Genomic DNA, 72,089 nt, shown 5'->3' with positions numbered 1-72,089 from the left:
CTCCTCCCTCTTCCGTCTCCCTCCCACCCTCCCAATCCCACCCCTCTAGGATAAGTTTATTCTTAACTGCTCTGTAATGCCCCAGATTTCTCAGCTATAAAACTGATACAATAATTGTATAATCCTCACAGAGTTGTTGTGAGAGTTAAGTCACTACATGTTAAGCTCTTAAAGTAGTTCCTGGCACATTGTAAACACTATAAAAATGTTAGCTACTATTACCATTATTATTCCTCCAAAGTGTTGAACAAGGACCAATGATACACATAGACAGATTTTTCTTTGTATAAGAAAGTGCTTCATCATAATTAGAATTTTCCAACCTCTCAAAATAGTGAAACAGTTCAACTTTCAACTTAAATGCTTCTAGGTCAGAAACTTAGAGTATTTTAGTCTTGGGAAGAAGCCAGACTGCACAACCTCCCAGACTCTATGTAGGGACTACAGTGAGCTGAATGCAGCTGTAACCACAAGTGACAAGTGCCTTGGAAAGTCACTAGTGAGCACTCTGCATGTGTTTGCAAGATGGTCTGGAGCGTTCCATGTTCCCCTCCCGGCGCTGAGCTGCAATTACTTATGCTTTCAGTCAGCGATGTCTTCATATTGCTAAGTATGTTTTCATGGTGAGATTTATGACCATATGAACAGAACACTAAAGTTAGGACTCTTTAGACATAACAAACAATGAGAGTATGGGTTTAAGAGAAAGCCAGAAGGAAGAAGTCAGGCATTGACAAGGTGTCTACTTCATGTCTCTAAAATACACTCTAAAGTACACCTTTTTTATAGAGGCTAAGCAAAGGCATTAGTTGGAGAATATGCCATTGAAAGCATAATGTCCCTAATCTTCCTGGAGTGTCTGATCATCCAGGAGATAGCCAACTAGAGTACCTAACAGTGTTTTATTTTTACCTAGAAAATCCACAGTCATGTAGAGGACAGGCTATGTGCTGTTGTACATCATTTGTGTGTGTGTGTGTGTGTGTGTGTGTGTGTGTGTGTGTGTGTGTATTGGGGTTACTAAGAAGAACTATGAACAGAATATGTTCTTTTTCCATATTACTTATTCTGTAGTTAAAAAGGATGACATGAGAGACACCAGGATTCAATTCAGCACTAAGAAAGTGAGCCCTAATTCTTCATAAAGGAAATAGTTCATGTCATAAGCTCAGTAATTACACTGAAGTCATTGATTCCACTTACGTTACCCTAAAGTCTACTGTCTCAAACCATTCAGTTATTTGCACATGGAAAGATGTCATTTAAGTTCTCTCCCATCCTACACTTGGCAAACACCATAATGAAAATAATAATCAAGTAATATTTAATACGGGCATTACACATATGATAAAAATGCCATCTTAAAGCAGTGGTGAGAAGTCAACTACTTTTAAGATGACATTAGGATGATCAGAAAATATTTGAAAAAAGAAAGAAGAAGTTAAAATCCTTGTATGTGTCACATAGAAAAGTAAATATCAGATGAAAAACAAAATGCAAAAAACAAAACTTTATAAAAAGAGTAGAAAAACCAAAAGAGATTACTTTTTTGTAATCACTCTTTTGATGAAGGTGTCCCAACAAAAAACTCAGTAAAATACTGAAAATTTTTAATTTTATATTTAGACTCTTATATTGTTGACACGAAATGCCCTAAATTAAAAGCAAAAAGTTTAAAGAAAATATTGGTATCAATGAGCTATTTAAATTTCCCAGAAATATATAAAAGTTAAATACAAGTCAAAATAAATAAACAGGAAATATATGATAACAATCATTAAGTATCCAGTGTATTTACAAATAAACATTCAATCTCACTAGCAATCAGAATCATAAAGACTGTGAATTTTGGTTCTTGAAAGAAAATCCTGTACATATTATTTCAAGCAGAAGATGTAAAAGAAGTTGTCTTCTTTTACATGTGTCAGCAATGGTTGTTTTATATACTTTTAAAGTATCTTAACTGTCTGCTTTTCCAAAATTATAATGACTTCTGAAAACTTGAAATTTTCAAACAACATTAAAAGCCTTATTAACTTACAATACATTTACAATTTCAAACCTCTAAAGATGTAGCTATTTTAGAAGGCTAAACTTCTCATATTGAAAAACAAACAAGAAACAAAAATACTACCTTGCACACATTTTTTAAATTACCGAGTTTAAAATGGTAATATACGTTACATATAGTCATTATAGACATACAACTTATGCGTCCCTGCCACTAGACTGCACTACTTTCAGTCAAGAACAGAGTCCCTTTCAATTTTTATTCCCTAGTGCAAAGCACGGTACCTGATATGATAGAAGAAGCCTGATAAATATCAATATTTGCCAAATGAAAGTCAATCTGACTCAGAATGAAAGCCTCTGACTCAGAATATATGTGCCAAATTTCCATTGTACTTACTCCCTATAAATATAAATGGAATAAATAGCACAGATAGATTTATTTGGATTATGTAGTAGTGGATATATATATTTTGTAATCCTCATCTGATTGATTGTGAATACCTATGAATAAATTCTGGTATTATGATAGAGCTACACCTATTAGTAGTTACATATGTATTATCTCAAGTTGTCTTCAGAATTCAATTTAATACAGAAAGGCAATCTGGAAAATTTCTAGACTGTTATCCCAGCTTAACTACAGTTAGTACGTTTGCTATCAACTGATTTCTAAAGCACAATAACAACAAAATATAAATTAATAAGTAAATAAATGTAAGAAATGTGTTCATGTTTGTTTTCTACAATGGCCAGTTTTAATGAACTCAATAAACAAATTAAGAAAACCCAGAGGGTACAGGCAGTAACTAAACAGAAACAGATTACAATTAAAAAGCAAGCTGATTTCACATATAAATTTCCCAAATCTTTTAGGTTTCTAACTGGTGGAAATGAAAAGCATCTCCCAATTGTAAATATGATATTTTCAACCATAAACAAAGATTGCAGATAGTATAATTCAAATTATAGATAAGGAATGTGGCTGCTTAGTGCATTGTGTTCATCTTTCTAAGGTGATAAATTCACCTCCTACTTTGTCTAGTCAGCCGTACTTCTTCTCACTAATATAAACCGTTCGTTTAATTTGGCAAACCTTATTCTACAAACATGGCACTGAGAAATGAAAAAGGGTGAGAAAGAAAGAACCTCTCAGCAATAAATCCAAGCACATTTTCTACCCCTGGTAGATAATAATGATGATAATACTTAACAGATACTGAGCATTTAGTATGTATTAGACATGTACTAAGACTATATATTAACTTATTTGACTCTAATATTTTTATAATATTATCTCCACTTTAGAGATGAGACAGATGAGGAAAGTGTGCAGAGTGGTGGAGCTAGCACACAGCATCTTTGTAGACTTTACAATTGAGACAGCACTGAGTCAGTTAAGCTCACACCTCATACTACTTGTACATGAACAACCAGTGAATGTTAAGAAGTTTGAAATGTTGTCATGGCCCACTGACCAAGTGGTTCAGTAAATGTAGCTTGCAATACATACATCTATACATATATGTGCATGAGTGTGTACTCATGTATGTATGGGATCTTCAACTTAGAAAGTTTTTTTTTTTTTTTTGAGAATGAGGGTGGAGAAGCACTGATGATGCCATCTAATTGCTGGGGCAATTACAGAGATTAAGGCATCCACTGAATGATCTGCTCTTATCCTTTCTTCTCCTTTCTTGTGTGACGTGCCCCATGTGACTAAAGAAAAGGCAAAGCAGCTGTGCTGAGATGGTGGACATTTATCTCATATTGAAATTACTTTCCCTGACCGATTTTATGAAAGGGGGTTTCTTTTATATTTTGTTGCACATGAGCTTATCAAATAAACACATCCTAAAACCCAATTAAATCAAGAATTTTATATGTTGGAATCATGGCTACTTTCCTCAGTAAAACAAGGGAAAAGTTGAACTGGTAAGTCTCATAAATGGATATGTTTGATGTCATTTGAGCCAAGAAGGAACATACAATGTTTAAGAATGTTGGCCCTGGAAGGTGTACTGCCTGGCTTCAATTCTATCAGCTGTGGTCACATTCCTTAACTCTCTATAAACATCCATTACCTGTCAAATCATGATAAAATTCAACTAAAACAGGGCTTCCCTGGTGGTGCAGTGGTTAAGAATCTGCCTGCCAATGCAGGGGACACGGGTTCGATCCCTGGTCCGGGAAGATCCCACATGCTGTGGAGCAACTAAGCCTGTGCGCCACAACTACTGAGCCTGTGCTCTAGAGCCCGCGAGCCACAACTACTGAAGCCCACGTGCCCAGAGCCCGTGCTCCGCAACAAGAGAAGCCACCGCAATGAGAAGCCTGCACACCGCAATGAAGAGTAGCCACCGTTCACTGCAACTAGAGAAAGCCCGCGTGCAGCAACGAAGACCCAACACAGCCAAAAATAAATAAAATTAAATTTAAAAAAAATTAAAAAAACATTTAACTAAAACACAGAGAATTAAATTTTTATAATCAATATAGCACTCAAATCAAGTGATTTGATTTGCAGTAAGTGCTTAACTGCTATTTTATTTATAAAAATATGCAAACTCTTTCCTTTACAGCATTTCTAATCTCTTAACCTTTGTAAGGGCTCTGACTATTCACTAACCGACTACTTCTGGGGACTTATAAGAGTAAGACATAGGTAGAAAACTATGAAGTTCATATTATTTCTATTTGTGTCTGCTATTAGCATTCCACAGTTATCCTGAAATAATTAAAGTCTAAACCCTGAAAGAGAATCTGTGAATTCATTTACTTTGATATCTAGTTGATACCTAAGATTCAATATCATATATTTACAACTCACTTTTTTAATAAAATAATATAATTGCATTGCATTTTTTTCACTTTGGCGCTCACAGATGACATCTTTCATATATGGATTTAAATTAACATTTACATCAAGGAACTCTTTAGAAATACTGCCAATGAAATATGAAGTTTATTGGGAAACCAATTTTAAATACTTTTTCAAAAGTCCACTAGTTTCCCTGTATCTATTCTGTCTTTGTATGTAGTCTGCATACCAAAAAATGATTATCAAAGCACAACTGCCTACGAATTTCAAATATTTAACATATCTGTAATTGTAATTAATCCTGATTACATACATCACATGATGCACATATATTCATACAAATATGAACATATATCCACAATATTCAGTATAATCGAAAAACAATAGGAGAATTCAAAAACAAAAACCCAGGAGGAGCTTCAAGATGGCAGAAGAGTAAGACGTGGAGATCACCTTCCTCCCCACAAATACATCGGAAATACATCTACATGTGGAACAACTCCTACAGAACACCTACTGAACGCTGGCAGAAGACCTCAGACCTCCCAAAAGGCAAGAAACTCCCCACGTACCTGGGTAGGGCAAAAGAAAAAACAGAGACAAAAGAATAGGGATGGGACCTGCACCAGTGGGAGGGAGCTGTGAAGGAGGAAAGGTTTCCACACATTAGGAAGCCCCTTCGTGGGCAGAGACTGCGGGTGGCGGAGGGGGTAAGCTTCGGAGCCCCGGAGGAGAGCGCAGCAACCGGGGTGCAGAGGGCAAAGCGGAGAGATTCCTGCACAGTGGAGCGGTGCTGACCAGCACTCACCAGCCTGAGAGGCTTGTCTGCTCACCCGCCAGGGCGGGCGGGGGCTGGGAGCTGAGGCTCGGGCTTCGGTCGGATCGCAGGGAGAGGACTGGGGTTGGCTGCATGAACACAGCCTGAAGGGGCTATTGCCCCACAGTTAGCTGGGAGGGAGTCCGGGAAAATGTGTGAAACTGCCGAAGAGGCAAGAGAGTTTTTCTTGCCTCTTTGTTTCCTGGTGCGCGAGGAGAGGGGATTAAGAGCGCCACTTAAAGGAGCTCCAGAGACGGGCGCGAGCCGCGGCTATCAGCGCGGACTCCAGGGACGGGCATGAGACGCTAAGGCTGCTGCTGCCGCCACCAAGAAGCCTGTGTGCAAGCACAGGTCACTATCCACACCACCCCTCCCAGGAGCCGGTGCAGCCCGCCACTGCCAGGCTCCCGTGATCCGGGGACAACTTCCCTGGGAGAACGCACAGCGCGCCTCAGGCTGCTGCAACGTCACGCCGGCCTCTGCCACCGCAGGCTCGCCCCGCATTCAGTACCCCTTCCTCCCCCCGGCCTGAGTGACCCAGAGCCCCCGAAGCAGCTGCTCCTTTAACCCCGCCCTGTCTGAGCGAAGAACAGACGCCTCAGGTGACCTACACGCAGAGGTGTCGCCAAATTCAAAGCTGAATCCCAGGAGCTGTGCAAACAAAGAAAAGAAAGGAAAATTTCTCCCAGCAGCCTCAGGAGCAGTGGATTAAATCTCCACGGTCAACTGGATGTACCCTGCATCTGTGGAACACCTGAATAGACAACGAATTATCCCAAATTGAGGAGGTGGACTTTGGGAGCAACGATATATATATGTATTTTTTCCCTTTTTCTCTTTTTGTGACTGTGTATGCTTATGCTTCTGTGTGTGATTTTGTCTGTATAGCTTTGCTTTTACCATTTCTCCTAGAGTTCTGTCTGTCCGTTTTTTCTTTTCTTTTTTTTATAGCAGAGTTTTCAGCGCTTGTTATCATTGGTGGATTTGTTTTTTGTTTTGGTTGTTCTCTTCTTTCTTTCTTTCCTTTTTTTTGAGCACCACCAAACCAACTTTACAACAAATGCTAAAGGAACTTCTCTAGGCAAGAAACACAAGAGAAGGAAAAGACCTACGATAACAAACTGAAAACAATTAAGAAAATGATAATAGGAACATACATATCGATAATTACCTTAAACGTAAATGGATTAAATGCTCCAACCAAAAGACATAGACTGGCTGAATGGATACAAAAACAAGACCTGTATATATGCTGTCTACAAGAGACCAACTTCAGACCTAGGGCCACATACAGACTGAAAGTGAGGGGATGGAAAAAGATATTCCATGCAAATGGAAATCAAAAGAAAGCTGGAGGAGCAATTCTCATATCAGATAAAATAGACTTTAAAACAAAGACTATTACAACAGACAAGGAAGGACACTACATAATGATCAAGGGATCAATCCAAGAAGAAGATATAACAATTATAAATATTTATGCACCCAACATAGGAGCACCTCAATACATAAGCCAAATTCTAACAGCCATAAAAGGGGAAACTGACTGTAACACAAACATAGTAGGGGACTTTAACACCCCACTTTCACCAATGGACAGATCATCCAAAATGAAAATAAATAAGGAAACACAGGCTTTAAATGATCCATTAAACAACATGGACTTAATTGATATTTATAGGACATTCCATCCAAAAACAACAGAATACACTTTCTTCTCAAGTGCTCATGGAACATTCTCCAGGATAGATCATATCTTGGGTCACAAATCAAGCCTTGGTAAATGTAAGGAAATCAAAATCATATCAACTATCTTTTCTGACCACAACACTATGAGACTAGATATCAATTACAGGAAAAAATCTGTAAAAAATACAAACACATGGAGGCTAAGCAATACACTACTTAATAACCAAGAGATCACTGAAGAAATCCAAGAGGAAATCAAAAAAATACCTAAAAACAAATGACAATGAAAACACGACGACCCAAAACCTATGGGATGCAGCAAAAGCAGTTCTAAGAGTGAAGTTTATAGCAATACAATCCTACCTTAAGAAACAAGAAACATCTCAAATAAACAACCTAACCTTACACCTAAAGCAATTTGAGAAAGAAAAACAAAAAAAACCCAAAGTTAGCAGAAGGAAAGAAATCACAAAGATCAGACCAGAAATAAATGAAAAAGAAATGAAGGAAACGATAGCAAAGATCAATGAAACAAAAAGCTGGTTCTTCGAGAAGATAAACAAAATTGATAAACCATTAACCAGACCCATCAAGAAAAAAAGGGAGTAGACTCAAATCAATAGAATTAGAAATGAAAAAGGAGAAGTAACAACTGACACTGCAGAAATACAAACGATCATGAGAGATTACTACAAGCAACTCTATGCCAATAAAATGGACAACCTGGAAGAAATGGACAGATCCTTAGAAAAGCACAACCTTCCAAGACTAAACCAGGAAGAAATAGAAAATATGAACAGACCAATCACAAGCACTGAAATTGAAACTGTGATTAAAAATATTCCAACAAACAAAAGCCCAGGACCAGATGGCTTCACATGCGAATTCTATCAAATATTTAGAGACGAGCTAACACCTATCCTTCTCAAACTCTTCCAAAATATACCAGAGGGAGGAACACTCCCAAACTCATTCTACGAGGCCACCATCACTCTGATACCAAAACCAGACAAAGATGTCACAAAGAAAGAAAACTACAGACCAATATCACTGATGAACATAGATGCAAACATCCTCAACAAAGTGCAAGCAAACAGAATCCAACAGCACATTAAAAGGATCATACACCATGATCAAGTGGGGTTTATCCCAGGAATGCAAGGATTCTCAATAAATGAAAACCAATCAATGTGATACACCATATTAACAAATTGAAGGATAAAAACCATATGATCATCTCAATAGACGCAGAGAAAACTTTTGACAAAATTCAACACCCATTTATGATAAAAACCCTCGAGAAAGTAGGAATAGAGGGAACTTTCCTCAACATAATAAAGGCCATATAAGACAAACCCACAGCCAACATCTTCCTCAATGGTGAAAAACTGAAAACATTTCCACTAAGATCAGGAACAAGACAAGGTTGCCCACTCTCACCAATATTATTCAATATAGTTTTGGAAGTTTTAGCCACAGCAATTAGAGAAGAAAAAGAAATAAAAGGAATCCAAATCGGAAAAGAAGAAGTAAAGCTGTCACTGTTTGCAGATGACATGATACTATACATAGAGAATCCCGAAGATGCTACCAGAAAACTACTAGAGCTAATCAATGAATTTGGTAAAGTAGCAGGATACAAAATTAATGCACAGAAATCTCTCACATTCCTATACACTAATGATGATAAATCTGAAAGTGAAATTAAGAAAACACTCCCGTTTACCATTGCAACAAAAAGAATAAAATATCTTGGAATAAACCTACCAAAGGAGACAAAAGACCTGTATGCAGAAAATTATAAGACACTGATGAAAGAAATTAAGTGATACAAACAAATGGAGAGATATACCATGTTCTTGCATTGGAAGAATCAACATTGTGAAAATGACTCTACTACCCAAAAGAATCTACAGATTCAGTGCAATCCCTATCAACCTACCACTGGCATTTTTCACAGAACTAGAACAAAAAATTTCACAATTTGTATGGAAACACAAAAGACCCCGCATAGTCAAAGCAATCTTGAGAAAGAAAAACGGAGCTGGAGGAATCAGGCTCCCTGACTTCAGAGTATACTACAAAGCTACAGTAATCAAGACAGTATGGTACTGGCACAGAAACAGAAATATAGATCAATGGAAAAGGATAGAAAGCCCAGAGATAAACCAACGCACATATGGTCACCTTATCTTTGATAAAGGAGGCAAGAATATACAGTGGAGAAAAGATAGTCTCTTCAATAAGTGGTGCTGGGAAAACTGGACAGCTACATGTAAAAGAATGAAAGTAGAACACTCCCTAACACCATACACAAAAATAAGCTCAAAATGGATTAAAGACCTAAATGTAAGGCCAGACACCATCAAACTCTTAGAGGAAAACATAGGCAGAACACTCTGATATAAATCACAGCAAGAGCCTTTTTGACCCACCTCCTAGAGAAATGGAAATAAAAACAAAAATAAACAAATGGGACCTAATGAAACTTAAAAGCTTTTGCACAGCAAAGGAAACCATAAACAAGACCAAAAGACAACCCTCAGAATGGGAGAAAATATTTGCAAATGAAGCAACTGACAAAGGATTAATCTCCAAAATTTACAAGCAGCTCATGCAGCTCAATATCAAAAAAACAAACAACCTAATCCAAAAATGGGCAGAAGACCTAACTAGACACTTCTCCAAAGAAGATATACAGATTGCCAATAAACACATGAAAGAATGCTCAACATCATTAATCATTAGAGAAATGCAAATCAAAACTACAATGTGATAACATCTCACACCGGTCAGAATGGCCATCATCAAAAATTCTACAAACAATAAATGCTGGAGAGGGTGTGGAGAAAAGGGAACCCTCTTGCACTGTTGGTGGGAATGTAAATTGATACAGCCTCTATGGAGAACAGTATGGAGGTTCCTTAAAAAACTAAAAATAGAACTACCATACGACCCAGCAATCCCACTACTGGGCATATATCCTGAGAAAACCATAATTCAAAAAGAGTCATGTACCACAATGTTCATTGCAGCACTATTTACAATAGCCAGGACATGGAAGCAACCTAAGTGTCCATCATTGGATGAATGGATAAAGAAGATGTGGCACATATATACAATGGAACATTACTCAGCCATAAAAAGAAACGAAACTGAGTTATTTGTAGTGAGGTGGATGGACCTTGATTCTGTCATACAGAGTGAAGTAAGTCAGAAAGAGAAAAACAAATACCGTATGCTAACACATATATATGGAATCAAAAAAAAAAAATGGTCATGGAGAACCCAGGGGCAAGACGGGAATAAAGACGCAGACCTACTAGAGAATGGACTTGCGGACACGGGGAGGGGGAAGGGTAAGCTGGGACAGAGTGAGAGAGTGGTAGTTTGTATATGGACATATATACACTACCAAATGTAAAATATATAGCCAGTGGGAAGCAGTCGCATAGCACAGGGAGATCAGCTCAGTGCTTTGTGACAAGCTAGAAGGGTGGGATAGGGAGGGTGCGAGGGAGGGAGACGCAAGAGGGAAGAGATATGGGGATATATGTAAATGAATAACTGATTCACTTTGTTATAAAGCAGAAACTAACCCACCATTGTAAAGCAAAAATACTCCAATAAAAATGTTAAAAAAAAAAAAAAAAACGCAAAGATTCCAGATCCAGGTGAGATGGAGTAAGTACACTGCTCTCTGTCTCTCCCACTTAATGTAGCTATAAAGCCTGGATTGGACATAGAGCTGCTATTAAAGGAATCTGAAAATGTAATAGTAGAAGGCAGATTATGTTAAGACCCCCAAAAAGCTTTCGTTTATATGCATTATATCTAGTGATATTTACCAGAATTAGAAATTAAAACTGAGATATTGTTAAAACACAGACTCACACTCCAATAGCTGTCAGAGCAGTGATGTCATCACCACACATCACAAACCTCTGGAAACTTCCATGGTACGCTCATAGGAGAAAGAGTGAAAAAAGCAAATAACATCTTAGTGATATAGTAAATAGTTCTGACCACACTTTGAGAACTCCTGCCCTATGTGCAATGAATGAAGAATATTGTTTCGAAGCACATATGAAACATTCACCAAAATCTACAACAAAGGATCTTTTAACAAATATTTTTAAAACTAATTTCACATAAAAAATAATGAAAAAGAACAAAACAGAACAAAACCAAGAACACACAACAGAATACACTAACAAAGAGCTATAAAAATGTTTGGAAAATAAAAGACGTTTCTAAGAAATAAAGACACATGTCTATTTTGTGTTTTCTTCTGCCTTGGTTCTTAGCACTTTACTTTCGTAAGTCTCTCCATTTGCATAGGGTTAAAAGAATACCAGATTCATGTTTTGTCAATACCTTTTTACACATGTGCTTACATTGCTACTGAGGAAGACCTCACTGTAAAAATTTAGGTACTTATATTTAAGGAACTCTTTATATCAAGCTTACCCATTTTTTTTTTTTTAACAAACTCAACACTTACAAGGCCACATCTTGGGTAATGAAGGTGACCCGCATAAGCACTCAAATGCCCTTGCACAGTCTCAGCATTCCAGAAAGAAAGCCTATTTGTTCAATTTCTTGTTATCAGAGGAAGACTCTGAAAAAGACAAATGGTTCAACAGTTACCAAGGTATATCTACGAGAAGTTATCAGATATTACACCTATTAAAAATGATCAACTTATGATGACCCATCTAGAGTAATATTTTTTAAACCTGTAGGAAAAATATTATGTAGATTACCTTTGATTTTACATGGCAGCATTAATTTCTAATGTTTAAAAGACTTTTCAGCAAAGTCGGCTTAAAATATGTCAAGGGTAGGGCATTTTCAATACTCAAATGACACGTTAGATTTTTTCAAAGAAATTTTTAGTTCAATAGAAAATATATAAACTTTAGTTTTAGAACATATAAACAAGTATAACACATATGGTAGAACATAAAATGGGTTTGAGCATTATTAAAATGTGATGTTAATTTGCAACTTTAAAATATCTTATGATATTTTAGGTCTGGCCATGGAATCTGAACCCAGGGGAAAGGACAGTCTCTTCAGTAAATGATGTTAGGAAAACTGGATATCCATATGCAAAAGGATGAAACTGGACTCTATTATACCATACACAAAATTCAACTCAAAATGGATTAAAGACTTAAACACAAAATCTGAAACCATAAAGCTCCTAAAGAAAGTATAGGGGAAAAGCTTCTTGAGGTTGGTCCTGGCAAAGACCTCTTGGCTGTGACACCAAAAGAACAGGCAACAAAAGCAAAAATACACAAGTGGGACTACGTCAAACTAAAAAGTTACCGCACAGCAAAGGAAACCATTAAAAAAATGAAAAAACCTAGAGAATAGGGAAAAAATATTTGTAAGCTGTGTATCTGAAAGGGGTGATATCCAAAATATACAAAGTACACCGCAATAGCACCAAAAAAAAAAAAAAAGAATGTGCAAATGAACTGAATAGACACCTTTCTAAAAAAGACATACAAATGGCCAAAAGACACATGAAAAGATGCTCAACATCACTATTATCAGGGAGATGCAAGTCAAAACCGCAATGAGCTATCATCTCACACAAGTTAGGATGGCTATAATCAAAAAAAGCAAAAGATAACAAGTGTTGGTAAGGATGTGGAGAAAAGGGAACATCTGTACACTGTTCATGGAATGTAACCTGGTGCAGCCACTATAAACAACAGTACGGAGTTTCCTCAAAATACTAAAAATAGAACTACCATATGATCCGGCAATTCCACTCCTGGCTGTATATCCATAGAAAACAAAATCAGGATCTTGAAAAGTATGTGCACTCACATGTTTACCGTAACACTATTCACAATAGTCAAGACATGTAAGCACCTAAATGTCCATCAATTGACATATTGATAAAGAAAAACTTACTGAATTGTTACTTTTAAGTGGTATAAGTTAGAATATGAGTAGTCAGATGACAGACTATGTTCATTTAAACTACAGATATATAGATATTAATTACAATAAGTGAGATAACACGAGGAATCCAAATGTAAAATCAAACTCACACAAAAAAGAGATCTTATCCAGTATCAAGCTTTACTAGAATTTTTCAAGATATAAATAGTCTATTTGCCACACAGCAGTGAAACTTCAGGAGGAGGCCCAGGAACACTGACAGAACTCCTTGGGTCCTATCTCTCCATTTCAGGACACACTCTGGCCAAAATTAATGTAACAGATTGCTAAATAATTTATGCACCTACATTACTTAACAGAAGGGAGTTATTTTGGTCTGAAACATTTCCATTTTATACCCAGACAGTTAAACAGCTCATTTGACATTTTCCAGGGAGAAGTGCTCCCTAAATCCACAGACTCTAGATTTGCTCACAGTATAAATCCTAGACAAGACAGCTCCATCCTATTGTAAGCATAAACGGATAAAATCTTTCCTACTAGCAAATACTTTTAGTTCCTTACCCAGATCGGTCATTAGTATTTTTACATGAAGATTTGACCAGGTCACATTTTTTCTTGAGGGCCAAGATGGTAAAGTGAAACACTAAATCACAGAATTGCTACTTACATTTTTCCATCCCAGACTTATTATGAAGGAGTCAAAGATAAATATTAGCACCTTTGATCTTGCTGAATTATAAAAAACTTTTAGACATACTCCCAAAATAGTGGTTTGGGGATTTTTTAAATTATTGACTTTTATTAAAACATTTTATTTTTTATTACTTTGTCATTAAGTTTATAAAGAACAAAGAGTGATCTATATTTTAATCAAACAATCCTCAAATAATTATTCAAGCACCCCAGCATTTATTTTGTAGAGACTGAAAAAGCTTTTTATATGTTGGAGACCAATTGAAGAGGCTTTGCTCTTACTCACTGAAGTCTGATCTAACTAGTACGTGTACCAAAGCACCTCACAAATTATCCATTTTTCAGTTTCTAATTTTTCAAAAAGGTTCATTTTAATTTCATTAGAGTTCTTCTCTAGATTAAGAATCCAAAATTTTTTTGTCACAATAGTGTGAGAAAAATGGTAACATTTCTAATTTCATTGTATACAGTTAAGATAGGCCCTCTGAACTTCTACCGAACCAAGTTGTTAGTAGGAGAAGTAGTCATAATAATAATAGTAGTCAAAAGGACACATATACCCCAATGTTCACTGCAGCACTATCTACAATAGCCAGGACATGGAACCAACCTAAACGTCTAATGACAGATGAATGGATAAAGAAGATGTGGTACATATATACAATGGAATATTACTCAGCCATAAAAAGGAACGAAACTGGGATATTTGTAGAGATGTGGATGGACTCAGAGTCTGTCATACAGAGTGAAGTAAGCCAGAAAGAGAAAAACAAATATCGTGTATTAACGCATATATGTGGAATCTAGAAAAATGGTACAGGCAAACCTACACCCACAGAAATAGAGACATAGACATAGAGAACAGACATGTGGACACAGTGGGGGAATGGGAGTGTGGAACGAATTGGGAGATTAGGATTAACATATATACACTACCATGAGTAAAATAGCTAGCTAGTGGGAACATGCTATAAAACACAGGAAGTTCAGCTCGGTGCCTAGATGAGTGGGATGGCCACTGGGGTGGAAGGGAGGTCCAAGAGGGAGGGGATACAGGTATATATATGGCTGATTCACTTCATTGTACAGCGGAAACTAATACAACATTGTAAAACAATCATACTCCAATAAAAAAAATAATAGTAGTCATGGAAACTGTAGCCATAACAGAAGAAGTAATTTGTTGCCATTTCCAAATCTACCAATGTGGACTGTTATCTCTCTTACTCTCCAATTAGCTGTGTCAAACATTGGAGTCTGAGGTGAGCCTTTGAAAGTGGGTGAGAAGGGATAACTGAAGCAATGTCTCCTAAATCTGTGTGCTCTGTGTTACAGTTCATGAGAACACTTTTTTAAATGAAATGGTCCATCTCTTCTGTGAAGACCTGTAGACAATTCGTGAGAAAGCACTCAAAATATTATTTTGCAAAGAATGGATCAATTCATTATTATATTAGGACACAATGCTCTTATTTTGAGAGATCGCTCCATATCCCAATTCACTGAGCCAAATTCTACGGTTATCCAAGTTCTCAATTCTTCTCCAAAGAATGGATTCTAAAGTTTCACAAACTCTAATTCAAAACAGGACTATCCATAACACACCACACAGAGAACTTCCGGTATCATTTGGAGTTACAGCAGATTTGTATCTATGTATTATCTATGATGCCAAAGTTAAGCCCTGAAAAAAGCAGCAGCACTTTTTCAAATCTGAAAGCTTAAAGTAAATATTTCTTATGGGCACAACAAGTGGTAAAGTTTAACTTGAATGACCCTGAGAGGCTGGCCTCCCAGAGAGGGAGTGAGCCTTGCAGAACTTCCAGTAGAGGACTGAGAGAGAATCAGGACTGGTCCACATGATAAAACAGGTGTAAATGCAAGGATGTACCCCCACCCAGTCATGCCAGGGGAATAACTGGTGCTACCTCAACCAGGAGTAGTGAATAGAGAATCAAGGATATGACACATTTTACTGCTTATCAGCATCAGATTACATTCAGGAATGACAATCAAAAGCACAACTGGTATGTCATGGGACCAAAGTGAGCAGAATAAATGCTGAGGTAGTTAGAATTCTAAAGAGTGAAATCCTACTTTCTTCACACTGATACCATCTACCTACCATGCTTCAGATTGTAGATAAGACTGTAAGATAATGTCTTCTGACTGGTGATCTCCCTTCCCTTCTGGAACTGGGGAAGAGAAGGGCACAATGAATTACACATTGTTTTTAACCAGAAGGTATGTGTGAGCACTGTTTCCTTGTCATTAGGTACAAACAAAGGGACATGACCCTGTGACCTGAGTAGCAGGACTAGGCCACCACAGCCACAACTTCTTTTACTTCCTGTATCTTGTGCCTCGTTTGATCACCTCTCATTCAAAGTCTCTCCCACCTGAGTTTCAGAACCATCACACTTCTGTTTTACAAATTTCTTCTTGCCCTCCCTTTCAATCTTCTTTAGGCAATAGATGAAGAACCAGTGCTCTTTTTTTTTTTTTTTTAAACATCTTTATTGGAGTATAATTGCTTTACAACGGTGTGTTAGTTTCTGCTTTATAACAAAGTGAATCAGTTATACATATACATATGTTCCCATATCTCTTCCCTCTTGCATCTCCCTCCCTCCCACCCTCCCTATCCCACCCCTCTAGGTGGTCACAAATCACCGAGCTGATCTCCCTGTGCTATGCGGCTGCTTCCCACTAGCTATCTATTTTACATTTGGTAGTGTATATATGTCCATGCCACTCTCTCACCCTGTCACATCTTACCCCTCCCCCTCCTCATATCCTCAAGTCCATTCTCTAGTAGGTCTGTGTCTTTATTCCCGTCTTGCCACTAGGTTCTTCATGACCTTTTTTTCCCCTTAGATTCCATATATATGTGTTAGCATACTGTATTTGTTTTTCTCTTTCTGACTTACTTCACTCTGTATGACAGACTCTAACTCCATCCACCTCACTACAAATACCTCCATTTCATTTCTTTTAATGGCTGAGTAACAGTCCATTGTATATATGTGCCACATCTTCTTTATCCATTCATCCGATGATGGACACTTAGGTTGCTTCCATGTCCTGGCTATTGTAAATAGAGCTGCAATGAACATTTTGGTACATGACTCTTTTTGAATTATGGTTTTCTCAGGGTATATGCCCAGTCGTGGGATTGCTGGGTCGTATGGTAGTTCCATTTTTAGTTTTTTAAGGAACCTCCATACTGTTCTCCATAGTGGCTGTATCAATTTACATTCCCACCAACAGTGCAAGAGGGTTCCCTTTTCTCCACACCCTCTATAGCATTTATTGTTTCTAGATTTTTTGATGATGGCCATTCTGACCGGTGTGAGATGATATCTCATTGTAGTTTTGATTTGCATTTCTCTAATGATTAATGATGTTGAGCATTCTTTCATGTATCTGTTGGCAATCTGTCCTTTTTGACCCACCTCCTAGAGAAATGGAAATAAAAACACAAATAAACAAATGGGACCTAATGAAACTTAAAAGCTTTTGCACAGCAAAGGAAACCATAAACAAGACCAAAAGACAACCCTCAGAATGGGAGAAAATATTTGCAAATGAAGCAACTGACAAAGGATTAATCTCCAAGATTTACAAGCAGCTCATGCAGCTCAATAACAAAAAAACAAACAACCCAATCCAAAAATGGGCAGAAGACCTAAATAGACATTTCTCCAAAGAAGAACCAGTGCTCTTTACCTACCAGTTGTCTCTACTTTGATGTCCCATAGCATCTTAAATTCATTAATTTAACTGGACTTTACCCCAAATCTCATCCTGTGATCCCTCTCTATATGTGTGCACTGCCACCCATGCAACTGCTCAGCTGGAAACCTTCTTAAAATAATCGTCTTCCCTTCCCCTCTCCCAAATCTGTTTACTCACCAAACACCATGTTTCTTCTACTCCAATTTCTTTCCCTTCTCCTCCTCCTTCTTCATCTCTGAACGCGCCCCCCCCCCTTCTAATTTTACTAAACAATACCTATCTTTTTAGGATTACATTATTTTGTGTCTGGAATTGTCACTAAATGATTTCCCAGCTGCTATTTTACAAATCATCCTGCACCCTGCCACTAATTTAGCTTTTCTAAAGCAAGAGTCTAATAGTGTCTTTCTCACACCAGAAAGAATATCATTCTTCAATCCATCCTCCAAAATAAAATCCAATCTCTCCAGCGTAGTGTATGGCCTTTTATAAATGTTGCCTGCCCAACTTTTCCAAGAGTGATTACTTCAGATAGTGGTAGCTACGATTAGAAAATTTCAATGGTTTCTCCCAGTAGCATTGTATTTCTCGACTAAAAACTATCAAAGTGGGTTTCTGATCTGTAGGCAGCTTTTATCCACATGGTTTCAGGACCACAATAACCTTCTGTTTTGTAGTTCTTTGTTTCTTCACACCTCATCTGCATCAAGCCAACTGCAGTGGGGGGGTGGGGGAAACAGCATGATGAAGGCTCATCTACTTCTAAGAACCTTGGCCTGGAGGTAACATACTTGATTCATCTCACGTCTGTTGCCAGAAATTCAGTCACATGGTCTCATCTAGATGCAAGGAATTGCAGTTCTAAGCTAGACATCCAATTCTCAACAACAATTCTATACCATGGAAGAAGGAACACAGCTGATGTTAGTTGCCATACAATTTAGATTTGACCAACAGAATATGAAAAGCAGTGATGTGTGTGTTAATTCCAGGCCGGGCCCATAAAAACCTTCCATACGCAACTCTCTTCTCCCTTCTCCTTTCTGCAGACTCAAAGTCCAGAAAACTTTGGAAATCACATATTAAAGAAGCCAGTGCTTCCACTAACCTGGGTCCTGGAATAATTCTGGAAAGCAGAGCCCCAGTGCACCAAAGGGTAACATTTCCATTTGGCTGTTATGTCATGAAAGAACAACAACACTAAAAAGCCTATGCTATGCTATAGAAGCTTTATGTTTGCTTATGCTACCAGTAATACCCCTAGAATTACAGCCCAACCTTGATGATTAAAGAATTAGTGTTAGTAACCTAATTGAAAATTAAAATGCCCTACTAAGTCAATTTTATCAAAATAGAAAACTTTACCCTACATCAGGTGAACCTGAGACACCCAGATGTCAGGACCTACCTTCTCCTGCTGATTCCCATGAAACCCTATTATGCCAGTTCCACCTTGGGGTTAAGGGACTCTTGGGGCTACTGACTACAGCAGTTGGCCAAGACCAAAAAAAAAAAAAAAGACGTTAAGAGTAATAAAGACAATTTTAGAAGGAATATATTTAAGATCCTCAGTGATACAATGCTTTTGACTAAAAATAACCTAAATAACAAAGAGCCAAAATCAGGAGAGCTACGACCATAGTACAAAAGTAAAAAGACTTAAACCCTACCATTCAGACAGGAGAACAAAGAAATCTGCTTTGAGTATGAAATCACGTGAAGAACAAAAATAAATATCCCCTGAGTGTTCATAACCATAAGCCAGCCTTCACTTAACGAGTCATGGGGAACCATATGTCAGGGTTAGCGCTGCAGCTCATCTGTGTCATCAAGTTCTTGGGCTCTTTCCACAATTCAATCCTACAAACCTCAGGACTTTTCATAATGTCTCAAGATGCTGTCACAACTCTACATATCACTGCATATACAAAGGAGGAGACATATACAAGCATCTATGTATGTATGTGTGTGTGTGTGTGCGCACGCATACATACACACATATATGTATGTAAAAGTAGGCAGGAAGTGCTTTCCTAAAAGTCCTCAAGAAGATTCTTCCTTAGCCAAATCTGGATAATATGCCCACATGTACACCAATTCCAGGAAAAGGAGGCTGTTGTCACTATGGTTGTCTACTAATGAAAATTCATCCTTAGCGTTAGGACCCTCCTTCCATGAACACATTGCTCCCCAATACCTGACCAAAACAAGATTCCTTTACCAAGTGGTTCTCAAAGTGAGGTCCATAGTACACCCTCTTGACATATTTCCAGATAAGGGAATATTTCTATATCTATATATGTGTGTGTATATATATGTAAATATATATATGAATATATTTATGAATTAATTAAACATTAATTTCACACAAAGTATGTATAAAGGAAAAGCATATTAAACAGAAAGAGAACCACTACATAATGATAAATGTTCAGCTCCTCAGGAATATACAACTTTCAGTTTTTTCCTAATCATATAACCTCAAAATGAATGAAAAAAAATCAAAGCAAGAAGAAACAAATAAATCCATAATTATAGCTGAGATTTTAAAATACCTCTGAATAAATGACAGAACAAGCAAACAAAATAAACTGACCATACAATTAACAAATTGAGTCAGTTTAAAAACTGGAACACTGTACCCACAATTGAAGACCACTACTATTTTTCAAGTAATTATAAAATAAGTACAAAACTTGTCTGTGTACCAAAGGACCATAATGCAAGTCTCAAAACATTTCAAATGACTGAAACCATTCATAGCATGTTCTTGGACTACAATTACAAATAATAAAAAATAAAACTAGAAATTCCCACCCCTTGGAAATTAGGAAATAAACAGGTGTCAAGGAGAAAGCCATAATAAATAGCCTAGGGCACAATAGGCTTTTAAAAATCAGGCACAGAAGTCAAAATAAAAAAATTAACAATTATTAAAAACAAAAACTTATGAATCATGAAAGCAAGTTTAAATAAGTTAAAAACCAGAGATCCACTGAGCAAAAGAACTGTATCTTATTTAACAGATGAGGGATTCAACTTCGCAATATTAAAAAAGGGCACCAATAAGTCAGCAAGGGGAAAAAAATGCTAACTCCACAGAAAAATTAATATTAATATCAGATATATCAGATAATAAAATGGTAAATGACCAGTAATTGTATTAAAAAGTACTCAGCCGTATTACCAATTAGATATTACAAACAAAAGCAAGAAAAAGATAAAAACTGCCAATCAGAGAAGCAAACATAATTGAAATTACAGCACTGGAGTAATGTGAAAAAACTAGCATTCTCAGACTGGATTGGCAGAAGAATAGAATGTTTTTCTGTAGTTTGTATAGAGAGATATGTACAAAGATGATGACGACAACAAAATTTCTAATTGTGAAAAACTGAAAATAAAGTACACATACATTATTAGATCAATGATGCAGTTCTGTATTAAAGGCCTGGAGATTTTCAAGATGCATTTCCAAGATGCATCAGGGAACAATTTGTATAAAAATAATTCTATTTATGTAAAAAAATTAATAAAAAGCACTGTGTAGATGCGTATACATATGTATACATATATTTGTATGTGTAGCATGTACTGAGTGCTTACTCTGTGGCAGGCACCATTCTAAACCCCTTACATATTTATCTTCCTTAATCTTCATAAAAACCCTATGGATAGATAGTATTACTACCTTCATTTTACACATTAAAAATGAGGCACAGAGATGGTCAGGTAACTTTCACAACGTCACAGAGACAGAAAGTGAATGAGAAGGGATTCAAACTAAAGTGCCTTGCTCTCCTCCCTTCTCTTCCCATCTTATTTTGTCAATTTCTCTCTCTCTATTCCCCTCCCTTCCAATCCCCTTCTCTCCTCCCACCTGCTGCTCTTAATTAAATCTTCAAATGTCTGCTAACCATGGTTAACAGTGGAATAGAAAGAAAAACAGGGAGTGGAGAGGGTAAGGTTTCACTTTTTTCTCCATATTCAGCCTTACTGTTTAGAAGATCATGTGTTACTTTTGTAAATAAAAATTGTTAAAGGAAAAAAAAAATCAATGAACACATTTCAGTCCAGTTTAACCAGTATGTATTTATGCATGGTTGTGTGCCAATATAGGGCCAGAAAATTAAACATTCTATATACCTGGTTGCTTTGACTCTTCAACTATTTTAAAACCTCACCTGGTAGACAGAAAGAGGCAGAGAGCATGAGCTAGAGAGAAAAGAGACCGTAAAGAAAATGAGCTTGGCCCGTCCTCATTTTTACCCTTTGCCGCACCCCCCCCCCCCCCCCCCCCGCTTCCTGGCTGAAAAGCAACAGGAACCTAAGAGATGGAGGTCAAGGCCAGAATCAAGGAAGTTCCCTTGAGCCAGCGCTGAGAGCCCACCCCAGAGGCGGTTACTCCCCTTTAACTACTTCCAAGTTCCAGCTGGTGGCCACGTCCTAGTTCCTCGCGACCTGATCCTCAGAACCAATGTTTTTGGAGTCTCTCCAGGGGCAAGAAAGGGAGCGGGCAGCCTCTTCGCTCCTTGAGCCTCACCCAGGTGATGGTCTCACCTCCAAGTCTCAGGCCCTCCAGTAGCGACACGGGGCCGCAGGGGAGGAGAACCACAGCAAGCGCCCAGGACCCCTCACCTCAGTTCGCTGTATCCCGACTGCCCAGGACCAACGCAGAAGCAACGCGCATGCGCAGGATTGGGGGTGCTGGAAGGAAGGGCGGGGAGGGCAGGGGGCAGAGCATAGTGCTGGCTTCAAAGAGTGGGGGCTGGCATCCCAGCAGCCTTGGGAATAGACCCCAGAAGCACGGCGGGGGACTTAGAGAGCCATGCAGCTGGCCCAGTCCTATCCCGGCCAGCCCCAGACCTTTCCAATGCCAAGTGGTTTCCTGCCTGAAGCCGCCTGGTAGGCTGGGCTTAGCTTAGTCCATCTCTTCACAGCAGGGAGCAGCGCTGGATCATGGCCAGAATCTGGGCTCAGGGGTATCTGACAGCATTTGGGGGTCTTAGAAGGGACGATTAATAGAGCCTGCTAGCTGTTGTTGAACAGTAAGTATTAATGAGGAGTGTGGCTGCAGCCAAAACTATGCTAGACACACTGAACACCAGAAGAATTGGGAAGACAGGCGGTTTTTATCACATAGAGGCTAAAGCCATTAGCTCAGGAGTCCACCTGCCCGACTTGAACCTGCCTCTACTACTTAATATCTGTGGATTCCGAGCCGCTTTCTTCCTACATGTTCCTTCCTTAAGCATCTCTGAAGTTGGGTAATGATCAAAAGTTAACAAGAGTTAGAGTATGACATGTATTAGTGTAACTTTGTTCAACAGTGTCTGGCACTGCAGAATGTACTCAGTAAATGTTAGATTTATTATTTTTAATATTTGACCAAGTTCCTGCTCCTCCAAGCTCACTGTCTGGTTCCCATGTGGTGATGCAAGTCCTGGCATGGCCACCTCCCAGCTCCAGGAACAGGCAGTCAATGTTTCTCTTAGTTTAGCAATTTGAGATACATGGTTAGTCCACGTGTGATTTGCTTACTGTCAAGTGTCAGGCAATTCAGGGTCCCCTTGTTCTTCCTGGAACTTTCTTAACAACAGAACTTTCTCTTAATACCACCCGGGCAAGTATGACAATTGTAGGCCCTTGAACACTGAACAAACGCAAGGAAATGAAAAGGGAAATGAGTGGGTTTCTGCAGTTAGAAGTGGCACAAAAAACGGCTGAGTCACAGATTAGCCAGCCTTCACATCTATAAGGGAACTGTTTTTTCTGACTGAAGAAAGTGAAATAATACTGTACACACTACTGAATCAACAAGCACCAATTAAGTATCTTGTCTTAGACAAGACAGACATGCTCTGGCCTTTGAGAGCTTGGGGAGCAGGTAGAGAGACAGTAAGCCTGTAAGAACTTTCCCTTTCCACCTCTCCATTTTGCTCTGTAACCCACAGATCTTTATTCCCTTGAATGAGCCAAGCTCCCTCCCTGCTCAGCCTGAGGACTGCTACCTATACAGTTTCCCCTGCCTCTAATGCCTCACCCCGTCCCACCCCATTCCTCCCCCCACCCCCGCCGCCCGGAACACCTCCATGGCCTGGTTGATTTTAGACTTCCTTTGGCTCTCAGATCTGACTTTCTTGACAACCCTAGCACCACCACCATCTAAAATGGTGCCTCCATCTCTCTTTCTTATAGGACCATCATTTTTAATTACAGCATTTAAAGTACTTATAATATGGTACTTAATTTCATTTAATTGCCCATTTCTCCATTTTTGTTCTACTGCCTAGTATATGACATTGCATGCTTATGATTTTTAAATGAAGAGGAGGGTCTTCTTGGGAACCCTTAAATTTTAGTTAAGGGTATTAGGGATTCGCTGACTTTTTTTAATTGAAATATACTTGACAAATAATATTATGTTACTTTCTAGTGTACAGCATTTGACAGTCAAAAACATTACAAAATGGTCACCATAATAAGTCTAGAAACCAATATAACCATACAAAATTATTACAGTGTTATTGACTAAATTCCTTATGCTGTATATTTCATCCAGTTCTTTATTTTATGTCCGGAAGTTTATACTTCTTAATCCCCTTCACCCATTTTGCCGAACCCCATACTCCTGTCCCCTCTGGCAACCAGCAGTTTGTTCTCTGTATCTATAAGTCTTTTTCTATTTTGTTTTATTTGTTCATTTGTTTTTTAAAGATTCCACATATAAGTTAGATGACAGGGTATTTGTCTTTTTCTGACTTGTTTCACTTAGCATAAAAACCTTTAGGTCCATCCATGTTTTCTTGTCACAAATGGCAAGATTTCATTCTTTTTATGGCCAAGTAATATTCCTGTGTGTGGGGGGGGGGGTGTATAAGTGTGTAAATACATCTTCTTTATCCATTCATCTACTGATGAACATTTAGGTTGCTTCCATATCTTGCTTATTGTAAATAATGCTGCAGTGAACATAGTAGTGCATATATCTTTTTGAATTAGTGTTTTTGTTAACTTTAGGTAACTATGCTGAAGTAGAATTGCTGGATCCTATGGTAGTTCTATTTTTTAATTTTTTGAGGAACCTCCATACTGTTTTCCATAGTGACTGCACTAATTTATATTCCCACCAACAGGGTATAAGGGTTCCCTTTTCTTCACATCCTCACTGCCACTTGTTATCTCTTGTCTTCTTGATAACAGCCATTCTAACAAAGGTGAGGAGATATTGTGTGGGTTTGATTTGTATTTCCTTGATGATTAATGATATTGAGCGCCTTTTCATGTGTGTACTGGCCATTTGTATGTCTTCTTTGGAGAAATGTTTTCCAGGTCCTCTGCTCATTATTTAATCAGATTTGTTTTTCTTTGATACTGAGTTGTATGATTTCTTTATATAATTTGGATATCAGACACTTACTGGAGGAATTATTTGTTTTTTATTTACCATTTACGATGACACAGTAGGAAGCTCTAGTAAAGGGCAGGAAGGACTGGAGAGAGTTTGTGAAGGGGGAGGACTGATTCACATTCATGTATAGTTCAAGATAAACCAACCAGATAACAGAGTTTTTGTCTCATATGTTAATTGTAATTAACTAGCATATAGGGAGTTGGGATTTAAAGTGGCGAGATAGCAAAAATAGTGACTGAATAGTACTGGAGAAAACTAGAATGGGATCAAGGCACTAGAAAAGGGAGGTTCTGAGTACAAAGGGTTTGTTTGTTTTCTGTAGAAATGACCAACACAAAGTTTCAGTTGGATTATCATGGTGTTACAGTTCCTATAAGCCCTGGGTGTACATTTTTGGGAAAAGCATATATTGATATATAAAATGGGGTCAAGGTCTTCTCAAATTTGCTGTTGAAGCTGGGCAGAACATGTCTTCAGGACCTGGAATTTCCAGAGATATTTGCAATAGTGTGACCTGACAGTTAACCTTTCTCCTTCTCATGCCTGGAGCCCAGCCCTGAGGCTGGATGCTGGATTGCATGCTCCCCGCAGGCTGTGTACATTGTGAAGGCTCTGATTTTTAACTTGGTTACTATGTGGGGTCTTAGGCTCACAGCTTTTCTTCATGGCTTTCTGCCTCATTGGATCCTCAGGGTTTTAGAAATTGTCCACCATCCTGGGCTGACCAACCATTTCTAAAGTCCTACTCAAAAACATAGCAGTGGGGAGGGGGTCAAGCCCAAAGGGTTTAAATGGCCAGATATGGCTAGACTTGATGAATAAAGAGGAATATTCCATGAGTATGACTATATAGCTTCAGAGTGTCTTGCTTCAGCAGTCATATTTGACATAAATTTGTAGACAATGTATTAATATGAGGTCTTCTTTTTCAGAACTCTTTAAATCATGGACAACCAAAGTAATTTGTTTTGTTTACTTTCCACCCTATAATGTTAATTCTGTTGTTAACAGGTTATTTGTCATAATGTTTTATTCAGTTTCAGAAAGGACACATTTGTTTTGTGTTATTTATGTTTCAGAATTCAGTGTGTAGTTCAGTATTTGTACTACAGAGAAGATGTAGACAGATATCCAATACTGCCTGTTTTCCCCTTAAAAAATAAAAAGATATTTTAGAGAAACCTAAGAAATTCTAGGCTTATTGAGAAATATATAATTTATACTATATTCCATCCAGATCAGTTTGCCCTTTTCTGTGTATGTTATATATATATATGTTATTCAAATCATACTAATTAATAAATAATACATTTAATATGTCAGTTCATAGTGTAAAATCCTCAGCTATATCCCTTGACATATATATTTCATAACATACACAAGCACATAGGTTTAAATAAATACCAATATTATGTTTGGGCTCTTTTTCTCTCAAGAAAATTCTAAAAAAGATGGATATTTATCAAGCATGTAATAAAAGACCTTCTCTTTTTAAAATTTTAAGGTTCTAAAGAGAAAAACAATATATATTAGGGGAAAATATCAAGAACAAAATCCTGAGAAGAACGGAGTTAGAGGACTGATGCTACCCAAAATCGAAATGACTTACTATAGCTACAGTATCAAGACAGTGTGGCAGCTGCAAAAGAATAGACAAATATAGGTCACCGGAACAGGATAGAGAACCCATAGTTAGATACCCATAAATATAATCAACTGATCTTTGACAAAGGAACAAGGCAATACAATGGAACAAAGGTAGTCTCTTCAACAGATGAATTATAATGCTATATTTAAAGAGGCATTAGTGTGAGGTTTAGTCTTCTAAGTCTTACTTTCGTTTTAATTGAAGTATAGTTGACTTACAATATTATACTAGTTTCAGATGTACAGCATAGTGATTCACTATTTTTGCAGATTATACTCCATTATAGGAGTATAATTCCTTGTGCTATACAGTATATCCTTTAGCTATGTTATATATTGTAGTTTATATTTGTTAATCCCATGACCCTAATTTGTCCCTTCCCCCTTCCCTCTCTGCTTTGTTAACCACAAGTCTGTTTTCTGTATCTGTGAGTTTATGTTTTGCATATACATTAATTTGTATTATTTTTTAGATTCCACATATGAATGATATCATAGAGTATTTGTCTTTCTCTCTCTGACTTATTTCACTAAGCATAATATTCTCTAGGCCCATCCACATTGCTGCAATTGGCATTATTTCATTCTTTTTTATGGCTGAAATATTTGATATTCAATTGCATATATATCATATACATATATATGTGTGTGCATATATATATATATATATATATATATATATATATATATATATGCACACACCTACCAATTCTCTTAAACCATTTATCTGTTGATGGGCACTTGGGTTGCTTCCATGTCTTGGCTGTTGTAAACAGTGCAGCTGTGAACATTGGGATGTATGTACCTTTTTAAATTAGTTTTCCTTTTTTTCCAGATATATATCTAGGAGTGGAATTGCTGGATCATACGGTAGTTCTATTTTTAGTATTTTGAGAACCTTCATACTGTTTTCCATAGTGGATGCCTGAATTTACATTCCCACGAACACTGTACAAGGGTTCCCTTCTCTCCACATCCTCTCCAACATTTGCTTTTTGTAGACTTTTTGATGATAGCCATTCTGACAGGTGTGAGGTGATATCTGAGTTTTCTTTTGAGTTACACTTTTCTAATAATTAGCAATGTTGAGCACTTTTTCATGTGCTTACTAGCCATCTGTATGTCTTCTTTAGAAAAACAGCAATTCAGATCTTCTGACCACTTTTTGATTGGGTTGTTCGGTTTTTGATATTGAGTTGTATGAGCTATTTGATATTTTGCATATTAACCCCTTGTCAGTCACAAGATTTGCAAATATTTTCACCCTTTCTGTAGGCTGTCTTTTCATTTCCTTGATGGTTTCCTTTGCTGTGCAAAAGCATTTAAGTTTAACTAGGTCCCATTTGTTTGTTTTTGCTTTTATTTCTTTTGTCTTAGGAGACTGATCCAAAAAATGTATTTTTACAATTTATGTCAGAGTGTTCTGCCAATGTTCTTTTCTAAGAGTTTTATGGATTCCATTCTTACATTTAGGTCTTTAAGCCATTTTGAATTTATTTTTATATTTTGTGTGAGGGAATGTTCTAATCTCGTGTTTTTACATGTGGCTGTCTAGTTTTCCCAGCACCTCTTATTGAAGACACTGTCTTTTCTCCATTGTATATTCTTGACTCCTTTGTTGTAGAATGACCATAGATATGTGGGTATATTTTGGGCTCTCAATTCTGTTCCATCGATCTGTGTGACTGTTTTTATGCTATACCATGCTGTTTTGATGACTCTAGCTTTGTAGTACAGTATGAAGTCTGAAATGGTTATATCACAAGCTTTGTTCTTTCTCAAGATTGCCTTGGGAATTTAGGGTCTTTTGTGATTCTATATACATTTTACAATTATTTGTTCTACTGTGAAAAATGTCATGAGTATTTTGATAGGGATTGCATTAAATCTGTTGATTGCCTTGGGTAGTATGGCCTCTTTAACAATATTAATTCTTCAATCCAAGAGCACAGGATAGCTTTCCATTTCTTTGCGTCATCTTCAGTTTCTTTCATCACCATTTTATAGTTTTCAGAGTATAGGTCTTTTAGCCCCCTTGTTAAGTTTGTTCCTAGGTATTTTATTCTTTTTGATGTGATTTTAAACAGGATTTTTTTAACTTTCTCTTTCTGAAATTTCATTATTAGTGTGTAGAAATGCAACAGATTTGTATATATGAATCCTGTATCCTGCAACCTTGCTGAATTTATGAGTTTCAACAGTTTTTAGGTGCAGACTTCAGAATTTTCTATATAAAGTACTGTGTCATCTGCAAATAGTGACAGTTTTACCTCTTCCCTTCCAATTTGGATACGTTTTATTTCTTTTTCTTGTCTGATTGCTATGGTTAGGACTTCCAATACTATGTTAAATAGAAGCAGGGAGTGTGCACATCCTTGTCTTGTTCATGAATTTAGAAAGAAGGCTTTCAGCTTTTCACCCTTTTGTATAATGTTGTCTGTAGTTTTGTTATAAATGGCTGTTATTATACTGAGATATGTTCCTGCTATACCCACTTTGATGAGAGTTTTTATCATGAATGGATGTTGAATTTTCTCAAATGCCTTTTCTGTGTCCATTGAGATGATCATGTGATTTTTATTCTTCCTTTTGTTCATGTGGTATATCACATTGATTGATTTGTAAATGTTGAACTATCCTTGTGACCCTGGAATAAATCCAACTTGATCATGGTGTATGATCCTTTTCATATACTGTTGGATTTGGTTTGCTAATATTTTGTTGAGGATTTTTGCATCTGTATTCATCAAAGATATTGGCCTGTAATTTTCTTTTTTTATTGTGTCTCTAGTGTCTTTCATATCAGGGTAATGGTGGACTCACAGAATGAATTTGGGAGTGTTCCCTCCTCTTCAACTTTTTGGGATAGTTTGAGAAGGACAGGTATTAGTTCTTCTTTATATGTTTGGTGGAATTCTCCCCATGAAGCTGTCCAGTCCTGGACATTCATTTGCTGGGAGTTTTTTTTAACTACAAATTCAATGTAGTATTTTTTTTTTTTAAACTACAAATCCAATGACTTCTTGTCATTGGGCTGTTCAAATTGTCTTTTTATTCTTTATTTAGTGTTGGCAGGCTGTATGTTTCAAGAAAGTTGTCAATTTTTTCTAGGTTCCAATTTGTTGTTCATAGTACTCTCTTTTGATTTTTTGTTCCTATGTGGTATTGGTTATTATTTCTCCTCTTTCATTTCTTACTTAGTTTATTTGGGTCCTCTTTTCTTCTTGGTGAGCCTGGGTAAAGGTTCATCAATTTTATTTACCTTTTCATAAAACAGCTCTTGGTGTCATTGATCTTTTCTATTTTTTAATCTCTATTTTATTTATTTCCTCTCTGGTCTTTACTACTTCTTCCTTCTGCTGACTTTGAGCTTTGTCTGTTATTCTTTTTCTAATTCTTTTAGGTGGTGGGTTAGGTTGTTTATTTGAGATTTTGTTTGTTTCTTGAGGAAGGCTTGTATCGCTATAAACTTCACTCTTAACTGCTTTCGCTGCATCTCAGAGATTTTGTAAAGTTGTGTTTTCATTTTCATTTGTCTCAAAGTATTTTCTGATTTCCTCTTTCATTTCATCATTGATCCATTGGCTTTTTAGTAGCATGTTGTTTAGTCTCCATGTTTGTTCTTTTCACGTTTTTCCTTCTGTAGTTGATTTAAGGTATCATACTGTTATGGTCAGAAAAAATGCTTGATATAATTTCTATCCTCTTAAATTCGTTGACGCATGTCTTGTGGCCTACTGTGATCTATATTGGAGAACATTCCATGTGCACCTGAAAAGAATGTTTCTGCTGGTTTTTAATGCAATGTCCTGTAGGTATCTATTAAATCCAACTGGCTATTTTGTCATTTAGGACCCCTGTTGCCTTATTGATTTTCTGTCTGGATGATGTGTCCACTGATGTCAGTGGGGTGTTAAACTCCCCTACTATTGTTGTATTATTGTCCATTTCTCTCTTTATGTCTGTTAGTATTTGCTTTATATATTTAGGTGTTCCTGTACTGGATATGTATGTGTTAACAAGTATAATATCCTCTTTTTGTATCGACCCCTTTATCATTATATAATGCCCTTCTTTGCCTTTTGTTATAGGCTTTGTTTTAAAGTCTATTTTATCTGATATGAGTACTGCTACCCCCACTTTCTTATCATTTCTGATGGCAGGCAATAACTTTTTCCATCCCCTTACTTTCAGTCTCTGTGTGTATTTAACCGTAAAGTGAGGCTCTTGTAGGCAGCATATTGAAGGGTCTTGTTTTTTAATCCAATCAGACACCCTGTGTCTTTTGATAGGAGTATTTAGTCCATTGACATTTAAAGTAATTATTGATAGGTATGTACTTATTGCCATTTTATCACTTGTTTTCCAATTGTTTTTGTAGTTCTCTGTCCATTTCTTCTTTTTCTTCTGTTTCTCAAGTTGTGGTTTGATGATTTTCTTCAGTAGTATGCTTGGGCTACTTTCGTTTTGGTTTTTGCAAATCTACAGTTGGTTTTTGATTTCTGGTTACCATTGGGTTCATATATATTGACATATGATTATATCTACTTGATTTAAACTGGTAGTCATTACAATCCAAACACATTCACAAAATCTACATTTTTTAAGATGTATTTAGATGTATTTATTTGAGTTATCCTCAATTCTTACTGTAACACTGCTTTTCTTAGTGGAATTTACCCTTTTCTATAGATTCCTACTTATCTTCCATTCAGAGTAGACCCTTTGAAATTTCTTTTAGGGTAGATTTATTATTGCTGAATTCTTCCAGTTTTTGCTTGTCTGAGAAGTTATCTCTTTCTCTATTCTAAATGATAATCTTGCTGGGTAGAGTATCCCAGGTTGCAGGATTTTCCCTTTCGGCACTCTGAATATCATGCCACTCTCTTCTGGCCTGCAAAGTTTCTGCAGAGAAATCAGCTGATAGCCTTATGGGCATTTCCTTGTATATGACTCTTGTTTTTTTCTTGCTGCCTTTAGAATTCCCTCTTTATATTTAACTTTTGACATTTTAATTTGATATGTCTTTGTGTGTGGGTCATCTTGTTGGGGACCCTCTTTGCTTCCTATACCTGGATACCTGTTTCCTTCTTTAGGTTTGGGAAGTTTCAGCTATAAATTCTTCAAATACATTTGTGATACCCTTCTTTCTCTCTTCTCCTTCTGCAACCCCTATAATGCAAATGTTGGCACATTGAATGTTATCCCAAACATCTCATATGTTGCTTTCATTGTTTTTCATTCGTCTTTCTGTCTGCTGTGCTGACTGAATGATTTCCATTATTCTATCTTCCAGATTACTTATGCATTCTTCGGTTTCATTTAGTTTGCTACTCATTGCTTCTAGAGGGTTTTTTTCATTTCATATATTGAATTATTTAGTTTTGATTGGGGCTTTTTATATTTTCTAATTCCTAGTTAAGATAATCTGTGTTTAGATCAATTATCTCCCCTAAATCAGTTAGCATATTTGTTACCCATGTTCTGAATTTTTATTTGGTAAATTATTTATTTCTGTTTTATTATTTATTTTTCAGGTGTTTTCTCTTGCTCTTTCAATTGAGAGTAGTTCTTCTGCCTTTTCATTTTTCTTAACTTTCTCTGCCTCTATTAATTTAGGTGAAACAGTTGCCTATTGTGGTCTTAAAGCAGTGTTCTTGTATGAGAGCATCCATCTGCAGGTGGGAGGGCTGGATATGATGGACACCAGTCACATGTGTGTGCTGGCAGCTATCACCTTGGTAGGAGGTGTGGTTGGTGATGGAGGAGCTAGAGCCTGAGCAAGCTATGAGAAGAACTTCCTCTATGCTCAGTGGCCATCATCACCCTGTCAATGGTGGGGTCTGCTCCCACCTTGCTGGAGCAATAGCCCTGAAGGTCAGGCTCGAGCTGGCTCTGTTCTCTTTAGGTGTGTGTTTTTCCTTCTCTTCACACCAGGTTCTTTGCTCCAAAGGTGGGGACTGGTGAAGCAAGTGGGACTCATGTGCTTACTGAGGTCCAATGCTCTACCTGTTTAGGCACCTGTGGCTCTGCTCAGATACAGCCCATAGTGGCTTTTTCCCTGGTTGTGCCTGCCCCCACCCCGATCTAGAGCTGCACTGTTGCATAGAGTGCGCTGGGCTGCAGTGTTTGCTCAGCTGAGGCTGAGGCACACAACATGAAGGTCACAGGAATTGCAGCTGCTGTCAGAAGTCTGGGCTGCTTCTGGAGTGCCACTTGAGTAAACACAATGGCTGCCACCATCCCACCTGAGCTATCCTCTGGGCACCCAGGTAGTCTCTGTTCCTAGGTCAAGTATTTTCCCTGGTCCTGGCCACCCTAGATCTAGTTCCAAGCTGTGGTGTGGAGTGAGTGGGGCTGGGGTGTTCACTTGCCTCAGACTGGAGAGTGTGGTGAGGTGGCGGCCACTAGGGCAGACCACTGTTCACCCTTCCTGGGGGCAAGCCAGCCCTACACACTCCTCTTGAGCAGAATCTAAGCTTCTCCACCCTTTCTATCTGCCCCAGCATTTCTCCAAGTAGCCAAGGAGGCTTGCCTCACATACATAAGATGCTCAGAACTAAGACACCCAGTCTATGGCTCAACCAGCTCACTCCCCAGGGCAAGTGTCCACCCATGTGATCTCCCTTTTCCTCTGACTACCCTCCCAGGGGCACAGGTCCTGACCCAATCGCTCTTCTTCACATTCTACCCGATTACACGTGTATCTTTGTTACAGCCTTGGTTGTACAGGAGTCTTTCTGCCAGTTTCCAGTTAGTTTTACATGAGAATTGTTCCACATGTAGATGTATGTTTGATGTGTTTGTGGTGGGAGGTGAGCTCCATGTCCTCTTACTCCACCATTGATCTCCCTCTGAAAAAGTCTTTTAAGTCTTACTCTTTAATGAGGTATGTGTTTTGTCATCTGTGTTCCATTTAAATGTGTTTATAAATGGCCTATTCTTAGTATTAAATTTTGCATAGCCTTTGCAGTTAAAATATTTTGGAACACAGTCCTTTCAAATTATATTACATTTTTATGGAATTGCTATTCTGTGTACTGTACATATAAGCTTATGAAGCTTCACTGTTTACAAATTTTCATGGAACACAGAATATACACTTACTAAATTTTTCTCATACTATGCTTAATACTTAAGACAATTTTGCCTATTATACTTTTTACCTTCTTTTGTTCTCAAATTGTATTTTCCAGAGAGCTGAGGATACAAAATTGTGAAATTTAATTTGTAACTTAAGTATCATAGTCAACTTTTTTTTCTGATGACAGGGTCTTAGGAAAGGGATAAACCATGGATTAAAACCCCAGGCAAACTCTTAACCCAGAGGAGTGTCTGGACAGTACTAGATGGAATGACAAGCCTTTACCTCTATACCAGGGTTCTCAATAGCAGCACTATAATATTTGGGAATGGATAATTCTTTATTTCAGGGTGCTGTTCTGAGCACTTTAGGATATTTAACAGCATTCCTGGCCTCTATCAACTATATGCCAGTATCACTCTCATCTGCAGTAGGAACAACAAAAATATCTCTAGACCTTGACAAATATTCCGTAAGCAGGCAAAACCACTGCCAATTCTATACATACAGGAAGTTCCATTTGTCAGATTTCCATAATTATCATTTTTTTGCAGGGTGATTTGGATCTGGAAATGCTGGCTTAACACCTCTATTGTGGGCCCTCTACCCAATGCCATATATCATTTCCATGAAGGCATTTCAGAATATGTATGTGATGCTGTTAATTTTTTTTTCACTTTCTTAGGTTTCAAGCATATTTTCATCTGAATTTTGAAGAGTAAGTGTAAGGATGTGCACCAACTCTATATACAGCCCAAAACCCTCAAAATAGAAGTGGATATGAAACAACAAATATTTGATTGAAAAATTGTTAAATGGTAAAAACACAAACCTTAAGCTTCACAGGATCAGGATTTCTGAGCAGAAATTTTTACTTTGTAGATAACTAAAAGAACTGATATTTTCACTTTTCTGTGCAGTTACAAATAATTTCACTTGTTCATATTTTAGCATCTCCAGGACATACTGGCTGTCCTGCCCCCCAGGCTAACAATCCTGAAATCCAGGCTGAATATCCTGGTCCCCAGCCTGGCTACACTGGAACCCAGACTGACTATCTAGTCCTACCAGTTGGTGATACAGGGGCTGGCCTAGTTGGCATTCCTATCCAATACCAGCCAGTGTCTCTTCAGACAAGTGTGCCTGCAAGGCTACTATGGATTCCAGAGCTAACACCTTCATCAGACAGTCCACCAGGGTTGGAATATTTAAATCAGGTAATTTCAAATACATAAAAGACTCAAGTAAAAACGTGCTTCCAGTTTACTTAATGACATTAACAAATGACTAATTCACAAAAGTCTGAAATGGTAAAACAACACTTTTTGCTAACAAATTACTCTAATTCTTCTAGGCAAGGTTTACTAGTAAAGCAAAATATAAATGTCTTAGGAAATTGTGTGTTCTATGATCTTGAATATAATCTGCAATAATAATCAATAGGAAACCTTTACTAAGCACTATTTTCCAGGCTTTGTTCCTAAGTATAATACATGTATTAACGGAGTTAATCCTTTAGAAACTCTATGATATATACATGCTATACTTATCACCATTTTATCAAAAAGGAAACTGAGGCCTATAGAAAGTTACATAATTTGCTCAGCATCAAAATGCACAGGAAGTTAGGAATGGCTTTTTACTTCTGGAACCTTGGTTCTGGATCCTGTGCCCTTTAATCCCAAGACTGAATAATTTCCTAGGAGTTAGAAACAAACATCAAATAAAACTTAGTGTTCAGTTTCAACAAGTGGTACCAAAATGGAATAATGTTTTGTGTATAATATTATGCAACTTTTTATCATAATTAATAAAATTACATTTCATGTTGCTTTTATTCTTTTGAAGACCCAATTTTATAAATGCACTGTAAAGGGAAAAAAAGTCCTACATTTTAATGTACTACATGATAGCTTATCTCAGCAACATGAGGTTTTACATTTGTTTGATGTTAGAAATCTCATAGGTAAAGTAGAATAGGAAATTCTATGTGTCCAAACTATACAAAAATAAATAATCCTGTGACATCACAACCATTTTTCAAAAAATTAGTTGTGTCTCTTGCACTCTCTACACTGATATATGCTTACAGCTTAATTTTTTTGTTTACTATAATAGCTAGATCAAATCCAGATTCATCAGCAAGTTGAACTTACGGAAGGTATGTATTCATTGTATTGATTACATTTCTTTTAGAAAGAGGGTACGTTTATGCAGATAGAGGCATGTCACCAACCACAAATATAACACTTTCAGTGATGTTGGACAATTAAGCCTGGTTATTTACAAATGTCTCTCTTTGTAATGAATTGATGAGGATTATCAGCAGCTCATTTCTTGAAATTAGGCGTCAAGTGGTAAAATACTATTCCTCTGGGTATCTGTCCTCATGATAAGGACTCTAACTTAGAAGGAAAACAATCAAAATTTACTTTTGTTCCCTCTTCTCTCTAGACATCTCTTCAGGGGATCTGTCTCTTTACCTGACTTCTATGACTTCAGCTGTTTTCTCCCCAGTTTCTGACAACCTTGACATTGGCACAGAGCCACCGGCAATGGTTCATGTTAACTTATTACCATGTACTAACAGTTACCTTAATACATTTCCAAAGAGAGTGAACTTTTTGACTTTGGATGGGGATGTTTTGGAAAATCATATTCCTGCTCACAGTTTCTCTTGGGAGCTCAGGTGAACCCTATAAAACCTGTGTTCCACGGGCTCTGTTCCACAGACTGTGAATTACCAGCTCAGATGAAGGGACACTGCAATGTTGGAGAGTGCTGACCAGCAGTCCCAGTAGCCTGGCTTCCTAGAAGAGCACCTCCACTTGTGCTAAATGACTCCTTTGACTCTACCAGATGTTTTCAGTGTTCTCCATGTGCAAGAATAAACTTAGGAAGCCACTAGATCCGGACTGCTGCCAGGGAAAGAGAACCTGGGTAGATTCATGAACCAGAGTGTCTTCCTTCCAGATATAAGGAGTTTAGTGAAAACTGCCAGTTGTAGAATGTATCCGTAAATCCACCTTTATATCTCTGGACAGTTCCTTTCCAGTAGTAGATTTAGAACCTGAATTGTACTAGCAGAGTAATGGATTTGGTTAAAATATACAATTATCACCTATTACATTTAAATTACTTATAGTGGACCAGTTAAAGATAGTGTCAGAGCAGGCTCCTGAACTCACCTCCTCCCATGAATGCAATGAATCTACAGCTACACACAGAACAATTCCCTCTGAAAGAAATCCAGAAACTAGCTGAATGACTCTACATATTGAATAAATGGAAAAAAAGTAAACTAAAACACTGAAATGGGTAGGAGACACTATGACACAGTCTTGCCATAAACCCCACTCCTGGCATAAGAACACAGACCAGGAGGGAACTCACATCTCCCAGCTTCTCCCTGAGGAATGGAGGGTTTGACCTCACACCTGGTGCTCCAACTTTTAAGATTTCTACCAGAGAGATGGGGCCACCAAAACCTCTAACTTTGAAAACCAATGGGACCTACATCCATGAGACCCACAAGGCTACAGAGAGCTCAGAGACAGTTTTTAGGGGCTCACTTGACTCACTATAGCTAATCCCTCTAGGCCCAATACACAGGCAACACACTGAAACAAGCCCCATCTTTCTGTGAAAGTACCCTATTTCCTTAAATTAAAAAAAACACCTTTTAAAAATTTTATTTTTGGGTGCAGGTTAAAATTTAACACACATGTAGGGACCTACTACAATACTCTCCAGAGACCATGGAGGCCAGTGGAAACCTACTTACCTACTTTACACTCTGAGGTCACTGATGTCTTCAAAACGGAGCTTATACACATGTGTGGCATCCCCAGCTTTTGTGGCTGCCATCCACAGGACAAATCCCTTGATAGATTGGCCTCGGGGGCCAGCAGGGCTTGTGTCCATAGGTTCAGCAGTTTGGTAACAAACAAAGAAACAGTCTTAACTGGCTACCTGCCCCCCATCCCATGGCTCAGTGCATAGGAAAAGAGAGAAATATCCATCTCCCAGTCTTCTCCTGAAGGAAATATATTTATATACTTTACAAAATCTATAGCCTGAAAGTCCAGCTTCCAATCAGCCTTCATCTAGGTGTTGACTGAAATCATCTTCTTTAGGACACTGACAGATCTTAGCACACCCTCAACCACTGTTAACCACTAAGAATAAAGAAATCACAAAAGTCTGAGAGACAACCAAGACTAGGGCAGGGTTGAATGAGAAGTTTCACCTCCTACAAAAGGCCACTCAAGACTGAAAGAGGTGAGTGTTTTATCTAATGCACAGAAACCAACACAGGGAGTCAAGAAAATAAAGAAAAAGAGGAATATATTAAAAACAAAAGAACAAGATAAAAATTCAGAAAATACATTAACTAAATGAAGGTAAGTGATTTACCTGATAATGAATTCAATATAATGGTTGTAAAGATGCTCACCATGGTTAGGAGAAGAATGCTTAAACAAAGTGAGAATTTCAACAAGGGAGATAAATATAAGAAAGTACCAAACATAGATAAAGAATAAAGGAAATGAAGCGGAAATTTCAAAAGGGGTTCAACAGCAGAATAGATGAAGCAGGAAAGTGGATCAGCAAATCTGAAGACAGGCAGCGGAATTCATTCAAATAGAGGATCAAAAAAGAAGAATGAAGAAGACTGAAGATAGCTTAAGGCATTTAAGGGACAACATCGAGTGGACTAATATTCACATTATAGGGATCCAAGAAAGAGGAAAGAAAGTGAAAAGATGTAAATTGCGGTATCAGATACATAAAACATGGTCAACAGGGAGAGTAAAAACGTGGATCTCTAGAATATGTTTAAACTCAAGTTCTTTTCTACTCAGGTGAACTGCTGTTAAGGTGTTTTATGTAAGCCTAATGGTGACCACAAAACAAACACATATAATAGATACACAAAAGATAAAGAGAAAGGAATATAAGAATATTACAACAAAAATTATAAAAGCATAACTGGAGATAAAAATAGAAGAGAAGAACAATGAAATTGTTCAATGAAAACAGCCAGAAAACAATTAACAAAATGACAATATTAAATCCATAACTATCAGTAATTAAGTGTAAATGATCTAAATTCTCCAAAAAAAAAAAAAGAGTGGCTGAATTTAAAAAACAAAAAACATGATCCAACTATATGTTGGCACAAGAAACTCACTTCAGCTTTAAGAACACACACAAGTGAAAGTCAAGGGATGGAGAAAATATTCCAAGAAAATTTTAACCAAAGAAAGTTGGAATAGCTATACTCGTTTAAGACAAAATAGACTTTAAGACAAGGACTGTAGTAAGAGGCAAAAAAGATTATTAAATAGTGACAATCCACCAAGAGGATATAAAATTGTAAATATTTGTGCACCCAACATTGGAGCACCTGTATATATAAAGCAAATATTAACAGAACTAAAGAGAGAAATAGATAACAATAAAATAATAGTAGGGGACTTCAATACCTCACTTTCATCAACAGATAGATCATCCAGACAGAAAATCAATAAGGAAACAGTGGACTTATACAACACCTTAGACCAGGTGGACTTAAAAGACATTTATAGAACATTCCATCCAAAAGAAGCAATATACACATTTTTCTTAAGTACAAAAGGAATATTTTCAGGATACATCATATATTATGTCACAAAACAAGCCTTAATAAATCTAAGAAAATTGAAATCACATGAAGCATTTTTTTCAAACATAATAGTCTGAAACTAGAAATCAAGTACAAGAAGAAAACTAGAAACTTCACAAACTTGTGGAAAATTGAACAACCAAAGGGTCAAAGAAGAAATCAGAAGAGAACTCAGAAAATATCTTGAGACAAACGAAAATGGAAATACAACATACCAAAATTATGGGATGCAGGAAAAGCAGTTATAAGAGGGCAGTTCATAGCAATAAATGCAACACTAAAAAATAAGAAAGATCTCAAATAAACAACCTGACTTTACATATCAAAGAATTAGAAAATGAACAAACTAAGACAAAAACTAGTAGAAGGAAAAAAATAAGAAACCTTAGAGCAAAAATAAATGAAATAGAGACTAAAAAGGCAATAGGAAAGATCAATAGAACTAAGAGCTGGTTTTTGAAAACATAAACAAAATAGGCAAATATTTAGCTACACTTACACAAACAAAGGTGACTCAAACAAATAAAAACTGAAAGAAAATATGTTACAGCTGACACCACAGAAATACAAAGGATCATAAAAGACAACTATGAACAATTACATGCCAACAAATTGGACTATCTAAATAGATAAATTCCTAGAAACATCCAACAAACCAAGAATAAATCATGAAGAAGTAGCAAATTTGAGCAGACCAGTTATTAGTAAGGATATTGAATCTGTAATTGAAAACCTCTTGACAAACAAAAGCCAGGACCACATGGTGATTATATACCAAATGGTATAGTGATTAATACCAAACATTTAAAGATGAATTAACATTCATCCTTCTCAGAAAGACATCATCAACCAGCTTGTGGGTTTAAGGTGTGGGTTTGGTCCCCCACATGTCAGTGTTTGTACTTATTTTCTCTGTAGCAATTTAGTTTATCAAGAGAATGAACCTCTAATATGCTGCCTGGGAATGATAAGCTTGGCTGTTGGCACTGTGGCACAGAGTGAGGGAGCCACTCGGCCCAAGGACCAACCAGCCCCAGCTCCCTCTCTCAGGAGAGGCTCGGCAGGCTGGCATTCAGGTCCACAAGCTCACCCACACATCTCAGCCCATACCGTGGTCCTTGGGCTTGCTAAGATGTCAGCCAAGCCCGCTTTCGGCTTCATGAACGAGCCTTCTCTGCAGATCCTGGCCAGTGGTTCTGTTGGTAATTAAAATATGGTCCTATCTCTCAGAAGTTCACAGACTATGCTGGCAGGGAGGAAGCAAACTTATATTACCACTGTAATACAATGTGATAACATTAGATTTCAGCATGTTTGGGCATAGTCAAAGGTTGTTACCTGCCACCACAGAACTAAGTAAAGGGCAAATTACTCTGCTCCTGTTCTTACAAACTAGCTACAATTGACTGACTTTTATCCAGCACAGTGTTGGCACTAGTTACTTTAGAAAATTAGCTGACACTCCCAAAAACACATTATTTTTTTAAAAGTTAACTTTTTAAAACATATTTGAGTTTATACCAAAAATTTACATGTATTTTTTTCTTACATATTCAGTGTTAATTAAAAACTATACTTATTTCGTTTCTCATTTTTAGACTTGTCTTACATATCTTAATTTTGTCTATTGAGAAGAGTTGGGGCTACAGATTTGTTTTTTAGAAGACAGTCTCTAGGAGAAGACAAGATGGCAGAGTAGGAGGATCTCCTTTCATGAGTACACCAATCACAACAAACAGCCGAAAAACCATTGATAAAAAATACTGGAATCTGGGGAGTCGAGATCAAGATGGTGGAGGAGTAGGAAGCAGACTTCACCTCTCTCCACAGAAACATTGAAAATACATCTACAAGTGGAGCAATTCACACAGGACAGCTACTGAGTGCCAACGGAAGACCTCAAATGCCCGAAAAGACAAGAGAAACCTCCAAGTAACCCAGTACGACAAAAGGAAAAAGAAAAAGAAGGAATGAGGACAGGGCCTGCACCCCAGGAAGGGAGTTGTGAAGGAGGAAAGGTTCCCACACCTTGGGAGGGCTTCTCACCAGCAGAGAAATTAGACTGGATGGAGGGGGAGATTCAGAGCCTAAGAGGGGAGAGCAGGAACCAATCTGTGCAAGGCAAAATGGAGACGAACTTGCACAGAGGGTTGGCACCACCACCATGCATTCCCCAACCTGAGATACTTTGTTGGTGGTGGGGCGGTGGGGGGGGGTCAGTCACTCAGACTCCAAAGCTCAGTCCCAGGGAGAGGACCAGGGCTAGGTGCAGAAACACCCTGAAGAGGTCGGGCCATGGCAACTGAGGGTGTAATAGGAAGAAGCCTGGGCCTGCCAGAGAGGCAAGGCACCATTATTGGGTGCATGAGGACAGGGGAGGACCACCATAAGAACTTCTGTCCCTGTGAACGCTCCCAGGCAACAGGAAACTGCCTACAGGAACTCAGGGGGTGGGCACAAGTCACCGCCACCATCTTGGGCTTCAGAGGCCGGCACTGGCTGCCTCTTCCAGACCCACAGGTAGATGCCAGACCCCACCCCTGCTGACCCAGAAGGGTGCGGACAGCTCCAGCCACTAACAATTCTGCCAGCCTGCCTCAGGACATGCGCCCACTGACTCAGAAGGGCACAGACAGCTTCCTCCACTAGAAAATCCACCAGCGGGCCACATGACCCACCCCTGCTGACCCAGAAGGGCACGGACAGCTCCATCCACTAGGAATCATGGCAGCAGGCCCCAGAACCCACCCCTGCTGACCTGGAAGGGTGTGGATAGATCCATCCACTAGGAATTCCACCAGTGGGCCCCAGGACCTGCCCATGCTGTCCCACGAGGGCACAGATAGCTCTCACTACTAGGAAATCCATCAGTTGGTCCTGGGACCTGACTCAATGTCCCGGGAGGGTGCAGATAACTCCTACCACTAGGAAATATGCCCAGAGAAGTGGCTGAAACCCCAGCTGAGACCCAGGGGCTGTGTGACTAAGGAAGAAGAGCTGAAATCTCTCCTCACAGCTGCACCAACTAAGGAGTTACAGCTCTGTTGACAGCCTCCTAAATTCTGTGCCTGCGAAACATCCGAAAGTACAACAAGTGTTCTCACAGCTGAGATGGCAGCTGAGATGGGTCTGGCTTTAGCAGCTGTGGGCTCTGTGGGCACATACATGCAGGGGTTGGGCCAGACCAGAGTCTGAGCTGCCTCCTTAGCTCCCACAGGACCACAACTACTGCAGTCCTGGGACCTGACCTCAGTGGACCTGCACCAGTGGCTGCATGAAAACAATGCATGAGAGTCACCAGGGCCAACTGCAGGCATACACACAGTTAAGGTTAGACCGAGAGCAGTGCCAACAACAGTATACTTTGTGAGCCCGCACAATGGGCGAAAGGGAATGCAACAGAGCATATTTAAAGATGAACAGCTCCAGAAAAGGAATACTCAGTGGATTCTCTCCCAGTGGGAATGCTCCAAACCCACCTACCTCACACCACAGATCAGAATCACAGCTAAGAAACAGATCTGGGGGCCTCTACTCCAACAAGTAGGGAGCAGACCCCACCCCTGACAGAGCAGTGAAAACCACAGAGCAAAGGGGAGGCCCCACTCAATATCTAGGGCAGGCTCTGATCACCACAACACCAATCAAACCCCCTAGCAAGGGGATAATGGCACAAGCCTTTGGACCAACCTCACCCACTGGGGGACAGACACCAGAAGTAAGAGGAGCTACGATCCTGCAGCCTGCGGAAAAGAGACCACAAACACAGTAAGTTAGACAAAATGAGACAACAAAGAAATATGTTGCACATGAAGGAGCAAGATAAAAACCTACAAGAACTAAATGAGGAGATAAGCAATCTATCTGAAAAAGAATTCAGAGTAATGATAGTAAAGATGATCCATGATCTCGGAAAAAGAATAAAGGCACAGATTGAGAAGATACAAGAAAAGTTTAACAGAGACTTAGAAGAACTAAAGAACAAAGAAATAGAGATGAATAAAATGATAACTGAAATGAAAAATACACTAGAAGAAAACAACAGCAGAATAACTGAGGCAGAAGAATGGATTAGTGACCTGGAGGACAGAATGGTGGAAATCTGTGCTATGGAATAAAATAAAGAAAAAAGAATGAAAAGAAATGAGGAGAGTCTCAGAGAACTCTGGGACAACATTAAACACAACAACATTAGAATTATAAGGGTCCCAGAAGAAGAAGAAAAAGAGAAAGGGCCTGAGAAAACATCTGAAGAGATTAGAGTAGAAAACTTCCCTAACATGGGAAAGGAAATAGTCACCCAGGTCTAGGAAGTGGCAGCAGTCCCATACAGGATAAACCCAAGGAGGAACAGGCCGAGACAAATATTAATCAAACTAACAAAAATTAAATACAAAGAAAAAATATTAAAAGCAACAAGCGAAAAGCAACTAATAACATACAAGGGAATCCCCATAAGGTGATCAGCAGATTTTTCAACAGAAACTCTGCAGGCCAGAAGAGGGTGGCAGGATATATTTAAAGTGATGAAAGGGGAAAACCTACAACCAAGAATATTCTACCCAGCAAGGCTCTCATTCAGATTTGATGGAGAAAGCAAAAGCTTTACAGACAAGCAAAAGCTAAGAGAATTCAGCACGACCAAATCAGGTTTACAAAAAATGCTAAAGGAATTTCTCTAGGCAGAAACACAAGAGAAGAGAGCAAAAGACAAAAGGAAGAAAAAAACACCTACAAAAACAAATCCAAAACAATTAACAAAATGGCAAAAAGAATATCCATATTTATACTTACCTTAAATGTAAATGGATTAAATGCTCCAACCAAAAGACATACATTGGTTGAATGGATACAAAAACAAGACCCATATATCTGCTGCCTACAAGAAACCCACTTCAGATCTAGAGAGACGTACAAACTGAAAGTGAGGGGATGGAAAAAGATATTCCATGCAAATGTAAATCAAAAGAAAGTCAGAGTAGCAAAGCTCACATCTGACAAAATAGACTTTGAAATAAAGATTGTTACAAGACACAAAGAAAGACACTACATAATGATCAAGGGATCAACCCAAGAAGAAGATATAACAATTGTAAATACAGATTCACCCAACACAGGAGCACCACAATATATAAGGCAAATGCTAACAGCCATAAAAGGACAAACTGACAATAACATGATAATGGGGGGGGGGACTTTAACATCCCACTTACATCAATGGACAGATCATCCAGACAGAAAAGCAATAAGGAAAGACAGGCCTTAAATGACACACTGGACCAGATGGACTTATTTGAAATTTATAGAACACTCCACATGAAAGCAACAGAATACACATTCTTTTCAACTGCACATGGAAAATTCTCCAGGATAGATTACATGCTGGTCCACAATGCAAGCCTTGGTAAATTTAATAAAATTGAAATCATAACAAATATCTTTTCCGACCACAATGCTATGAGATTAGAAATCAATTACAGGAAAAAACTGAAAAACAAACAAACACGTGGAGGCTAAACAAAATGTTACTAAATAACGAATGGATCACTGAAGAAATCAAAGAGGAAATCAAAAAATACCTAGAGACAAATGAAAACAAAAACGTGATGACTCAAAACCTATGGGATGCAACAAAAGCAGTTCCAAGAGCAAAGTTTATACTGATACAACCTTGCCTCAGGAAACATGAAAAATCTCAAATAAACAACCTATCCTTACACCTAAAGCAACTAGAGAAAGAAGAACAAACAAAACCAAAAATTAGTGGAAGGAAAGAAATCACAAAGATCAGAGGAGAAATAAGTGAAATAGAAATTCAAAAAACAACAGCAAAGATCGATAAAACTAAAACTGGTTCTTTGAGAAGATAAACAAAATTGATAAACCTTTAGCCAGACTCATCAAGAAAAAAAGGGAGAAGACTCAAATCAATAAAATTAGAAATGAAAAAGGATAAGTTACAACAGACAACACAGAAATACAAAGAATCATGAGACTACTACCAGCAACTATATGCCAATAAAATGGACAACCTAGAAGAAATGGACAAATTCATAGAAAGGTACAACCTTCCAAGTCTGAACAAGGAAGAAATAGAAAATATGAACAGACCAATCATGAGTAATAAAATTGAAACTGTGATTAAAAATCTTCCAACAGACAGAAGTCCAGGACCATATGGCTTCACAGGCGAATTCTATCAAACATTTACAGAAGAGCTAACACCTATCCTTCTCAAACTCCTCCAGAAAATTGCAGATGAAGGAATACTCCAAAGCTCACTCAACAAGGCCAACATCACCCTGATACCAAAACCAGAAAAAGATATCACAGAAAAAGAAAATTACAGGACAGTATCACTGATGAATATAAATGCAAAAATCCTCAACAAATTACTAGCAAACAGAATCCAACAACACATTAAAAGGATCATACACCATGATCAAGTAGGATTTATCCCAGGGATGAAAGGCTACTTCAATATACACAAATCAATCAGTGTTATACACCATATTAACAAACTGAAAAATAAAAACCATACGATCATCTCAACAGATGTAGAAAAAGCTTTTGACAAAATTCAACACTCATTTATGATAAAAAAAACTCTCCAGAAAGTGGGCACAGAAGGAACCTAGCTCAACATAATAAAGGCAATACACGACAAACCCACAGCAAACATCATTCTCAATGGTGAAAAAATGAAAGCATTTCCTCTAAGATCAGGAACAAGACAAGGATGTCCACTCGCAACTTTTATTCAACACAGTTTTGGAAGTCCTAGCCACAGCAATCAGAGGAATAAAAGGAATCCAAATTGGAAAAGAAGAACTAAAGCTGTCACTGATTGCAAATGACATGATACTATACATAGAAAATCCTAAAGATTCTACCAGAAAACTACTAGAGCTCATCAATCAAGTTGCAATCAAGTTGCAGGGTACAAAATTAATACACAAAAGTCTCTTGCATTCCTATATGGTAACAATGAAAGATCAGAAAGAGAAATTAAGAAGCAATCCCATTTACCATCACATCACAAAGAATAAAATACCTGGGAATAAACCTACCTAAGGAAGCAAAAGACCTGTACTCAGAAAACTATAAGATACTGATGAAAGATATCAAGGATGAAACAAAGAGATGGAGAGATACACCATATTCTTAGATTAGAAGACTCAATATTGTGAAAATGACTATACTACCCAAAGCAATCTACAGATTCAATGCAATCCCTGTGAAATTACCAATGGCATTTTTCACAGAATTAGAATGAAAAATCTTACAATTTGTGTGGAAACACAGAAACCTGGAAGAGCCAAAGCAATCTTGATAAAGAAAAACGGAATTGGAGGAATCAGGCTCCCTGACTTCAGACTATACTACAAAGCTACAGTAATCAAACAGTGTGGTACTGGCACAAAAACAGAAATATACATCAATGCAACAGGATAGAAGGCCCAGAGGTAAACCCACACACCTATGGTCACATAATCTATGACAAAGGAGGCTAGAATATACAATGGAGAAAAGACAGTCTCTTCAATAAGTGGTGCTGGAGAAACTGCACAGCTACATGTAAAAGAATGAAATTAGAACACTCCCTAACACCATACACAAAAATAAACTCAAAATGGATTAAGTACCTAAATGTAAAGCCAGACACTATAAAACTCTCAGAGAAAAACATAGGCAGATCATTCTTTGACATAAATCACAGCAAGATCTTGTTTGATCCACCTCCTAGAGTAATAAAAATTAAAAAAAAATAAACAAATGGGACCAAATTAAACTCAAAAGCTTTTGCATAGCAAAGGAAATCATAAAAAAAACCAAAAAGACAACACTCAGGATGGGAGAAAATATTTGCAAACGAAGCAACCAACAAGGGATTAATCTCCAAAATATATAAAGAGCTCCTGAAGCTCAATATCAAAAAGCAAATAACCCAATTAAAAAATGGGCAGATCTAAATAGACATTTCTCCAAAGAAGACATACAGATGGCCAAAAAGCACAGGAAAACATGCTCAACATCACTAATTATTAGAGAAACGCAAATCAGAACTACAGTGAGGTATCATCTCACACCAGTCAGAATGGCCATCATCAAAAATTCTACAAACAATAAATGGTGGAGAGGGTGTGGAGAAATGAGAACCCTCCTACACTGTTGGTGGGAATGTAAGTTAGTACAGCCACTATGGGGAACCGTATGAAGTTCCTTAAAAACTAAAAATGGAGCTACCATATGACCCAGCAATCCCACTCCTGGGCATATACCCAGAGAAAACCATAATTCAAAAAGATACATGCACTCCAATGTTCAATGCAGCACTATTTACACTAGGCAGGACATGGAAGCAACCTACATGTCCATCAACAGAGAAATGGATAAAGAAGATGTGGTATGTATATACAATGGAATATTACTCAGCCATAAATAGAACAAAATAATGCCATTTATAGCAACATGGATGACCCTAGAGATTGTCATACTGAGTGAAGTAAGTCAGACAGAGAAAGAGAAATAGCATATGATATCACTTATATGTGGAATCTAAAAAGATGGTACAAATGAATTTATTTACAAAACAGAAATAGAATCCCAGATGTAGAAAACAAACTTATGGTTACCAACAGGGAAGGGGGGGAGGGATAAATTGTGAGATTGGGATTGACAAGTATACACTACTGTATATAAAATAGATAACTAATAAGAACCTACTGTGTAGCACAGCAAACTCTACTCAATACTCTCTAATGACCTCTATAGGAAAAGAACCTAAAAAAAGAGTGGATATATGTATATGTGTAACTGATTCACTTTGCTGTACAGCAGAAACTAACACAACACTGTAAATCAACTATACTCCAATAAAAATTAATTTAAAAATAGTCATCCTTCTCAAACTCTTCCAAACAACAGAAGAGGAGATAACACTTCCAATCTCTTTCTACAAAGACAGCATTACCATAATGCCAAAACCAGATAAGGACAGTACAAGAAGAGAAAATTATGGTCCAATATCCCTGAAAAACATCGATGCAAAAATTCTTAACATAAGCAAATGGAATTCAACAATACATTCAAAGAATCATACACATGGTCTAGTAGGACTTATTCCAATGAGGCAAGGATGTTCAGCATCTGCAAATCAAGCCATGTGATAAAACACTTAATAAAATGAGGGATTAAAATCATATGATCTTCTGAATAGGTGCCAAAAAAGAAGCATTTGACAAAATTTAACATACATTCATGATAAAAAAACTCTCAAAAGACTGGCTATAGAAGGAATGTACCTCAACACAGTAAAGACCACATATAACAAGCCCAGAGTTAACATATTCAACACTGAAAATTTGAAAGCTTTTCATCTAAGATCAAGAAGAATAAAAGAATGCCCACTCTATCCACTTTTATTCAGTTGAAGTCCATGAGAGAGCAATTAGACAATAAAAGGAAATAAAAGGCATCCAAATCATGAAGAAGTAAAACTCTATTTGCAGGTGACATGATATTACATGGAAAATCTTAAAGACTGCTCCAGTAACTGTTAGAACTAATAAACAAATTCAGTATAGTTGCAGGATACATAATCAATATACAAAATCAGTTGCATTTCTATACACTAACAATGAAGTATCTTAAAAAATAAATTAAGTAAACAATCCCATTTACAACTGCATCAAAAAGAATCAAATATCTAGGAATAAATTTAACCAAGGAGGTGAAAGATCTGTACAATGAAAACCGAAAGATACTGGTGAAAGAAACTGAAGAAGACACAAATAAATGGAAAGATATTCTCATGGATTGGAAGAAATTAATATTGTTCAAAGGTCCTTACTAACCAAAACAATCTACAGATTCAATGAAAACCCTATCAAAATTCCAATGGCAATTTTCACCAAAAGTGAAGAAACAAGCCTAGAATTTGTACAAAACCACAAAAGACATGAATAACCCAAGCAATGTCAAGAAAGAAAAACAAGCTGGAGGCATTATATCATATGTAATATGGTTTCTGATTTCAAACCATATTACAAAGCTATAATAATCAACACAGTGTGGTATTGGCATAAAAGCAGACACATAGATCAAGGGAACAGAATAGAGAGCCCAGAAATAAACCTGCACACACGTGGTTATTTAATTTATGATAAAGGAACAACAATATACAACGGGAAACAACAGTCTCTTCAATACATGGTGTTGGGAAAACGGGATTGCCGCATGCAAAAGAATGAAACTGGACTACTATCTTATACCATACACAAAAATCAACTCAAAATAAATGAAAGTCTTGCAAGTAAGACATAAAACTCCTAGAAGAAAACATAGGAAATAAGCTCCTTGACATTGGTCTAGGCAATGTTTTCTTGGATAAATTACAAAAGCACATAACAAAAACTAAGATAAACAAGAAGGACTACATTAAAGAGATTATTTACAGCACAGGAAACCATGAACAAAATGAAAAGGCAACACATGGAATGGGAAAAAATATTGCAAATCATCTCTGATAAGGGACTAATAACTGAAATATATAAAGATCTCATACAACTTAGTAGAAAGGAAAATTGATTAAAAATGATTTAAAAATGAGGATCTGATAAGATATCTTCCAAAGAAGACATACAAATGGCCAATAATTACATGAAAAAGCACTCAACAGCACTAATCATCAGGGAAATGCAAATCAAAACTTCAGTGAGATATCACCTCACACCTGTTAGAATGATTATTATCAAAAAGAGAGGAGACAACAAGTGTTCATGAGGATGTGGAGAAAAGGGAACCCTTGCATACTGTTGTGATGGGAATGTAAAGTGGAGGGGCTGCTGTGGGGAACAGTATGGAGATTTCTCAAAAAATTAAACAGAACTACCATATGATCAGTTCCCTTTTTTCCATTCTTGGTATTTAACCAAAGGAAACAAAATCACTATCTCCAAGAGATAACTGCACCCCCATGTTCACTGCAGCATATTTACAGTAGCCAAGACTTGGTAACAACCTATGTTTCCATTGACAGATAGATGGATAAAGAAAATATGATATAGTTATACACACACATACACACACACAATGGAATGTTATTCAGTCAGAAAAATAAGGAAATTCTACCATTTGCAACAACATGATGGACCTTCAGGGCATTATGCTAAATGACATAAGTTAGAAAAAGAAGGCAAATAATGTCTTATCTCAATATATGTGGAATTAAAAAAAAAACTGAACTCATAGATACAGAAAACAGATTGGTGGTTGCCAGAGGTTTGGGTGTAGTGGGTTGGTGAAATGAGGGAAGGGGGTGAACAGGTACAAATTCCAGTTTTAAGTAAACTAAGTCCTGGGGATGTGATTTACAGTATGGTGAATATAATTAACAACAATGTATTATACATTTGAAAGTTGCTAATCTTAAATAATCAGTTCACAAGGAAAAGAAATTTTTATCTAGGTGTGGTGATGGATGTTAACTTATTGTGCTAATCATTACACTATAAGTAGATATATCAATCATTATGAGGTACACCTAAAACTAATAAATACAATGTTATATGTCAATAGCATCTCAACAAAAAATTAAAAGTATCATTTTCAATAAACATTATTTATAATGCATAGTATTAGATATTTATAATGTTCTTGGTTTTGTTTAGTTTCTTGAAACAAAGTTTTCTCTCAAAAGGAGCTGTTTGATAATTTGTATTCTGATTTTTTTTAAATGTATTATTCTAAAGCACACATTATTGAGATTATAAAACCCCAAAATACAGATACTTACATTATACAGCACTCCATTTATAGTTTAGTATTTAAAACTTTATATGTATTTGTGAAATATACATATGTCTTTATCATTAAATATAAATTAACAAATTTACTGCTTGATAACTCTTCAGTTTTTTAAAAGGAATGTCTTTAATTTTCTTCTTTTCTTTTTGTTTCTAAATGGAAGTCTACATTATAACCTTAAAAGTAGTATAAAGTGATGATGATTACTCAGTTTATTTTTAGCATCTGAGGCTATGACCAGCACTTATTCCTTTCCCAAGTTAAAAATTTAATACATCATAAAGACATAACCATAGATTCTTTGTTTTCTTTTCATTTTTTAAGTAACTAGAAGGAAACATAGAGATTATGTAAGCCCATTGATCTCATTTTACAAAAAAACTGAAGATTTTTGAGATTAAGCTACTTAATGAAACACTTAGGTAATAGATCCCATCTCATGAATCAGTTTAATTTTTTTCTCATTAGACTTTGACTGGGAGATGGCAATGTCAAGAATGGTTCTTTTAAAGGCAGAGTAAAGCCCTGTCTAAATCAGAGTAAAGACACTTAAAGAGAGGTCATTGTGATAAAATTCGTGAACATCTCCATCTGACTAAAAGTCTATCCACACCGATATTAGAGAGTGGTTTTCGTCTCCATACATATCTTTTAATCACTTTTAGCCACTTTTGGTGGCTTCTGACATCCTATGACCCATGTTAATGAGGGCTGTGGACAAGTGGGACCATGAATTGCTCCCTCCTGGCTTTAAGCAAGGAGAGGTTTTCAAAGTGTGGTTCAATGTGGGAAGTCCTTTGGTAAGATACCACGTGGGTGTCAGATGTCAGCACATCTCTGTTTCCCCCATGAAGAGATTAGCCCCTGCTAAGGTACAGAGTTCACTTAGGATGCCAGTGGTCTAGATATCCTCCTACTTACAGCCTTGGTTGCCAAGCGCCTTTCCCCTTGTCTAATACCCATTTCCCACTTCTGAACAACCACTGCTGAGCTAAACAAGGGTGCCCTGGGCCCAGGGTGACGTCCTACCTCACCTTCCATTTTCACTCTCTCCCTCTTCACATGTGTGCATTGAGAGAAAGCCCTCTCACACCTTCCTCAAACAGTGCAGAAAGAGAAGCCATGACTGTGGTTTATAAAACTGTATCTCAAGCCAATTTACTTAATATAATACTATATGGTGCATAAACATAGCAATCATCCTATATTCCCCTCCATAGCTGAATACACGACAAGTAGACATTTTCTGCATTCACTTAGCACGACTGTGACCATCGACAGCACTGCACCATCCCTCACAGCAAAGTCTCCCTTTCTGACATGGGTCTATGGAATTAGGAAGATATGAGTTGTTTTCTCTTCCATATCTTATATAGATGCTCTTAATTTCTCAGTACCTTAATACCATTTCCTCCTTTTTTTCTTTGCCTTTTTTTCTCTGTCTAGATCATCTTTAAACACCTTTCCTTTTCTACCTATTCGATAAATATAATCTAAAGTAATGTCTAAAAATATGTCTAAATATTTAGATTCTAGATAGTTTTAACATACTGGTGATTATGGTTTCCTCTTCTATGTTTTTAGCCATAATAAATTATGAAACCAATAACAAATATGAAATTAAGAACAGCCTTGGACAGAGGATATACTTTGCAGCAGAGGATACTGTTTTCTCTTCCATGTCTCACATATATCTTCTTAATTTCTCGGTACCTTAATACCCTCTCCTCCTTCTCTCTCTTTCCCTTTTTTCTAACTCTAGTTCATCTCTGAACACCTTGCCCTATGTAATATGAAGTATCATCTAAAGTAATATCTAAAAATATTTCAATCTAATCTACATTTTTAACATAATGATGATTATGATTTTATCTTCTATGTTTTCAGTCATAATACACATTGAAACAAATAACAAATATGAAATTAAGAACAGACTTGGACAGAAGATTTACTTTGCAGCAGAGGATACTGACTGCTGTACCCGATATTGCTTTGGGGGTTTTAGGCCTTTTACCATGAGGATTCTTGATCTTACAGGCCGAGAAGTCCTAACCCTGGAGAGACCACTAAGGTTTAACTCGTGTTGTATCCCCTGCTGCCTTCAGGAGGTCAGTAAGCAATTACCTGGGTACTTTGTGAAGTAGTTCAGCAAGAATTTTCACCCTTTCAGTGAACCTATAGAATCAAATGAGATTTAAAGGAAAAGTGGTCCGCCAGCTATTGGTTTATGCTTGAGGGTAAATTGTAGGCAGGAAGGCAGGTGGAAAAGAGTGAGCAGTTAGCCTCACGTCCCTGAACAGTGCGCCCCCCCGGGGGTGAGATCAGAGATCTCAGAGACCAGACTTCTTCATCTTCAGGGAGAGCTGAGAATGTAAGTCACCTCGGTCAAGTCCCTCACCTGAAATGACCATGAGGGCCCCACAGAGAATCTCCTCGAATGCCACCCCAGAGGCAAGTGGACAGAAGAGTGAGGAAAGAACACATATGTTCATCTCATTATTTTAGCCAACCTACAAGGAGCAAACCTAGGAGAGGCCCCCTCTGAGAAATCTCAACTCCTGTGTTTTCAGTTCTCCATTTGAAAAAAAAAAGTTAATATATTTGAGTCCCTGTAATAGGGGTATGCGAATTGTGAGCACCGTCAGCTCCATAAAGACCAGGTGTCTCTTTCATAGTACTTGACAGCCCTCTGATAGAGAACATGGATCTCAGGGGAGACGCCAGGGCACAGAGTGTTTATAGGAAGTCGGCCTTTGCCTATATCTCCATTGGCCTGAGACCAGCGCTGCCTGGGTCACTCAGTCATCCATATGGGTAGCTGTGAGAGCAGGGCACACAGAGATACAAGCACATAGAGATTTGATGTCTAATGCTGCACTTATTTTGAAAGGATAACTGAAGTTGTTCATACCGAGTTATTTTGTTTTCCATGTATATCTATCATAAGAGTATCTGAGGAAAACCAGAATTTGATGGTATATGCTCTACAATTTACAGAGCACATTAACATATGTTATATTATTGATCTTAAACAGCCCTAGGAAGTCCTCAGTTATGATGAGCATACTGGGATGCTCTCAAAGTCGCCCAACTGTATAGCAGAACGAAGCTTCTAGGCCCCATTTTCTTTCTATCCTAGCACTATTGCCACTCATATTTGAAAATTGCCCCAGTGATCAGGGCTCTGTCCATACATCTAAACAACTGGGTTTTAAGGAGTTTAAGTAAAGAGCTCTTAATAATTTAGACATTTTTCTTAAGTATGGAAATTTTAAAATATACGAGACCAGTAGAGCAGTGTTTCAGAGTGGAGACTGTGCATGCAGCCTCCCCAAGTTTGTGTCTCATCTCTTCCACTTTGCAGCTGGGGAATCTGATACAAGTTAATTAACCTCTCTGTTCCTTAGTTACTTCCTCTATAAACTGGAACAGAACCAACCTTCTAAGAATGTAGTGTGAATTAAGTGGTGCATAAAACAATATCTTGCCCTTACAAAGTGAGCAAAGGACCTGAATAGATGTCTTCCCACAGAATACATACAGATGGCCAACACATATATGAAAAGGTGCTCAATATCACTAATCATCAGAAATGCAAACCAAAACCACAATGACACATCACATCACACCTGTTAGAATGGCTCTTTTTAAAAGACAAGAAATATATGTTGGCAAGGATGTGAAGAAAAGGGAACCTTTGTACACTCTTGTTAGGAATGTAAATTGGTACAGCCATTATAGAAAACAGTATGGAGTTTCCTCAGATAATTGAAAAGAGGACAACTATATGATCTAGTAATACTACTTTTGTGTATATATCCAACAGATATCAAATCAGGCTTTCAAAGATATTTACATTTCATGTTAATTACAGCATTATTCACAAAAGTCAAGATATGGAGACAACCTAAGTGTGTGTTGACAGATGAATGGATAAAGAATATATATATAAGATTGATCTAGACAGACAGCATTTATATACATATCTATAAATACACACACAATCGAATATTATTCAGCCAAAAAAAGGGGAAAAAATCCTGCCATTGTGATAATATGCATGTACCTAGAGGGTGTTAGGCTATGTGAAATAGGTCAGGCAGAGAAATACAAATACAGTATGGTATCACTTAAATGTGAAAATTTTAAAAAAAATCTAACTCCTAGAAACAGAGATTAGAATGGTGGTTGCAAGAGACTAGGGGTGGGGGAAATGGGGAGATTCTGGTCATCAGTACAAATTTTCAGTTATAAAGTAAGTTCTAGGGATCTGATGTATATCATGATGACTGTAGTTAATAATATTACAGTTGACCCTTGAACAACATGGGTTTGAACTTCACAGGTCCACTTACACATGGATCTCTTCCAATAAATACATGCTACAGTACTACAGTACTACCCAATCTGTGGTTGGTTGAATCCGCAGATGTAGAACTTTGGATATGGAGGGCCAGCTGTAAAGGCAGATTTTTGACTGTGCTGGGGGAGGGTGGGGGAGGGTCAGGGGAGTCAGTGCCCCTAACCCCTGCATTGTTCAAGGGTCACTGTGTACTGTATACTTGAAATTTGCTAAGAGTAGACTCCAATTATTCACACCGGAAAAAAGTGACTATATGAGGTGATGGATGTGTTAACTTGATTGTGGTAATCATTTCACAATGTACATGTACATCAAATCATCACATGGTACACCTTAAATATATTACAATTTATTTGTTAATTATACCTCAGTAGGCTTGGTAAAAAATAATATACTGATGAGAGCTCTTATTAGATATATGGTGACAATGATGATGATATATTATATTTATTCTTTTGCTTTTTTAGATAGAAATACACGCTCCTCCTGGAATACCAATAGGTTACGTTACTCAGATCAGGCACCCATTTCTGCCAAAGTTTAGAATTCAAAATGAGAATAGAAAGGATATACTAAGAATTATTGGTCCATGTTGTATGTGCAGCTATTGTGGAGATGTTGATTTTGAGGTAAGAGGTGTGATAATTTTTATAAGATTGGCTCTTCTAATATAAGGATATTATAATTTTGTAAGATGTTACAAATATATTAATAAATATTTGTATACTGGTCTCAAGAGGAAGGTAATGTGCTTATATATTTAACTTGGGTTAGAGAGGCGGTTTTTGCTCTTATTAAACATCAGTGTTAATTATTCTAAATGTGAAAAAAGAGAAAAAACTTATAGTCAAATAAATATAAGCAAAACATCTAACATTTAAACGTGGTGTTTTCTGTATGGAGGTACTGTGTATTATCCATTGAAATCAGAATGCTAACATTGTCATCAAAGTGCTACTGCCAAAGCATATGTTCCTTCCTTAGTCTGAAACACAGGCTGCCAGTGCTCTAAGCCCTCTTCAGAAGCTCTGACATCTTTGGGTTCCTATAAAAAGCCCGATTATGCAAAGAGAATTTTAAGAAAGATAATGTAAGATGTACTACCCAATTATGCTTCTTTATAGTCTCTCCTTTGTCCTTGTATTAAATTGATCTCTATAAACCATAATATATCAGTGTATTTACTACACAGAAGAATTTCATCACAGCAATTTTCCAAACAGATGAGGCCTAGCCCCACAGTCCAAAGTATTTAGTTTCAAATGTTTACAGGTTGAGACATTTTACAACTTATCTTGATATCATGATTCTCTTGGAAAATCATAAAATCTGCTAAACTGGACTCCCTCATTTCCATAAAAGGGGCAAAATTCTCCTAACACTGAGCAGGGTTGCCCCCTTATGATAAGATGTGGGAACTCTGCCACTGTCCCCTGACTTCCTAAGGTTTCCCACTATCCAGCATCTTCCTTTTACATTATCTGCCTGGCTTCCCTAATCACATAGTTTTTAATTCCTCTCTTAGACTCTGGTTATATGATGATGAATCACTCCCCTCATAGACTTCAGAGTCTAATAAAAGAGATGAGTAATTCTAAGAAAACACAGGTAAAGAGATTTTATAAAGCTCTTTTATAGGGATATATATATAAAATATGTGTGTGTAATATGTATGTATAATAAATTTATATAAAGGTATATAAATAATAATACTTCTCCATGTAGAGGACGGCATATCAAAGATTCAGAGGAATGGAAAGACAATTATTCATTTATGGAATAATATTAACAAAAGTTTAGGCAGCATATATTCTGTTTGGGGGAAGCTAGTTAAAACACTTTAAAGCACCCATTATATGTAATGAGTAAACTTCTCTCCTGTACTTCTGGAATGACGCTAACTAGGTACCATCTTTCAGAGAATGAGAAATACTCACTTGGATCAATTTCAGATGGAGAGTTTGACACCTTAAAGCAGGATTTAACAGTATGAGGGACCACTATGGAACATGGACTCCATCATGGCTTCAATGGTCATGGGAACTTGGAGTAGAAAAGAAATACACCCTGAACCTGAAAGGGGCAGATGTCATTCTAAAGGAGAAAATAATTCAGATTTGTTATAAGTGCACTGAGTGGAACTGATTCATGGATTTGATTTGTGTTAAAGATGAAAGAAAATTTGGAGATGATTCTGATGTCTGATGTTTGAGAAGCCTGGGACAAAGACCACATATTATGACCAATGACTCTCCTATAATCCCTATCAATCAGAAAGTTACAAGAGTTTTAGAGCTCTATGTCAGGAATGAGGGATAAAAAAACTAAATATGTATTCTTCTTGTGTCACAAATACTAATTAATTATTTCAGGGTTGAAATAACTTTATTATAAAAATGTTCTCCTTTTAAAAATTTACCTAGAATTTAGCTAAAAATTACCTGGTCCTAATAACTTTTCATTTGGAAGTCATTATTCCTATTTCTGATGCTTTTCATTAAAAAATATTATAATTTTTATTTCTTACATGAATTTTGGTACAGTTTAAAATTTCCTGCTATAGGAATCAAGAAGGGGAAATGTTAATATCTAATAGTAAGATTATGGTGGCAGGTAAGTTATCTACTGTATTTTTAAAGTTTTTAAATATCTCAAAAATTAAAAATAAATTTAAAAAAAGATTTCTTTACTAGCTACATAAGCTTAAGTGACAGCTATTAGCAGATAAAAAATGAAGGTGTGCAAGAGATTTGTATTAATCTGTTTTGCCACAATAGTGTTACATAACATGTAACCCCTAAAGCTCAGTGGCTTAAAAAAATAGGCATTTATTCTCATGCTTATGGATCTGCAGGTCAGCAGCATCTGGGGGATATACCTAGGCTCAACCACATGGCTCTGATTTAGGCTGCCAGTTGGTCTCAGGTCTGCTCCAGGTATGTTCATCCTGGAGCTGTAGCAACAGCAGCTGCCCAGATCATGCTTTCTAGTGGCTGATCACTGGAGAGCAAGACCAAGGCAAAACCACTCAGCCATGTTTAAGGTCTCTGCTGGTGTCACATCCACTAACACTCCATTGGCAAACAAGGAACATGGCCAAGCCTAATTTCAATGTACAGGGAAGTATACTAGGCGTACAGAGGGAGGGGATTGAAATTACTATTTGATGAACAGTAATCCATGATATCACAGTGTTTACATTGGAAGTTTATTTCAGGTTTTTAAAGACCTTAACCACCCAAATCCAAATAAAATGAGTCAACTGTTTCTAGTTTGCCCACATTTATGTAGCTAGTCCCAACCTGAGCTAGGGCTCCAAAGGTTGTTGCCAGCATGTGTGGTACCTTGCACACATCTGAAAAGGACACTTCTCTTCCTGGTTTGACATAACTCTGCCTATACATACCCTGGCAAGTGTGGACTACTTTCAGCCTCCACATGCCCACTTGGTGAGGAGCGTTTCTCTGGCTATAAGCTGTTCATCTCTTTATCATGGCCCTTGGCCTTCCTCAGGCAGAACTGTAAAACTATAAAAATTTTATTGGAGCTTTTTTGTTTCATATACTTCCTCTTTTGCTGTCCCCCATCCCCTCCTGTTGTCCAGTCTTACCCCAAGCTTTGAGCTGCAGCATCCCATCAACTTATTTATTGGTTACTTTACTTCACTCAAAACTGCCAGTCCTCTCTTCCAGGCTCTTGGCATTTCACATTTTCCTACTGACAGTGGGTGATAATGAGGCCTCCCATCACCTTTAAACACTCGGCCTATGCCAACTCTTTGTGCTGGTATTAAAGCACAATTCAGACGGGAGTTTAAACTACCTTCCTGATGGCTTCTAGAAATTTCATCAAAGAAACATTTCATTTATTTCATGGTTGTATCTCTTCCTGATTAACTTTTATTTGGGATCAATTCAACTCATTTATTATTGTCTGTCTTAAAGTAAAATAAAAAATATTAAATATTTTAGCAAAGCTACTTTCTTATAAGTTCTCTATAGCAAAGAAACAGTTTTTTCACGTATCTGTAAACACATATGGGAATCTATATGCATCTAATGAGTGATATAATTTTCAAAGTTCGTTATGGCACATAATTTAATAGTGTGTTCATTTTATTCCAATTTTGGAGGTAGTTTTATTATTGGTTTTCTAGAATTCTTTAAGATTGCCTCCTTTTTTTCAATTTAGATTAAGTCTCTTGATGGAAAAAATGTGGTTGGCAAGATTTCCAAGCAGTTTACTGGGATTGTGAGAGAGATATGTACAAATTACAGTAACTTTGGCATCCAGTTCCCTGCAGATGGTGATGTGAAAATGAAAGCTGTGATGCTTGGCGCATGTTTCCTCATTGTAAGTTTATTCTTGCTAATCTTGGGCATAGATGGTTTTTCTGGTATCATTCTGAAATGATTTATTAAATTTCACATTTTAAAAGTAACTTTCTTAAATTCATAGGTTTTATTCAAAGGCGTCCCATTTAATCCTCGCTCTGAAATTCCATTTTCGCCTGATATTGTGAATTTTCTCCTGATACTGTGGAGAAAATTCCATTTTCTCCTGATACTGTGACTAGTTTTTTTCTGGAAAGTCAACTCAATTTCACATGTCAGTATAAGGACCTTATGTATTAAGGAGAGGCCCTGGTCTTTGGGGCTTGTATTAAAAAATCAAAATTGGCGCTTTGGGGAATACTTTAAATATGGGCTTAACATGTCATAAAACTCAGTGAACCATGGAGATTTCCTCTTGATTCACTATTAAATTAAATCATCTAATACAAGAGTGTATTAGGTGATTAATTACAAGAGTAATTAATTTACAAGATGATTAATTACAAGAGTAATCTGCAATAAGAGTATATATCCAATCAAGCCATTAGATGAACTGCCAATTTAGAGGAAATACATGGGATAGAGCAATGATCCTAAACTTGCCTTCACATTAAATCACCTAGGGAGAGTCCAAAAACCCCAAGTGCCAAATCATACCCCAGTTCAGTTAAGTCAGAAGCTCAGCATCAGAGCTTTGTAAAACTCCCCAGATAATTCCATATGCAGCCAAAGTCAAAGACATCTGGGACAGAGCAATGATTTTCAACCCTACCTGCACAGTAGAAACACCTGGGTAGCTTTCACACTATGTCAAGACTGCACCCAGATCTAGTAAACTAAAATCTCTGGAAGTGGGACCAAGTCTTTAAGCTGATTAGGGCTCCCAGGTGATTCCAATTTGCAAACAAGATTTGGAATCATTAGATAATTATCTTAAACATTCATCTGGGGATGCAATCAGAAAAAACTAAAATGTGAGAGGATATATAGCAAAGAGGACCTAGTTCCTTCAACAAATAAATGTCAAGGAAGATAAAAAGATAAAAAATAATATGAAAAAAGGAGAGACACATCAACCTTACCCAGTTTGTAGACCATGTTTGGATATCGATTTGAACAAATCAATGTAAAAACACATTTACAAGGCATTCAGGGAAATGATGATATTAATGAATTATTAAGGCTTTTTAAAATCTCTGACGATGATATAGTGGTTATATCAAAGAAAACACCATCCATATCTTTTATAGGCAAATCCTGAAGTACTTCAGTATAAAATGGTATGATATCAGGGTTTGCTTAGAAACTATAAAGGTGAGGGTAGGGGGATCTAAGAGATGGAATAATTGCTGAACCAAGATTGGTCACGTTAATAATTACTGAAGCTGGGTGAGGGGTCTTTAGGACTTTGTTATGCAATTCTGTCTAATTTGGGATATGCTTATTTTATTTTCTAGAATAACTTTTAATATAACCAGAGTAGTTCAATGTAAAAATTGTGTTTTCAATAAGTGTTCATTTTACATGGAAAGCAAAATCTAACCTTCACCTTGAGGGAATGGTTCAACCAAAGGCAGGATAATTGAAAGATACTGTGTGTTTAGGGAAGAGAGGCAATCTGCAGTGTTTGGCTAGATAGCTAATGGGACTGAGGGTGGTGATAGGATTATTAGGAAATGATTTTAGCCTTCCTCTAAAGGACTAAGCAACATTTTGTAGAGATTGGCAATTCATTGAAAATTGTTTTGTTAATTGGTTGGTTTTAAACTAGGTGTAAATAAAATAGTTATAAATCCAAATTTTAGAAAGATAAATCCTGGTGTCGATGTGAAAAATGAATTTGAGAGGTAAAATTGCAATAGTGTTAATTACAAGTGACTTGCGATTAGGATTAAATTATTTCTATTGAAGGGATAAAGGAAAATGTATAGACGTGAGAGAAATCAATTCCATAGGACTTGGCTAAGGTCATAGGGGCGGGGGTCTGAATAGACACTGATGGACTGGAATAAACTGGAAAACACAGGAAGCAAATTTGGAAGACAAATCATGAAACGGACACAAACATTTCTAAGGTGCATTCTGACTCTTGAGATGTCTGTCATTCTTATGGGAAAAAAAGTCTAAAAATTGTACATGCAACTCTAGTCACAAGCTATATTGCTAGAGAAGGACTACAAAAAGTTGAGGAAGAAAAACTCAGAGAAGATTCCAAGGGAGACTAGAAAAAGTGAAATATACAGAAATTACCAAAGAGTAATTAAATTCATGCAGGTATCAACAAATGAATGAATAATAGGATTTAATTGCTATTAAAATGAAAAGCTGAAGGTAGAACTTACGTAGCTATAGACTTGACCCAGATTTATTTTTTACAGTTAATTTTTCTGGTTTAACAGATCTATTACTATGTTTTATCAGATCCCTTAGCATTTCTGCATCAGAGAATTATCTCTGTTTTGCTGCGGAAAATTCTATCTGTATTTTCTTTTAATTTAGGATTTCATGTTTTATGAAAACACTGGATGTACTAAGTTTCTGACAGTAGGATTGTGGTAACAATCTCCTAAAAGTCTCAGAAAATTTGGTGTCTATATTGATTGGGACTATGAAAAGGAAACCTCAGTGTGTTTTCCTTGAAAGTCATTATACCCTATGTGAAATACTCTGTGGTGCCTGTAGTGCAGGTATGTGATTTCCCTTCAAAACTATATAGTTTGTTTTCTGTTCACTGGCTTATAAATGTTTTTACGCATTTTCTTTGAATGTTCATTGTGTATTTGAAAGAAATTATTTTGGACTTTTTACCTTTAGACATGAATCTTGTCATGAAAAACTGCTTTGAATTATAGTCTGTTTTTTCCATTTTATAGCAAAAATTAATTAAAGACTATTAAAGAAATTACAATATAAAATATACTTAATTAAATCTAGTTTTTTCATTTGTAACAACTAATGTTATTCTGCAAATACTGTATATTCAAAAGTTAACACTAATATATATTAAATTTCTTTTATAACTATGTTTAAATAATACTTAATATGCATATTATCGAGGAAAAGTAATATCTGTATTTGTTTTTTTTGTTTTTTGTTTTTTTTAACTTTTTTTAAAAATTTATTTATTATTTATTTATTATTTATTTTTGGCTGTGTTGGGTCTTCGTTTCTGTGCGAGGGCTTTCTCTAGTTGCGGCGAGCGGGGGCCACTCTTCATTGCGGCGCGGGCCTCTCACTATCGCGGCCTCTCTTGCTGCGGAGCACAGGCTCCAGACGCGCAGGCTCAGTAGTTGTGGCTCACGGGCCCAGTTGCTCCGCGGCATGTGGGATCCTCCCAGACCAGGGCTCGAACCCGTGTCCCCTGCATTGGCAGGCAGACTCTCAACCAGTGCGCCACCAGGGAAGCCCCTGTATTTGTTTTATATGCAGGAATTCACTCTATATAAACTTCACCTATAATCTAACCTGCTACTATAAATAAAACATTAACAGGAATACAAATTACCAATATTTGATGCTCTTCAGTAAACAAAGAAAGATATGACTCTATCTCAAAAGAAGGATACATTTTAAAGTCTCACTCACTCTAAAACTAGGGCATTGTTACAATTTTTGTAGTAATTTTTAATATGGAATTATTACCTCACATAGTCTATCATTCATAGAACATAGTAGTTATGAGATCACTCTAGGTGTTCACAGACATACATATTCCTTCACAGAGCATAAACTTCAATAATGGTCTATTATTATTTATATTAATACCAATAATCAAATAACTGATAAAAAATTCTTGATATATTTCTTTGCATATTTGATATTTTTAAACAAACTATGAATAATTAATTCAGGTGGTACTCTGAACCCTGTACATTTACCTCTCATTCCCTTTTAAATCACCTTTAAAAGGAGCAAAAGCATATGATACCATTAGTAAAACTGATACCAGTACTACAAACTAGGATTTCTATCGGAAAGTTAGAGGAATTTTTATACCCTGTTTCGTAGAGAAAATTGAATCGAGTGAGAGGAGATGTCCAACCCACAGTTTACCTCATGGAAAGGAAAAGTGTGCTTAGGAAATAAGAACTTAGGGGAGAGACTTTTCATCCTCAGCAGAACTCCAACACCACTAGTTGAGAACACTGGGAGGGCAGAGGAGCTTCAGGAAAAGTAATGTCTAGACCACCTTTCATTAGCCTAAGTAATTCACCGGGTGCCAGACTACAGTGATAAGATGTAACAGAGGTATTCACGTTCAGTTTAGAGTTGGTACAGACTGCATGCCAGGTAAACTGAGGTACTTGCACAGCTGGATCCTAGTGGCATTAGTTATGCCAGTTAGAGAAGGGGAGGGCTTTCCAAGCCAGCTGTCAACTACAACAACCAACCCAAAATGAGGCTAAAAGACTGACATTACCTCTGTGACAGCTACATCTTGCTTTCATTTTCCTCCTCAGCTTCCCTGACTCCATTCTCCCACTTATTTGCATAAGATTCAGGATCTCTGGTTAAGCAAAGTAAAACAGCAACCGATCTGAACAGTTCCTTCCTTCTTCAACTGTACAGGGAAGATTTGAGCAGAAACCCATGCACTATCTGCAGAACTCATTTAAGTTCAAATATTACACAAATACCTTCTCTTTAAATATTTACAAAGAGAAAAATGATCAAACATAAAAAATTAGAAATTTAAATAAGAAAAATACCAGGAATTGCAACAAATGTCTTAATTTGTAATCTCAGTGAGATTTGAGGGAATGTTGCATATTCATTTCTGGACAGGCAGAGAAAAAGGAATATTCTGATGCGGAAAAATTTTACTAAAGTTGTAAACTATGCTGACTACATTTTAAAGTATGACGGAGACAATGGAACAGTAGACTGCATAACATAGAAGGATGACACAATAAGGTAAAAGATTTTACAAATTCTTCTGGAAGTCAGATAAACGCATAGTATAGAGAGAAAAGGTGATTCCTGAGGAACAGATATATCAACTTACATTTATGCACAACAGAAAATCCAAAAGGAAAATTCAGATGGAGCCAAGAGAATAATAAAAAAAAAGTAAGAAAACTTATTTGCAATCAGGACAGACTGTATTCTTTCAGGTGAATGAATTTACCATATAACAGAAAAATTCATGAAAATACCTATTTATGTTGTTAAATAATAATACCTAATATGATTATTTATTAACAAAACAATATTACAGACATTGTGAGGTTTTAGTAAAATGATTTCTATGGCCTAGATTCCATGATATTTCCACAGTCCAGTTCATCTTTTCTTACTTTATCAAAAAGGTTCAATCAATTCAGCACCATTTAATCACAGACATTTAAAGGATCAAAGTATGTGGGACAAAAAGAAATCCTATAAAGGTATTGTGGTCTTATCCCCTATTTCCTATGCCTGCCTTTGCGTAGAGATCTTACCCCTTCAGAGCTTCTGTCCCTCAGGATGATGTGACTTAGAGAGATGTGGGGTCATGGACTCATTCAGAACAGGGGCTCCCTTTGCCTGTCTTTTTCACCCTGAAAAGAACAAAGGAAAAGCATCACATTTCGGGTCATTATTCTGCCCACCAATCTCTAGCTCTTGGCTTCTAAATACCATTCCCTACCTGAACTGGGCTCCTTGAGAAATGGTTGCTCCCAACGTTAAAGCCGGGAAATATATAAGATAAGCCTTGAACAACTTATGGAAAGGCAAGGAGGTGCTCAAGGAATGATGGTGGCATGTCAAAAGGATAAAACTGAAAGGGCTCCAACCAGCAAAATTAAGAACAATTTGAGCATCAACGTATTTTATAAGAGACTATTACCATTAAATAAAATAGAACACTATGTATCCCTACAGATATAATAAAAACGAAAATTAAGTTTTATGAAGAAAAAGATATATATACTTTCAGTATACTTTCACATGAAATCCTTTTACTTTAGAGGCAGGAAGAGTAACTTTCCAAGCAGAGCCTAGCAGCTACCACCATAATCAAGTGATCGAAGTGATCATCCTCAGTAATTGAATAAAGTGCAATTGAGTATTGTCTGATAGAGTGCAGTAAGACGCAGCATCACAGGGATCCTGAAAATGTTGTCTAGACCAGCACATGGTGAAGTAATAATTTTCCAGGTTTTATTGAGATACAATTGACACATAACATTATGTTAGCTTTAGGTGTACAATATAATGATTTGAAATATGTATATATTGCAAAATGACTACCACAATAATTTAGTCAATATCCTTTACCTCACATAATTAGAATTTTCACTTGTGATGAGAACTTTTAAGATGTACTCTTATGAACTTTCAAATACACAGTATTGTTAACTATACTCTCCATGCTATACATTACATCCCAGAACTCATTTGACTTATAACTGGAAGTTTGTACCTTTTCACCACCTTCACCCATTTTGACAAACCCCTAACCACTGCCTCTGGTAATCACCAATCTGTTCTCTTATCAATGAATTTTTTTTTTAGATTCCACATATAAAAGAGATCATATGATATTTTTCTTTCTCTGTCTGACTTCTTTCACTTAGCACAATAATCTTGCCACAAATGGCAAGATTTCATTCTTTTTTCATTGCTGGGTAATATTCCATTGTATGTATGCATACGCGTGCACGCGCGCGCACACACACACGTATCTTCTTTGTCCGTTTATCTATTGATGGGCACTTAGAATGTTTCCATTTCTTGACTATTGTAAATAATGATGCAATGAAGATAGGGGTTCATTTTCGGGTTAGTGCTTTATTTTCAAAGCAATGTTTTCATTTTCTTTGGATAAATACCCAGGAGTGGAATTGCTGGATCATATGGTAGCTCTATTTTTAATTTTTTGAGGAATCTCCATACTGTTTTTCATAATAACCGCACCGATTTACATTCCCATCAGCAGTGCACGAAGGTTTCCTTTTCTCCACATACTCACCAACACCTATTTATTGTCTTTTTTGATAACAGACATTCTGACAGGTGTGAGGAGATAGCTCATTGTGGTTTTGACTTGCATTTCCTTGATGTTAGTAATGCTGAGCATCATTTCATGTGCCTGTTGGACATCTGTATGTCTTCTTTGGAAAACTGTCTACATTTTTTTCAATAGACTGACTTTTTAAAACAAGTGTCTCAAATGTTTCTTCCAGTTCAAAACATAGTTCTCCTATCTGCTAAGTCTATAATAAAATCATAGTAAGTGAAGATATTGATGGATAAATCAGAACCAGCAAAGGCAGTCCAAAGCACACATGAACAGTCTAAAATGGAGAAAAGCCTTTATCCCTTGGTGGTAACTGGCTCAAAGATAGCAATGTCATGCAAAGTGGGAGTAGGAGGAATGTTTAAAGACAGAGTTAATTGAAAATCTGTCTGCTGAAATATTGTGCCAGTCAGATTGCCCCACACTCAGCCCACTTCTAACCCCTTCCTTTTCCCCATGCACATTAGGCATAAACAGCCCAGCACTAGCTCTAGGCACCCAAAAATAGCACTCCTAAATAATTTTAATTAACTGCATGTGCATAATTAAGATTTCTAAAGTTGCTGGAATGGCTTTCAGTGAAACAGAGTAAAGGTCTCCCCATTTTAGCATCCAAGGAGTGGTTTCCCCTCTACATACCCTAAAGGAGGTAAGCATTCTTCATACATGAACTCCCAGGCCTACTCTGGTAGGAGGAGAGATAACAGAAAAACAGGTATACAAAAAGCAAACAAAATGACAGATTATGTGTATGTGGGTCTATTTCTGGGCTCTCTATCCTGTTTTATCCATCTATCTGTCTACTCTTTCACCAATATTATACTGTCTTGATTACTGTACCTTTACAGTAAGTCTTGATGTCGAGTACTGCCAGTATTTCAACTTTGTTCTTCTCCGCCAATACTGTGTCATCTATTCTGGGTCTTTGTCTGCCCATATAAACTTTAAAATCAGTTTGTCAGTATCTATAAAATACCTTCCTGGGATTTTAATTGGGATTGAGTTGAATCTATAGATCAAGTTTGGAAGAACTGGCATCATGACAATAATGACTATTCCTGTCCATGAACATGTATTGTCCATCCATTTATTTAGTTCTTTGATTTCATTCATCAGAGTTTTGTTGTACTTTTACTGATAATAGACTTAGACCTTATACATACTTTGTTAGATTTAGATCGCAATACTTCATTTTGAGGGGTGCCAGTATAAATGGTACTATGCTTTTCATTTCAAATTCCACTTGTTCATTGCTGGTATAAGAAAATGACTGACTTTTGTATATTAATCTTATGTCCTACAACATTAATACTCGCTTATTAGTTCCAGTATGTTTTTGTTGTGATTCTTTCTCATTTTTTGTAGATTTTTTTTTTATCAATTTGAGGAACTTCCCCTCTACTCCTAGTTTACTAAGAGTTTTTTTCCCCTAATCATAAATGGATGGTGGATTTTGTCATATGCTCTTTCTACACGTATTTATATGATCATGTGAGTTTTCTTTTTTAACCCGCTGATGTGCTGAATTATGTTAATTGATTTCAAATGTTGAACCAGATTTGCATACCTGGGATAAATCCCACTTGGGCATGGTGTGTAATTCTTTTCATATGTTGTTAGATTCATTTTATTAATATTTTGTTGAGGATTTCTCATATATATTCGTAAGTGATATTGATCTGTAGTTTTCTCTTCTTCTAATGTCTTCGCCTGGTTTTGGTGTTAGGGTAATACTGGCCTAATAGAATGAGTTAGGAAATATTTTCCCTGCTTTTATCCTCTGCAAGAGGTTGTAGAGAATTGGTATAATTTCTTCCTTAAATATTTGATAGAAATCACTAGTGAACCCATCTGGGTCTGGTGCTTCCTGTTTTGGAAGCTTATTAATTTATGGTTCAATTTCTTTAATTGATATAGTTCTATTTAGATTGGCTATTTCTTCTTGTGTGAATTTTAGTAGACTGTGTCTTTCAAAGGATTGGTCCATTTCATCTATGTTATCAAATGTATGGGCATAGAATAGTTCAGAATGTTCTTTATAATGCATTTAATGTCCATGGGATCTGTGTTCCCTCTTTCATTTCTAATATTAGTCATTTATGTCCTCTCTTCTTTCTTTCCTTAGTTAGCCATCTACAGGCATATTGATTTTATTGATGTATCCAAAGAACCAGCTTTTGGTTTCATTGATTTTTCTCTATTGATTTTCTGCTTTCAATTTCACTGATTTCTGCTCTAATTCCTATTATTTCTCTTCTTCTGGTTACTTTAATCTGCTCTTCCTTTTTAATTTCCCAAGGTGGAAGCTTAGATGAGGTTTTGCTAAAACATGTAAAAGAAAACAACTTCTTTTATAAATTCTGCTTGAAATAATAAATATACATTTATAATTTCAAAGCTCTAAAGATGTAGCTAATTTAGAAGGCTACATTTCTCATACTGAAAAACAAACAAAACAAAAATACTAACTTACACACATTTTTAAAAGTTAGTGAGACTTTAAAATAATAATATACATTTCATAGCCATTACAGACATAAAACTTGGGTGACTAGACTGTACTACTTTCAGAAAAACAGTCTTAGGATTCCCCTGGTGGTCCAGTGGTTGAGATTTTGCCTTCCAACAGAGGGGGTGTGGGTTCGATCCCTGGTCAGGGAGCTAAGATCCCACATGCCTCGAGGCCAAAAAACCATAACATAAAACAGAAGCAATATTGTAACAAATTCTATAGACTTTTAAAAATGGTCCACATCAAAAAAAAAAATCTTTAAAAAGAAAAACACAGTCTGTTCAATTTACCTTCCCTAGTGCAAAGCACAGTACTTGATATCATAGAAGCCTGATAAATATTTACTGAATGAAAGTCAATCTTAACCTCCAACTCAGAACATATGTGCCAAATGTCTCATTATATTGTATTTACCCACTGTGAATACAGATGGAATAAATCCCACAGATATATTTATCTGGATTATATAATAGTGGATATATATATATTTGGTAATCCTCATCTAACTCTGAATACCTATGAATAAATTTTGCTGTTATGATTTAACAGAGCTGTACCTATAAGAGTTACGTATATATTATCTCAAGTTAATTCTTCAAGACTTATATAGAGGCAATTTAGAAAATTTCTAGCCTGTTAGCCTTGCTTGATTAAAGTTAATTTCTTAGCAACTAAATTCAAAGAAACAGTAACAGCAAAATATAAATAAATAAATAGCATTCATGTTTGTCGTTACAGTGGCCAGTTTTAATGAAATCAATAAATAAATTAAGATATCCCAGAGGGTACAGGCAGTAAATAAACAGAAATAGATTAATATCAAAGAGCAACCTGACTTCACATATAAACTTCCCAAATCTTTCAGATTTTTAACTGGTGGAAATGAAAAGCACCTTCCAATTGTAAATATGATATTTTCAGCCATAAATAAAGATTGCAGGTAGTATAATTTAAATTCTATGTAAGAAATGTAGCTAGTTAGTGCATAGTGTTCATCTTCCCAAGGTGATAAATTAATCTTCTAGTTTGTCTGGTTAACTATAATTCCTCCCACTGATATAAACTTCTCATTTAATCTGCCAAATCTTATGCTAAGGTATAGCTTAATAAAAAAATTTAAAAGGGTGAGAAAAAAAGAATACATTAGCAATAAATCAGAGCATATGATCTACACCTCGTAGGTAATAACGATTACAACACCTAACATATATTGAGCATTTAGTACATATTAGACATGTACTAAGATCCCACGTGCCGCGGAGCAACTAGGCCCGTGAGCCACAACTACTGAGCCTGCGCGTCTGGAGCCTGTGCTCCACAACAAGAGAGGCCGCGATAGTGAGAGGCCTGCGCACCGCGATGAAGAGTGGCCCCCACTTGCCGCAACTAGAGAAAGCCCTCACACAGAAACGAAGACCCAACACAGCCAAAAATAAATTAATTAATTAATTTAAAAAAAAACACGTACGTAAAAAAAGTATATATGTACCTTAACTTAAAAATAATTTATTCCAGAAAACACTAACCATCATCTGACAACACAGGGTTGCCACAAACGTACACAAATATGTATAAAATAGATAACTAACAAGAACCTGCTGTATAGCACAGGGAACTCCACTTCGCTGTACAGTAGAAACTAACACAACATTGTAAAACAACTATACCCCAATAAAAAAATAAAAACTAAAATAAAAAAAAATCACAGTACCTGCAAAGCCCAATAAAACAAGGTATGTATGCAGAATAATACCTTCTTCTGTAGTTTGTGCTGAAAGATAGGTGCAAGAATAATGACTACAGCATAGTTATCACTTATAAAATTATAAAAATAATTTATAATTGTGAAAAATTGAAAATAAAGTACACCTATATTATTAGATCAATGATACAGTTCTGCATTAAAGGCCTGGAGATTTCTAAGATGTATCGTCAGAGAACAGTTTGTATAAAATAATTCTATTTATGTAAAAAAAAAAAAAAACTACGTATAGGTATATATACACTTTTGTAACATATATTTTATATAAATAACATTTACTGAGTGCTTACTCTGTGGCAGGCACCAATTTAAACGCTTTACATATTTATCTTCCTTAATCCTCATAAAAATGTTATGGGGTAGATACTATTACTATCCTCATTTTACACATTAAAAATGAGGCACAGAGACTGTCAGGTAACTTTCACAATATCACAAGAGGTAAGTGGATGAGAAGGGATTCAAACCAAAGTGCCTTGGTTTTTCTCCCTTCTTTTTCCATCTTATTTTCTCAATTTTTCTCTCTGTTCCCCTCCCTTCCAAGGCCCTTCTTTTCTCCTCCCACCTACCTCTCTTAGTTAAATATTCAGATGTCTGTTAACCATGGTTGACTGTAATGGGAAGAAAAACAGGAAGTGAAGAGGGCAAGGTTTCACTTTTTTCTCCATATTTGGCTTTATTGTTTGGAAGATCATGTGTTACTTTTGTAAATAAATATTTTTAAAAAAAATCAATGACAACATTTCAGTTCAATTTAAGAAGGATGTATTTATTGCACGCTTATGTGCCAGCCTTAGG

General features: G+C 36.9%; 1 protein-coding gene across 1 annotated transcript; it reads left to right on the top strand.

The window, feature by feature from the left end:
- Positions 1-22,246: 22,246 nt before the first annotated feature.
- LOC137765836 (phospholipid scramblase 2-like) lies at positions 22,247-62,573 on the top strand. Its single transcript, XM_068545622.1, has 8 exons — positions 22,247-22,601; positions 32,377-32,505; positions 34,793-35,058; positions 35,960-36,002; positions 53,205-53,425; positions 56,148-56,309; positions 59,872-60,033; positions 62,514-62,573. The coding sequence occupies exons 1-8, from the start codon at positions 22,247-22,249 to the stop codon at positions 62,571-62,573; spliced, it is 1,398 nt and encodes a 465-aa protein (XP_068401723.1).
- Positions 62,574-72,089: the final 9,516 nt, after the last annotated feature.

The sequence above is a fragment of the Eschrichtius robustus genome, chromosome 6 (assembly GCF_028021215.1).
Source record: "Eschrichtius robustus isolate mEscRob2 chromosome 6, mEscRob2.pri, whole genome shotgun sequence".
NCBI lineage: Eukaryota > Metazoa > Chordata > Mammalia > Artiodactyla > Eschrichtiidae > Eschrichtius > Eschrichtius robustus.
Note: the sequence above shows the minus strand (reverse complement) of the source record. Positions and strands in the feature narration are given on the sequence as shown.

Coding starts and splice junctions, on each gene's coding strand:
- LOC137765836 (XM_068545622.1), top strand. CDS start 22,247: ATGGTCTCACCTCCAAGTCTCAGGCCCTCCAGTAGCGACACGGGGCCG. Junction 32,506..34,792: donor AGCTATCACCTTGGTAGGAG/GTGTGGTTGGTG, acceptor TTCATATTTTAG/CATCTCCAGGACATACTGGC. Junction 53,426..56,147: donor TCCCCTGCTGCCTTCAGGAG/GTCAGTAAGCAA, acceptor TTGCTTTTTTAG/ATAGAAATACACGCTCCTCC.